General features: G+C 44.2%; 7 protein-coding genes across 8 annotated transcripts; 5 read left to right on the top strand and 2 right to left on the bottom strand.

The window, feature by feature from the left end:
- LOC8070779 (kinesin-like protein KIN-14L) lies at window positions 3,615–19,911 on the bottom strand. 2 transcript variants are annotated; one of them, XM_002436662.2, is made up of 23 exons: window positions 19,478–19,911; window positions 18,619–18,742; window positions 18,064–18,150; window positions 17,789–17,959; window positions 17,530–17,636; window positions 16,719–16,850; window positions 16,423–16,601; window positions 15,417–15,578; window positions 14,990–15,081; window positions 14,305–14,456; window positions 13,608–13,781; window positions 12,295–12,441; window positions 11,123–11,308; window positions 10,322–10,405; window positions 9,215–9,270; window positions 8,909–9,125; window positions 7,279–7,470; window positions 6,941–7,159; window positions 6,357–6,707; window positions 6,182–6,280; window positions 5,882–6,022; window positions 5,635–5,793; window positions 3,615–4,357 (listed from the first exon to the last, which is right to left on the bottom strand). In XM_002436662.2, the coding sequence occupies exons 1-23, from the start codon at window positions 19,673–19,675 to the stop codon at window positions 3,926–3,928; spliced, it is 3,861 nt and encodes a 1,286-aa protein (XP_002436707.1). In that variant the 5' UTR covers window positions 19,676–19,911; the 3' UTR covers window positions 3,615–3,925. The 2 variants fall into 2 exon arrangements, with proteins under 2 accessions (XP_002436707.1, XP_021304846.1); XM_021449171.1 differs by having other exon boundaries at window positions 10,334–10,405.
- Window positions 23,610–25,409, top strand: LOC8070778 (pentatricopeptide repeat-containing protein At3g29230). Its single transcript, XM_021449177.1, has one exon. The coding sequence runs from the start codon at window positions 23,814–23,816 to the stop codon at window positions 25,320–25,322; it is 1,509 nt and encodes a 502-aa protein (XP_021304852.1). The 5' UTR covers window positions 23,610–23,813; the 3' UTR covers window positions 25,323–25,409.
- On the top strand, window positions 28,515–30,358 carry LOC8070777 (chitin elicitor receptor kinase 1). The gene has a single exon (XM_002438009.2). It carries the CDS (start codon window positions 28,750–28,752, stop codon window positions 30,040–30,042), a length of 1,293 nt encoding a protein of 430 aa, XP_002438054.1. The 5' UTR covers window positions 28,515–28,749; the 3' UTR covers window positions 30,043–30,358.
- LOC110431070 lies at window positions 33,478–42,768 on the bottom strand. Its single transcript, XM_021449762.1, has 3 exons — window positions 42,727–42,768; window positions 42,035–42,188; window positions 33,478–33,890 (listed from the first exon to the last, which is right to left on the bottom strand). Exons 1-3 carry the CDS (start codon window positions 42,766–42,768, stop codon window positions 33,478–33,480), a joined length of 609 nt encoding a protein of 202 aa, XP_021305437.1.
- LOC8070776 (12-oxophytodienoate reductase 1) lies at window positions 44,186–45,773 on the top strand. Its single transcript, XM_002438008.2, has 2 exons — window positions 44,186–44,701; window positions 44,794–45,773. Exons 1-2 carry the CDS (start codon window positions 44,350–44,352, stop codon window positions 45,597–45,599), a joined length of 1,158 nt encoding a protein of 385 aa, XP_002438053.2. The 5' UTR covers window positions 44,186–44,349; the 3' UTR covers window positions 45,600–45,773.
- Window positions 50,746–52,359, top strand: LOC8070775 (12-oxophytodienoate reductase 1). Its single transcript, XM_002438007.2, has 2 exons — window positions 50,746–51,203; window positions 51,296–52,359. The coding sequence occupies exons 1-2, from the start codon at window positions 50,852–50,854 to the stop codon at window positions 52,099–52,101; spliced, it is 1,158 nt and encodes a 385-aa protein (XP_002438052.1). The 5' UTR covers window positions 50,746–50,851; the 3' UTR covers window positions 52,102–52,359.
- Window positions 55,287–56,965, top strand: LOC8070774 (12-oxophytodienoate reductase 1). The gene is made up of 2 exons (XM_002438006.2): window positions 55,287–55,766; window positions 55,854–56,965. The coding sequence occupies exons 1-2, from the start codon at window positions 55,415–55,417 to the stop codon at window positions 56,633–56,635; spliced, it is 1,134 nt and encodes a 377-aa protein (XP_002438051.1). The 5' UTR covers window positions 55,287–55,414; the 3' UTR covers window positions 56,636–56,965.

Below are 61,993 nucleotides of genomic sequence, written 5' to 3'. Positions count from 1 at the left end.
AGGCACCGGACGGTCCGGTGCTCACCGGACTCGTGCGCAGAGAGGGTGTCAAACTCGTGACCTCACCGGACGCTAGGCACCGGACGGTCCGGTGCTCACCGGACTCGTGCGCAGAGAGGGTTGCAACAACCCCTCACACCGGACGCTAACCACCGGACGCTCTCAGAGTGCGTCCGGTGCTTAACCCTAGCAGGGTCAAGCTCACCGGACGCTGAGGCCAGCGTCCGGTGCCTCCGCACTCAGCGTCCGGTGAGTGTTTCTCAGTGAGAAAACACTCCCGCGACTTCTCTAAATTTCCCACCGGCGCAATAGAAAATATACACTTATTTTTCTCAAAAGCGCCGAATCCCGCCTCGCAAGCTCGGCGGGAGGGAGAGAGGAACCCACACCCCTCTCAACCCTAGGAACTCCACCTTCTTTGTAAATGTGCTAACACCAACAAGTGTCCACCACCAAAGTGCAAGTGTGTTAGCTTTTCACAAACATTTTCACCAAAGGAGTTAAGTTAGCACTTTACTTGATCCTAATGCATATGCTCAAGATATGGACCTAGTAGCACTTGATTCGAGAGATGACCGTGATTTCCCCTCTTGATAGTCGGCTATCTATCCTAAACCCGGTCAATCACTTCTCTACTCATCTTAGACCGGCAAAAGTACAACCCTATGTTTATACCTTTGCCTTGATAACTTTGCTCCTCGTCTATCACCATGATCTCCACTTCATGCTTCAACTCTTTGTAATCATGTGGCCACCTTTCCATGCCACCATGCTCCTTCATCACATGTGTTGCTATGCCTAACTCAAGTCACTTAAACAAAAGGCATTAGCAACTTGGTGTTATTAATTACCAAAACCAAACTTGGGCTTTCATCTCTCCAGTCATCTCCTTGCTTGATTGCTAAACCTAGTGAGATTGAGTGAGATTTAAGTGTATTGTTTAGTGAGTTGCATCTTGTGGCACTTAATCCTTGAGTTTGTTGCGGATTTCTTGTAACTCTTGAGTGTTTCCCGACACCCTAGACGGCGTGGAGTAGCGGAGGTGTTGAGCTCGTGATTGGAGATTGTTTTGAGCCTCACCAAGTGATTTGTGAAGGGTTTTTGAGCCTTCTCTGTGAGAGATCGCGATTGACTACTCTAGTAAATTGCTCGTGGCTTGGAGGATCCCCATTTTGGAGTGGATGTGCGGCACCCGCTGAGAGTTTGGCTTTGAATTACCAATTAGCTCGTGATCCATCAAGTGGGTGTATCGACGCAACGAGAACTAGCTTGCCGCAAAGCAAGTGAACCTCAGTAAAAAAAATCGTGTGTCATCTTGTGACGAGGATTCTCTATTGTGATTGTGTTTGTGATTGATTAGATATATCTTTTCTCTACAACGTCGGTATAACAATCACTCTTCACTCTTTTACTTACTTGCTTACCTTGCTAGTTGTTTAGCTTGTGTAGCTTAGTTCTTGTTTAGAGTAGAGCTGTTGTGTAGCCTTCTCTTGTTGTTGTGGTTTAGTGTTTAGCCATGTACTAAATTGTATAGGTGGCTTGCATAGCTTAGTTGAGCTAGTGCTAGAATTGCTTCGCCATTTGTTTTACTAACTCTCTTGCTTAGTGAAGTTTGTAGAAAATTTAAATAGGCTATTCACCCCCTCTAGCCATTTGAATCTTTCAACTGCTTCCTCCATGGCCACGCGCGAGGGATGTGGTGGGATGGACGAGGCTGCCGGTCACCAGAGAGAGAGTCCGGGCGGGGAGGGGATAACTGCGGGCGGGACGTGGGATGGGGTACGCACGAGGGGTGTGTGGGTCTTAAGAGGGGTGTGTGGGTCTTAAGGTTGTAGCGTTTGCACATTCTTATTTCAGCATTTAAAAAATAATGTTTAATAATTCCATGATAAAAATAAGCATGGTAAACTAGAGATATTTTTGCCGCATATCTACTTATATTAGGAGGGTGTCATGATAAAGAAGAGCACAATAAATCTAGAAGTAATATATCGAGAGCTCCACCACTGATTGTTTAGTAGGACTCTTTCTCGAGGCCTCCATAAAAAAAGCCATAGCCATTTTAGAGGAGCCACACTTCTCTTTTTTTCATTGAAAAACAGCTCCTCCTAGTTTACTATTTGGTAGGGCTCCTCCGCAAGAGCTAGAGCCGCATAGAGCCCTACCAAATGGCACCTAACTTGGCAAAGTACTTCTGCCTTTTATACATGTATTAGATTTGTTCTAAGTTAAAATTTTTAACTTTGAGTATTAATTTTAAAAATAGGTTAACAATACAAAATTTATATGTTGAATTCGATGTAAGAAAACACTTTCATAATATATATTTCACACATGTTTTTAAATTATTTGGATTTAAAAAATGATTGTAAAAGTAAAAAACTAGACCAACCTAGAAGGAACAAGGTCAAAAATATTTTGAATTCACTAAAAAAATACTTTCGTAATACATAGTTCATAAATGTTGTGAAAGTACTTGGATTTTTTTAAAACTGATGGTCAAAGTTTTAAAAAAAAACTAGACCAGAGGAACTAGGTAGCATTTTATTATTAAAAATTACTGGTGGCGGGCGCGCCTAAATTATTAAATTAATTGAGTATTTGAAGTCAATGGTTTACTTTTTGGAATATAAAATAGGGTGACCTTTTGTCTTAAAAAAAGAAGTGTTGCAGCTAGCTAATGTGTAGAAAGTAGAAACCAGCTATTCTTAGTAGTCGATGCTGTCATATTTTGAAGAAAGCAAAGACAAACACGTAGGCCTTGTTTAGTTCATCCAAAAAACCAAAAAGTTTTCAAGATTCTTCGTCACATCGAATTTTGCGGCACATGCATGAAGCATTAAATATAGACGAAATCAAAAACTAATTACATAGTTTAGCTGAAAATCGCGAGACGAATCTTTTGATCCTAGTTAGTCTATAATTGGATAATATTTGTTAGAAACAAACGAAAGTGCTACAGTACCGAAATCCGAAATCTTTTCAGAACTAAACAAAGCCGTATTTCTTGTCGAGGTTACAGTGGTTAGGCTCAAAAGAGATTGCATTGAATTAGCCAATGAATTAGCTTAATTAGCTGGCTAGATGCCAATAACTTATGAATTGTGTTGTCGAGTATGTGTGTGAGGATTTCTTCCCCTTCGTTTCCTTTTATCTTTTTAATGAAATGATGCACAACTTTTTCTGCTTATTCGATAGGGAAAAAAAAACTCATGAATTAGCTCAATTAGCATAACGGGTACAAGCATCTGATCTAGGAAAGAATGCTACATGAAATTTAGTGTAATCTTATGTCTGAGTAATCAATAAAACACTATTTCTGAGTAGATCATTGCACGCGTGCATCCCTAGCACGCCACATCTGCTCCAATTTTATATGTTCTTTCACATTGTTCAACTGTATATCCGTATTACTGATATTATGAGCATTTTAACCTGTAAAGTTTGTCCCAAAAAAATAACTGCCTCCATTTTAAGTTATAAGACGTTTTTAGGTTTTCTAAATACATAGGTTTTATTATGTATTTAGATATACACTATAGACACATAAAATCAATGTATGTAGAAAAAACAAACGTTTTGTAATTTGGAATGGAAGGAGTAGCTAGCAAAACTAGCCCAAGTTGAGCATCTTAAAAGCTTAATACAAATATACAACGAACAGTGAAATGCATGAGTACTTTCTTAACATGGAAAGTTCATCAAACTTGCAGCACTGCAGACATTTATCAGCTGCAGCTACAATTTACATTGACGCCTTGCACAACCATAGCATTACGGGTTGAGGCAGGCAAGGGCCATTTCTTGCCAAAGAATAGTGTTACAACATAGGTTTCCTCATAGTAAAAACAAAGACAGTTACAGGGGATGCCGTCAAATGGCATCCATATACAACATCAACATCATCTATAACTCTACAATAACACTACGACGACCGTACATCTTTGAAAACACCACCTTTTTCCATCTCTGCGACAATCTCTTTCAAGGCCGTCACTTTGCTGGCTAAGGTTCTGTACAATCTTGAATATCTGGCCCTTGTACCATCTGCTGTTCGTGCTAAGGCAAGCAAGCTGACTGCCTCTGGCAATTGCTCAAACACACCTTTTATTTCCTCAAAACTCAAGTCCGCAAGAACTGTTGGTCTTGGAACAACACGGATCACCTCGCCACCTTTAGGCTCCTGGACTCGCAGATCAGCCTTAATCACCAGCTCACTGCTCGAATTTGCTCCACACTTTATGATGAAAGGCGCAGTCGTTCCCGTGTTGAACTGCAGTACATTCCATTGTGAAACCTCGCTCTCTCCCAATGCGTTAGACTGCGGGGCAGGATCATCAGGGTCTTCTTCCAGTGACTGCACCAATTCATGGCAGCATTTTGTCAAAATAAGGTTGAACTGCACTTTGTTTAAGAAAAGAAAGTGTGTAGACTTCGCAATATAAATGCTTGAAGCCTTGGAATAAAGCTTGTGCACATATACAGCATTTCACAATGGGAGATAAAGAGAAGGCGTTGCTTAATCTAATATTCACTAGAAATCTTTAGCCAGTTATAACTGTAGTCTGTATGATGTCTGTGACTGTTTCAGGTGCTCACAAGACGTGGAAATGAGGCAAACCCTTGTGACATCTCCTGTATTCTACTTTCACAGACTAGAGATTTCACAGTTTCGCAATTGTAACAAAGCTGTGACAAACATTTTAATGAATAGGGTACTTGCTGCAAGATCCTCTCTCTCACAAAAATTCATTTCTCAACTTCCAGATTCTCAAATGTAATTTCAAACTGGACACAGCTACCTAAATTATAAGTCATTGTGGCTTTTCTAGATACATTGTTTTTGCTATGCACGTATCTAGAAAAGCCAGAGCGACTTATAATTTGGAGTGAAGGGAGTACAAGGAATCAGTATGCTAGTTGCTAGGGCTATGCATTTGCCAATGTGCTGCCAAAGAGCCAAAAATCTAGCAAATTGTGATGCATTAAGGTACATATACAGAAAGCATGACTGCCAAGTTTTGTGCATAAGTAGCAGAAATGCAGAATACATAGTTAATTTCAAATACTAGTTTATGTTACAGTTAAAAACGATAGTAATTGTTTAAGTGGATTTGGTTGGGATAACAGAAGAACCAATTAGTCTCCATCCCTCTGAAGGCTCTGGCTACTTTTTAGGGTTCTGCTTGCTTGATCTGAACTGAACAAGGTTGTCAGGGTTCTCTTTTATAGACAACTTACCCCTAAGCAAATATTCTAACCGAGTCAAACCTATCTCTTTCCTAACAAACCAACAAATACAATATAAGCCACGGTACTATTCACACGCTACAGTGACCGCCTGAAACAGTAAACACCTAGAACTGGTCCTGCTATGTCCGAAGTTGGGCAGAAGAGAATAATAAGTTAAATGAAAAGTCAAAGAAAGATAGGAATGCTTAAGCTCTACTTACAAATGAGATGATAATGGCAAAGAAGATGTAGGAAAAACAAGCTCATGAGGAATAGTCCCTTCATCATGTCACCATAATACTTTTGTAGCTTTCTTAATTAAATTAGGTGGCACTTAATCTACCTAAACACTGGTATTTCTTGTTAATCCAGAGCAATGATTCCAAGGTACTATCTACATACCTCAACAACTTTCCGTGCATCCATGATCTGCTTCTGAGCACATGGATGATCTATATCAAGAAGAGAGGGCATCTGTGTCAAGAGGTCATCCAATGAGTCCAGCAAAGCTTTCCTTTTTGATTTTCTCATAGGTCTTGTAGAGCTTTGTCTCATTACTTCCTGATGTCAAAGAATGAACAAGCACCTCAAGTTAATAAACATATTACAAGAGCTAGATAACTATATCTACATTGGCAAAGCATCAGACCTTGACTTGCTTCAAGATGTTATCTAGAGATATGAGAGAGGCTAATCGCGCATCCTCGGCAGCAGTAGGAGGATTTCGAATTGGTGAACCACCTTCTTCTTTTGTTAACAAGGCAGTGTCAGTTCGCATTTGTTGCATGATCTGACAATAGCATGGTATGATTGGGATCACTCAAGTCCAGATGTTACAAGAAAAGGAAGCATACAAACTACAGAAACTTAACATGTAGTAAGAATCATTTGATTCACCAAAACACACAATGAAAAATGGAAAGTATCATGCAGTGACTCAGGTAAGCACCTTTCTCCTTTTGTGATCCACAGACTCCAGAGCAGAACGGAGTTTACTGACATGTGCAGGATCATCAGCCTCCTCCGTTGCCAATGTGCCAGCTATGTCCTGCAAAATTGTGAAGAATAAGACAAAGAGTTTTAATAAATTTGGTCAGCCAGATGATGAGTCTGGGAAATGAAACCTTCAAGTGTTGTAGTTGTGATGTGTAAACACGCTTTGTGTATTCTGATAAAAGCTGGCCTAAAGCATCAGTCGTAGGGGGCTGCGCTGTACCAAGACCAGCCATCCATCCATCCATAATAGCAGTTGACAGCAGTTCAAGCTGTCCTGCAGCTCCTCCAGCAGCATCCACACCAGTTACAGACAAAAACTCAAAGTTTTCAGCAAGCCATGCACGAATTTGGCGCTGTAATTCACCAGCTGGCGTGTGAACAAAGAGAGCAGCTAAAGCCTTGTTTCCAATTGAAAAGGCCTTAGCTTCCTCAGTAATTTCCCGGAGCTTCCCTCCAGTTACATGTTGTCTCCAAGTCTCCTGCCCAATTATTGTGAAATTAGCACCAGAATGGTTCAGAAAGAAAATAAACGCCAGGTCATTCGTATCAGATGGTGCTATCAATAGATCAGCATAGAGCATACCATGTCCAAACTCAACACACTAACTTCACTACAACTACCTACAATCCATATACTACATGGTTACCTGGAAACAATTAAGCACAGGATCACATTGGAACACATATGTACTACAAAAGAACAAAAATTTACCTCCTCAATACCACGAAGCTTCAGAACAATCGAGGAGAATTTTGATTTCTTTTCCTGTTTAATGTTCACCTTGAAACCATGCACATGTTCATCAACAAGCGCAGTTCGGGAACCATGACCATGGTGGTAAACAGGAGATCTGCCAGGACTACTTCCCCTACTAGAACTTCTACTACGGCCAGTATTTGATTTCTCCAAGAAACGCTCAATTGGAGAGACCTTTATGAAGCAAGGTCAGAGAGTATACTGTTAGGCTTAATGAAAAATGGTAAGATGACTGCTTATATTTTTTCCCCTTAAAATAAATAAATATAAACAAAACAGAGAAACCATGATACCTTGATGGACTGTAGTTCTGGTGATTTAGCAAGCAAAGATCTAATGTATAATATTCTGACTCTTGAAACTAACATAGTATCCATAACTTTTCTTGGTTCCATCTTTCGAATGAATGAAAACACAGCATCGCGGATCTCAGCAAGTATCTCATGCTCCCTAGCTGCACCGGCTTTGATAACTGCAGCCAAGACCTGCACACAAAACATTTCCACTATTGCTTGTGCTTGGAAATCAAGAAAATTGTAAAAATAACATGCACAAGTTCCATACAATATTTTTTCTCAAACATGCAGGAAAGCTGCGTATCACTGCATTAATAGAAGAGAGTTGGAATTTGCAAAACACATACACCCCATTGATATAGCAATTACATATGTGTGTATTGTAAAGAGAAACGATTCGACCTAGAAAATCAACTACCCAAGGTAGAGGAGATAAGGAGAACCCCTTAGCTCATGCCACACCCTAAAGCTGTGATTCCTCCCCAGCAACAGACAAGACCATAAATAAGCTTGGAGAGTGTCATTAAAACACAGTAGTTCCTGTATTTCCACAAAGTCCAAGCACCCAAAATGATGAGTGAGTTAAGTGCGCAGAAAAAAAGGTTCAATGGTACATATGTACTCACGGATGCAAGAGGGGTCTCCGATATTCAGCTTCAGCCTAATGCACAAGATAAGCACTGTTGGTGGCTTACAAATTCTGGAATACTTGACTAAGTCAGCATATGTATAGAGGCTATGTCCATTGTGCCATGTGAGTTAATCTGGAAATTTTGGGTGCCAGAGAAGTGACAGTTTTTCCTTTAGTTGTGCACACGATAGATATTGGACAGAGGATAGGCTGCCCCTTAGAGGATTGCCTCATCCAACCAATGCCCTTTCGATGATCATGGGGATGAGACCATCCAACATGTCCTTTTGAGTTGCGTCTTCAGCCAGGTGTGGTCACTCCTCTTCCTTTCTTAAGGACTGCCTGAGCTCTCACCACAGCTCGATGACATGGTGTCCTGGCTTTCTGGGAGTAACAGAGTTGTGGTTGAGAATCAATGCTATGATCCTGGGAAACTGGAAGCAGGGTTTGAACTTGCGGATCACTCTGGGTGAATGGACCGTGTGGAAAGTAGAGCTTGTCCTCAGGCAGATTTTAGAGGTCACATCTGGGAAACCGGAAGCAGGTTTGAACTCGGTGGTCACTCTGATCCTGGAAAACTTGAAGCGGGGTTTGAACTCACTGATCACTCTGGGTGCATGAACCGTGTGGAAGCACTGCAACAATAGTGTGTTCAATGGAGCTAAGCCTAGTGTAGAGCTTGCCCTCAGGCAAATTATAGAGCTTGCCCTCACCGCAACAATAGTCATGTCTGGCGTCTAGCAGTAGGGGCCGCCAATTTAGTGGGTTAGCAGCTTGGTTAAGGCCACTTTCTGTGACAGGCACAAATGTAATTGCTGTACTGTTCTGAGGTTGTGGGTGCAATGATACGTAGTTCTCCAGGTATCCGAGAAAAAAAAAAGTACATGGGCAGGCGAGGACAATATAAGGGAAGGAGCAAAACTAGCTAGTTGCCATGAACAAAAGGTATAGTAAATCCAGTAATAGTATTATATATGTTGGGGTGGTATTAATTACCAGCATCAAAAGCTTATTAGCACCATCAGCTATTGCAGCAAATCCCTCAAAATGGTCAGGATCAAAATCCATGAGTGCAGACGTAAGGTACTCCCCAGCAGGTGTAGTTTTTGCTAGCTCATTGCTTGATTTCACAATAGCTCCACTGTTTCCAGTTTTATCCAGAGATACCGGTGATGCATACACATCTGGCGATCGAATTTTGCTGCTGTCACTCCTGCAGATAGAATGGTAAATTTGGACTCTATGTCTCAATGTTCTTTACACCAAGTATTATTGACTAATTGTAGGTGTAGCCACTTTTACCTGCCTATCTCCCTTCCCTGACCATTAGCTGGCTTGTTTGCGGAAGGGCTTGAAACCTATGAAAGCAGTTAGTAGTTACCCATGAAAACCTCGTGGGAGTTTTTAGGGACAAATTTACTAACAGTTCACATAATTACATATGGTAAGAAGAAATTTTATCAATCAAAACGTATTGTCTACTTTAACATACAAGATGAGATTTGGGAGCGGGGAAAAAAGAAGGCAGTAACTAAAGCTCCCAAGCCAATGATATATATATCCACTCCCTCCGTTCCAAGATGTAGATTGTTACAGCTTTGTCCTAAGTCAAACTTCTATAGAAAAATGCACCAACATCTACAACATCAAATTAGTTTAATGAAATCCAAAACTAAACTAGTAAGAAATATGTCTTGATCGTATATTTAATTGTATTGTACTCCATTCCAAATTATAAGACGTTTTAGCTTTTCAAGACACATAACTTTTGCTATACACTTAGATATACATTTATACACTATGTCTAGATACATAGCAAAAGCAATGTATCTAAAAAAGCCAAAACCACTTATAATTTGGAACGGAGGGAGTACATATTAATATATTTTTCTATAGACTTGGTCCAAGATAAGTTTAACTTAGGACAAAACTAAACGACCTACATTTTGGGACGGAGGGAGGCAGGGAGTACACTCAAATAGGCTTTGCTCAATAAAGTTCTGTCAGAAATTAACAAGCAGACATAGGCAAACTAGGAATATGTTTCTAATATATGCACAGGTGTTTACTAGATCCATCAGGTTAAATGAACAAAGAACATGACACACACCTATTCCTCATAAACTCAATTTGGGTAGATACTAGACACCCTAAGCAATGAATGATATGGATCAAATCACTTTTTTGTAAAGTCTCAACTGTAGATTTTAGTTGATTTTTTGTTGTTTCCCATAATTAACAGTGAAAGTTGCCACAAGATGTCCTACAAACATCGTAGACACAGCAAAATGTGGCATGAATCTTTGGTCCTTTCCACATGCAGAAAGGCAGTCCCACAAAACAACAAAATAATTGAAAAGGAACTAGTTCATAACACAGAGCACAACAACAAAAAAGGCAAAAGAATACTTTGGGGGCAACCTGTGGAGCACTTCCTAATCCTGACTTCTCTGTAAGTCTGTCAAAAAGCTTCTCGTTCTCTTCATGTAATTTCTGTATTTGTTTTTGTAGCAAAGGAAGGAAAGGTTTGTGAGAATGAGATCAAAGAAATGACTACAAAAGATATTTAGATCAAACTGTAAGAAAACAATGTTTCAACAGGAAACTTGAATTTTGTTAACTTAAAGAAAAGACAGATCATGCATCAACAGTCATGGTGGAGCACACAAGGATGGCAAGAATCTTCACAAGAATAGTGGCAGTATAGTTAGCAAAAATTCAACTTCTAATCAGGCACCCATTCAAAGGTTTTAGAATAAAACTGGGGTGTGAGAAGATCTCTAAACTTGTAGTTGAAGATAGCAAAACAAAAGTAAAAAAACAGAGCAGTCAGAATTTAACAGGCAGGTCACACTTGCTCAATTTATATATCAGGAGTATATTTTATTTAGGATGGTACCATGAAAAAGAACATCCATAACATTGAAAACTTGTTGTACTACTGAACTTGCGATATTTCCTGGTAAGTGGGTGCCCATATATTCAATGCAAATTGCTCCAATCAGTGAACCCAATCCCATCTGCCGGTTCTACTATTTAACTATCATTTCAAACAACTGAAGATGAACAAATTTAGGTCACTCTATGGGTTTAAATTCACTGGAATCTGAATGTCCATTGTTTAAACTTTCAGCTAACTTATTATAGTACATGCATTTCATGGGGAACCGGTGATACTTATAGCGATGAAAGGATCCATTGTGTATCTACCTCAATAAGGGCATCCCTTTTTGCCAATTCCTCCTCAAGCCTTTTAGTCACTGAAGATGAGTCAGCAGTTGATTCTGTTATCTTTGGGGAAGAAATTACTGAAGCAGATTCAGAACCAATAGTTGATCTAGCATCACTAGCATTGAGGGCCTCATTAAGCTGAGACTCAATGGACTTGAGTTTTGTCTGCAAATTATATAAAAGAAAAAAAATTGGAAAGCATAAGGGAATATCATGGCATGGTAAAAGATATATGCTTCAGATAATACAACAATTAGCATAACCATAAGTCCATAACCACTCAAGCAGATAAAAAGAATATAAAATAGGGAGCTGCACCATACTAACCAATTCCAAAGACCAGAAGTATGTAGCATTAAGGGTGCAATCTCGATTGTTAGATCATAATGCCATTTCCCTATCAAAAACTAAACTTGACTAGCAGGTCATGATAGGTAAACATGATGGGGAAGGGGCCAACAATGACAAATAGTCTCACTAGTTACTGTCTCCAATGAACAAAGAATTATTATAAAGATATGATGTTCAAATTTCAATGGTTTATTGCCCAACTAGTAAATGTATGTAAGATCGCTTGAGCAAAACATAATCTTAGCAGAGTTCAAATCTGTGTGATTGGACACACTAAGTTAACTTACAAATAGGCGACTTTGTCATGGTGAAAACCAATAATTTCGAAGAGGCTCTCACAGCATTATTAAATGTGGTACACTGCATAGAACTTGAAAAGGGGGGTATATATTTTATGGCTCCATCCGGAAAAACCCTCATCAGGACATGATGTGATCCCATCCCATGGTTGTCACTACAGAGCCAACCTTACTAAATTATAATTAAACTGCGGTCACCATTAATTAATAAGTTGATTTGTGTAAACAGTGGTTGCTATCTCGTGGATTACCTAACATGTACATTAACAATAAATTGAGCAGCCCACATAAAAACTACTCAGTACAGTGGAGAAACTAAGAACCATAGTGCATGTTCACAACATCATCATGAAGAAAAACAATAGCAAAAGCGTACAATATTTAAAAATAAGTGACAGGACAAAAGACGATAAAACAGTAGTAAACAAAGTAGGTGCATCCAAACATGACTCAATGAATATGCTTGTTAGGAAAAAATATAGAGATGGATTAACATTTAACCTGTAGTGACTGAATTGTTAAATCTCGTTCTTGCATTTTTAGTTTTTGGTCTTGTTCAACTTTCAAAAGATGAGAAATCTGATCCCTTAGCTGGTTATTCTGCTCTTTCTCAATCTTGTGCTTCTCGGCAAGCATTAAATTTTCAGACTGCAACCAATAACAAGACAACAAAAATGTCAAGTATTTCACAAGAAATGGATGAAATACTATATCAAGTTCTACAGCTACAGTTAAGTACACTGCAACCAAGAGCCAATGCATCAAATTACATAGACTTAATAGATGTATCACAACAGGTGTAAGACTAAAGAGGGAAGATGAAACAAATTGTGACTATTCACATAAGGAAACCAGGCCTTTTTGTCAGGGAATAGAAGCCAAGCAACCTAGTTAAATATACTTCACAATAACATTACGGTAAATCCACAGGATCCAACAAAAAAGGCAACAAAAAAGAAGAATGGCTTGTTTAAAGCTTTCCCTTAAAAATCTTCCTTGTGTTCCCAAATAACAAAGCAGTTCAACATGGATGTGATTGGTTGCTTGCATTAAGGCATATCCAGAGTTCTCCAATGCAAAATTCTGGTGTTTGGTTGCCCATATTGGGTCTTATGCTGTCCTACAAAGTGCAAAAGAGGTCTCCACCACTGCATTTTGGAGTATGCCAAAATCGCCCATGCTAGCTTGCACCAGCAGCCAGGTCCGCAAAGAGGTGGCCATATACAATACAAATCAGGCAACCAAACAAAAATGTAAAATATGCAATTTACCTAAACAGGGCAACAAAACACGAGCACATTGCATTGTATTTATGCTGGCTTAGACTATGCTTCAGAAGGTAGGGGTTCACATTTTCTTCTAGGGTTCTCATATTGTTGCGCATCACCCTGTTTGTTTCAGCTTTTGGCCACTTTTAGACTACTAGCTTTTTGACTTTCCAAAATCCAAACAGCTCCCATAAGCCAAAGCCCAGAAGCTCATTATAGTGAGCTTCCGGCTTTTGGCTTCCGGGAGCTTTTTGGCTTTTGAAAGGTTCAAAAGCTGAGGTCCAAAAGCTCCCAGGAAGCCAAACAAACAGGCCTGCAAGAAGATTGAGTTCAGAATAAACAATAACCTATCTGTCTTGGTACTAATTTTAATTTAAGCTCTGCTTGTTTGATTGTAACAATTTGGCCAATGGATTGTTACAGTCTACGACCTGTTTGTTTCAGCTTGCAGTGCTTGCAGTGCAAGCTGTGATCCACAATATGCAAGCTAAAACAAACAGGGCTTAACAAGATCCGAAGCAAACAGTGCAGATAATTAATATCAACCTTGAGATCAGCTTGGAGTGTAGACGAAACTCTCCAGGCTTTCTGAACTTCATTGAACAGCAGTGTGCACTGGTCGTTAGCCTCTTTTAGAGAATGTTTTAACCCAATAACTTCTTGCCGCAGTTCTAGAACCTCCTTTTCTTTGTCATGCAATTCTTTGCGTGAATCATTTGCCTGTAAATAAACCAGAAAAGTGGTTACAAGTAGTTCTAGTGTTCTACTACAATGCTGGCTTGTGCCAACTTGCATGTGGATGCCAGGTTCAGTAAACAAATAGGACCAAAAGATTGAGCTGCCTAACATATATATTTATGTTAGTACAAATTGTTTTAATAATTCTACCCACTAGAATGGATGTGTATGTAGCACTGAAACTAGCAAAACACAGCCACAAATAATTATAAGCATCAATGAACTGTATAGGGTGCACCAGCTGCTCCCAAGAAAAGAGAAAAAAATGGGTAAAAGGCACAGTGAGATTTTCTTCAGCAGTGCATCTCTCACCATAACTCCCAATGGTTCTCTTTTCCCATCTCCCCTACCTTCTTCCTCAACACTACCAACTCTTACTATAGCGCAACAATATGAGAACCCTACAAGAAAATGTGACACGAATCCAACTACATCTAGTGTGCATAGATGCACAAGAAAAAAACCTGGAACGATGTAGAGAACAGTCAAAATATTCAAATCATACCACGTCTTTCCATTTCTTTATTGTGTCACGATTTCCAAGGCTCAGCTCAGCATTTCTTGCTCTTGCAGAAAAACTGAGTGTGGATAAAGTTCTTGACAAATTTGAAGCACTTGGACTTACATGCACGATCAGCAAGATCTTTGAGCTACTTCCTGCACCAATGAAGGCATGTTAAAACAGAGGCACTACCACAGGCTGAAAGTTTATGTTATGCCTCTGCTCCCAGAGAGCAGGTACCTTCCCGTAGGCAAAAGAAGATACTGTTTTCTATGACACGGTGCATTTTCTAAGGAGCTACTCCCTCCGTCCATGAAAGAAACAATTCCTAGAGTTGTCTTAAGTCAATTTTTTAAAACTTTGACTGAATTTCTAGGAAAAAATGCTAAGATTTATGGTACCAAATTAGTACAATTAGATTTATCATAGGATATATTTTCATAAGATGCTTATTTTATGTCATAGATATTGATGCTCTTTTCTATAAAGTTAGTCAAACTAAAAAAAAATTTGACTGGCACGGATTCTAAGACACATTGTTAAATAACTAAACATCCTCTGGTACTTAGCATTCATTTTGTTCCTTCCCGTTGTTCAGGTGGTGCGCCTCCAATTCATTAAACAAAAATTTCCAACATATTAACAGCAGAAATGCATCAAACAAAGTATTAGCCTCGAATGGTGTTACCTAGAGAGTCAGCTAAGATTTGCGTGATTCTTGAATTCCCAGATAGAACAGGCTCCTTCTTTGCGCTTAAAGAGGCAAATGCATCACCCAGCCTATGCAGACAATAAATGAGAGCAACTTAACATATAAGCCAAAAGGACATTAAAAAGGAAGGAACTCCCACTTAGTTTAGTCTGCAGGCAGTCGTCTACTTGTTGACATAGGCACGAATGTAACTTTATTTGGGTGTGTGCGGGGTGTGTTTTGTACTTGGGGTCTCCCCCCCTCATTTTTTACCTTCTTAATACAATGAAGCGCAGTTCTCCTGCGTTTTCGATAAAAAAGGTAGTATGCCACAGAACAAGGGCCCATTTTACTGACAATTAAACAGGCAATGATCATAACAAATAGAAAAGGTAGAAATATGGTCTTGAATCAAGCTACTTACGCAGAAAGTGACTTTGAGACATGCAAGAAATCTGTTACATTGTCCCTGTTGGCGTCTTCTTCAAGCAAGCATTCACTTGCTGGCAAATCCACTAGAGAAAGCTTACTGTATAGATGCTCGCCTGTTACGTAGTTTCTGTAGTGTATGTGAATGGTAATGATCCTGAAAAAGAACAGCTGATTCAAATTTAAATAGAAAGGGGATGGTGGACGAAACAGACATTACAAATCCAAGCATTAATAGCCTATAATCAGATGCTGAGAACAAAAAAAAAGAAGTGATTAGTGATTTTAACAAGGAAGCAGTAAAGAGCGCCATTTTTATTCGCAAAAGAGAAAGTGTGCCATTTTAAATTAACCAGCCATCAAATGGAGCTGGCAGTCTATGCTCAAGAAAGAAAGGTGGAGCTGGTAGTCTGCACCTGACTTACATGAATCATTACATTCTAAAAACAATTATATGAGAGTTGAACAACTAAACTCCAAAACATAGGGATGCTTTTTAAACAGTGACAGTGTTCGACAAACAATGGCCAAGAGGTGTCTGCTAGACATACACAATGCCACCACCTCTAATCTTTTGGGGCTACAGAGACAATGCATAGGGCACTGCTGCGACATTGAGCTGAGTTATTTGACCATGTAAACTAAGGGGGTGTTTGGTTCACCTAGCATCTCTTAAATTTAGTCCCATTTAGTCACCTTTTACCCAAACACTATGACTAAATGGGACTAAATGGCCTTTAGTCCTCTCTAGTCACTTTGGAGTGACTAAAAGGGACTAAACCATTTAGGAGCAACTAAAGTTTAGGAGGACAAACCAAACAGGGCCTAAACCCGTGCTGTATACTCTCCCTTATCATGTTCACATGAACTCTTGAAACTTGTATATGCTACACCTTTTGCATGCTAATACAAATGTTCAGGCTGGCATCTTGCCCGCTGTAGTTACGGTCAAAAAAATATATAGTATTCTACAGAAAGAAAACAGGAAATGTTTCACATACAGGTGAGAAACCATGGCCTTTGGTGAATTTACTGATCGGTTTTGAAGTGCTATCTTTAGTGCCGCAGAAAACTCTAGTGGATTTTCAACCTTCTCTTGGACAAGCTCCACAAAGGATTCTTGCACACCCATTCGAACTTTTGGGACAGTGCTGCTAGATTCTGATAGCAAATCCCTAACCTGTGTTACAAAGAACACACAAATTTATCTCCTTATTATACCATATACAGGGTAAGGTAACATGGAGTAACATATTTTCTTAACGGCATAACAAATGATTATAGAGTTCAAAGGCACCTGATCATTGTAGAGCTCACAGGCAGTAAAATAGAAGTTAAAATGTGCTGTAGAAGTAGTATCTGAGTTTGAAAGATCAAACAGTTCTTCAAAGCTCCGCAGATATAAACCACGATCATGACTAGATCCTTCCTGGAAAGAGCACATGATTAAAAAACAAGATGTTGCAGACATGTATTAAAAATCATGCCAGCAAAGAGCTCATATATCATGTAAGAATATCAGTACTTTGTGTAAATGCTGACTGGCTTCAAGATAGGAGTATAAATCAGATTTTTTCAAACAAAGTAATTCTAAAACATTAGCATCATGAAATAAAATAAAAATAAAAATGTTAGCATCACCTATGAAAGCTCTATGACATACTACATGTACCCACAAAACCAAAATAAGAATGCCATGTCACAAACATTACTATGTTTCTTTGTGTAAGCTATTGACACATGTTTCATTCTTATAGCTTTCTAAAGTATGTTTCTTTTGCAAGAATATGGATTACACAACCAATCAACATATAGTATGCGATTGTTTAAACACAAGAAAATATACTTTGACCAATTGTATTTGTCTATGATAACAAAGTGTCCGATTGCATCAGATTCCATAATTCTTGTTCTTTCATTAAAGCTCAGTTGGGACACAATTGTGGTTTCAGCGCTGTGCAGCCCTATACTACGAAGTGGTATTCAAGATAGTATTTATCATATGAAGAAATTAATATGGTGTTAAAGAGACAATTTGCACATCACTTCATCTAAAATTGTAAGTTAAACAGTGGCACATGCGAGAGTGTCAAAGACTTGATGTGTACCAGCGTATGTGTTTTGCCAGAACAGCTTTGACCATATGCAAATATGGAAATATTGTACCCATCCAGGGCAGATTGCACGAATGGTTGAACATCAAGGAAAAGTTCACCTGAAACGAAAATTGGATGGCTGAAAAGTGTAAGAACAATATAGGACAACACAGTATTCAATCAATCTAGCTCCTTTAAAGCGCATCCTATATTGATGTACACCTAACATTCACAAGAAAGTATGTTTAGAACCCCACTCCACCAGTCCTACCTTGCCCAATGTGGGGTCCATATACCCTATCAAACTCATAATCCTTCTTAGGATTGGTTAAAGATTCATCTCCTGTGTTTACACGGATACTAAAATCATCTGGAAACTCTACTACTGATGGACCCTCGTCTTCAAATAGTGGTCTACTACGACAAAACACTTTGACATTGCCTGCAAGATGGTGAAATTTATTGAATCATTATGGGCTATTAAAATATATGTCATACATAAAAGATATTTGCAAGCCAGAAGTACAAGAACATTGTGTGGGGTACCTTTCAAGGTCAATAGGTCATTGAAAATCCTTTTCTTCTCATGAATCAAAGGGGTGATTCTAGCTTCAGTCTCAAGGGCAGCTTGATCTATAGCAGAAAAAGGACAGAAATCTCAGAGGATAATGAAAAGAATAAATAATATGAAACATAAGGATGATAACTCGATGAGAGCTTGGATTAGAATAGAACACGAGAGTTGACATTTGCCAGCAAACACCCTTGGCACTTCTAAAATTGATTGGTACACAAATAGGGAGAAGACAACAAGGTATCACACTATCACAGATACCAGCAATCATATGGTGTGCTGATCAACTAAACGCCACCGGAGCATGCAACTTATTTTAAGAAACATACAAGCTCATTGTTACTGATCCGAGGAAAGAAAACACTATGATGATTAACATTATCAAGATCAACCAAAGCAAGGCATAGAAGAAAACAACAAAATTGAGTTCAATGATGATCAAGGGTGCTCCCTTAATGATCCAAGAGTAGCAGAACAAGGAATGCTTCAATTTACTGAAAGACATGAAGAAGAGATGCCGAGCTTACCTAATTTTCGAGTTCTGTCAGCGAGAAATCCAAGATAGCGGGTGACACGACCCAATTTTGCATTAGAATACTCAAGAAGGTCACTAGCTTCCTGTCTAAGCTCCAAGCAGTCCTCTTTAGCAAGCTACAAAAGGAGTTTAAAAATGTCAGTTGGCAATAACTGAGTGGATGGCAAGAAAGGGAGACAAGGAGCATGAAGTGGGTAAATAAACAATCATGGACAATAAATCTGATTTGATGTGATAATATCATGCCAAACCGTGGCTATATAAACATACTAAAAATGGATAAAAGGGTAGCCAGGCACTTTTGGGGGGCTCTATAACTCATTTACACTCCTTAGTTCGCAGTGATCAGCTAGTAATTCAACAAGTAGAACATATTAAGGCTCATCACACTATAACAGCATCGTCTCATCTGTCCAACCACACGAAACTAAAGCACATGGGCCTGGCAAACACATCCCTTTAAATCACCTGAATTTGTGCCAATCTAACACATTCTAATTTTGGTTATCCCATCCAACAAATTTCAAAACTCCCAGCATCTGTCTGCAACAGAACCACCACGCCCAAACAGATCGAGCAAAATGGTTTCCAACCAATCAAACCACCACGAAACCATACAATCTGTGTCAGTCAACTTGTGCTAATTCATAAACCTGTGAAGGGAGCTATACAAAGTCATCCCAATTTTCCCGCTCAACCTATGCAAAATGCTTCATCAATGGCGGGCATTCCAGCACCATACAAGCTACAATACCAGCTTGCGGCACCCCCGCGGACAAATCGAGCTAAAACCAGACACAACAAAAGCATCAACCGTTACCGAACCAGAACTCAAGAGGCGAGACGAGCACCTGGACGCTGTCCGCGAGCTGGTCCAGCCGGTCGGCAACGGGCACTGCGCCGGCCCCGGCGGAGGGGCGGAGCACCATGGCCGTCGGCGGAGCCCGCGGCATCGCGGTCGGTGCCGACGCCAACGCCGTCGTCGTCGCCGGCTGCGGCGGCTCGAACCCCGACACGTCCCAGGACCAGCTGCCGCGCGAGCCTGCCATTGGCGCCGCGGCCACCGGAAACCCTAGATCGCGACAGGAAAAGGAGCCGGGGTTTTGCAAGGATGAGAGGCGGAGGGAGGAGGAGGTGGCGGCGGTGGTGGTGAACGGAGGGAGCCGCCCGCCGGCGCCTCTATTCTATCTATCGCTTCGAGAAGGAGAGGGCGGAGGACAGGGGCCAGAAATTTTTCCGCTTTCGCATTTCGGTTTGTTGCTTCTCCTTGCTCCGTTGGACCCCACCTCCTCGGCTGATGGGCTTGTGGTGGAACCGTGGAAAGCTTTTTGGCATCGGTTTCTGTTCGTTTCTGGGTGTGGTTTGAAATCGACGGGCCCACGGGCGGGGAACAGAAGAGTGAAGTCGTGAAGAGAGTAACTGCTGGGCGTACCCGCGTTTCACTGCTAATCGTACTTGTTTAACTATAATTCTATAAACGTGAGGTTATTTATACCCCTTGACAAACCAGCGAAACGTGTTGACAAATTTAGGCGTTTAGTTCGAAAAAAAATTTAACTGTAGTATTTTCGTTTTTATTTGACAAACATTGTTCAATCATGGACTAAGTAGTCTCAAAAGATTCATCTCATGATTTATAGGCAAACTGTGTAATTAGTTTTTTCATCTATATTTAATACTCTATGCATATGCCGCAAGATTCGATGTGTCTTGAAAAGTTTTTTGTTTTTGGTGGGAACTAAACAAGGCCTTATATTCGTTTTAATCAGAGTACTAGCTAGTGGCTACAGTTGGTTCACCTCGTGTTAGGTTTTACCCGATATATTAGGGTGTGTCTCTGGTGGCGGAGCCGGCATTTGAAACTTGGGTATTCTCACTTCTAAATAGTCGAATCGGTAGGCTTAAAATATAGTTAATCACACTGCAAGTCAGCAATTTTAAACTAATATTTGCTTTCTAAAATATAAACTTCTAATTAAAATGTCAGTTTCTTTACATGTTTTGAGCCCAAATGTGCGAAAATATTATAGATTATAGCATTATACATTTTATATATAAGTATGTATACATATTTATATAAAAAGTGTACCAAAACAATTAGGTATTGCCAAAAATACTAGAGAATACCCCTAAATACGCCCATGAGTGTCTCGAGCACAAATACCTAACATATTGCATATCCATGAGGCGACGGTGAGAGCCGTTGGATCGTAATCCAACATGAGTCGTCTTCAACCTTCTGATCCGCTTGGCCTTCTTCTTCGTCAACGATCGCACTCTCATCCTCGTACGTGCCCGCACCGCGAGTTCGAGAACCCCTATTGTTTGCAGTGGTCGCCTTCTATCCCTCCCCCTCCGATAACGACAACCTCCCTCTATTGGATGGCGCCCCCACCCTCCCTGGCTTGGCCACCGCCACCGCCGCTAAGGCCCATAAGCCGCCTGGCCTCCTTCCCCACTGTCTAGTTGGCTTGCCTCTACCTGGCGGCGCCCTTCTATGTCGGTCGAAGTTGCAAAAAAGAGGGGAAGAGAACGGTGGAACCCTAGCTTAGAGATCTAGGAGGAGGAGGAGGAGGAGGAAGTACCTCACCAGATCTACCATGGTCGCCGCCGGATCTGCCCAAAGCCGTTGTCCATGGCGCGGTGGGCACGAGGAGGAGCTCGTCGGGGCTCGCAGTCGAGGATCTTGCCAGGCGTGGGGAGAGGAAGGTTGAAGACACTTTGCGGGCAGTGTGTGCGGGCGTGCGCGAGTTAGGGGCAGAGGGCGTGTTAGGGTAGGTGACTAATGAATAATAAGGGAAAACCAGTCATCTGTAGTGGAGTATTTATAAAATGGTTAGGGCATGTACAACACCTTTTGATTGAGCCGCCTATTTAGTTAGAATTTTATAGATAAATCCTTTGTTTACACTAATCAATGAAAATAGACAAGAGCATCATTGTCTCATTCGGCGTCGACACATGCTTGTATTGAAGTAAAATCTTAGGCTAGATGATGCCACTGCGGATCCACAGTGTGGGTAGGAAACATGGTGAGCGTTCCTCTCACTGCTTGTGCACATGGGACCCTCTATCCTCTCCTCCACCCACCTCCGTGACAACATTGCCCACATTCATCCATTTGTCTATCTGTTTGTCATCAGAATAAACAGTCCAAGATGTACATGAGTACATGTCCTTCGCAATGAACAAAGAACCATGGTCCATCATCCCTCGCAAACCCAAAATGGCAATAAGAGGCGAGAAGGAGCAGAGACTCACATGTAGGAGCACCTAGTCAACCCAAATTCTTTGCCACCTCAAAATTAACTTGTCCCTACTATAGTGTACAAATGGACCTGATCTTGGTCATGTCTAAGAGAAAAACAGGAAGGGTGGGTTTGTGGGGGTATAAACTCCTATACCCTTAGGGCTAGACTTGGGCCAGGAGACTTGGTCCATTACGAGACGGTTCGAGGCTTGATCCAACTACTCGGAGTTTCGCACAAGGAAACAAGACGTGGAGATTAAGCAGGATTCTAGTCGGTTAGAATAGGAATTGATATCGCGTTATCTATAGCAATTGTAACCGACTAGGATTAGTTTCCAGATTTGTAGCCCTACCCTCTGACTATATAAAGAGAGGCAAGGGACCCCCTTAGACAATTCAATTCAACACACAACAATACAATCAGATGCAGGACGCAGGTATTACGCCCACACGGCGGCCGAACCTGGATAAAATCTTGGTCTGTGTCTTGCGTCACCATCAAGTTCGTGGATATACCCCAAGGTAGACTGTCGACTAGCTTTCGTCGACAGGGTTTGTTCCAAAATGGAGCTTGGTCATCTTAGAAATGCTAGGTAATATTGGAGATGTTCTAATCAGTGGCGAAGCTAGAGCAAATTGAAGGGGGGTATACTTAGCTGTGGGTGCATAAACATCTTCCGTGAGGAAAGCATATATGATAAAATTTTAGACCTAATCACTAGTTTTATAATTTTTAGAGGGTGCATTTTCACCCCCTAGTTAACATGTGGCTTCGCCATTGGTTCTAATCCTGTGTTCACCTAATCTTAGGCAAACTATGCTTGCCATATAAAGTGTGTATTTTTTTAAGTCACAACTATGGCAAAGTTTGACACATTGTGAGCTTACAATCTGTGGCAAGCCATAACTGAGGTGGTGAATCAAACTCTAGTCTAAAAAAACAATATCATGCTTCAACGATGTTCGGTAAGAAATCGAACATGGACCCTTTTTTTTATTTTTAACCTTTTTCTTAAATCATATATTAGAAAAACACTCAATTTTTTTTCTGTTTTGGCCGTGTCAGTCCATATGGTGTGGCAAAATCATCCTTGCGCGGCATCAATTAGGGTGATAAATGTGTGCTATTTGTATTGGACAAGAGAAATCTTCTATCGGCACATATTCATGTGAAAACTTGTCGTGTCACTTCTGTTTCGTAGGAGCTCTACTTTGCCGTACAGACGGGACAAGACTATCTTTTTATATTAGAATAAATCACAACCTTTTCATACCATATAAATGATTTTTTAAAAGTAGACAATTAGCTTTGTCACATATGTCTAGGTGACGGGGAAAGTTACCTTAACAAAGGGAGTGTGATGATAAGCTTCCATGTAGGCTTCTACACATCATCCGTCCTGAAATATAGTGTAAGAGTTTGACCTCTAATCATGTGAAATAAAATCAGATTTTAATACATTAAGAAGGTAAATGGGGGTTCATGTGTCTATTGTACTCTCCTTTTTTTGTTTTAGAATGGTTAGAATATACTAAAATGATGGAGGTACAGAGATTTTGCCGCGCCACACGATCTGTGGCGGACGTGGGGTAAAAAAATTATTATTTGAAAATAAAAATAAGGTAAAGTTATTTTGAAAATATGATTTTAAAATGGTTAAAAATAAAAGAATCCTAGACATGTCGTGTGTGAAATCTAAAATGTGCTACAAAGAGAGAAGGCCCAGGTCGCCTGCCAGTTTAGGGCTCGTTCGTTTTGAACCGTTTCAAGCCAGAATTTATTCTGGTTCATAGAATCTTATATAAATATAAACTAACTATGCAGCCCGGAATTACTGCTGGACGTCGATAGCCAGGAAACGAACGGGGCCTTACGCGGCTTTACCGTTCACGACAGTAGGCCGAGGTTCTTGGCCTGGCTGCCTGGCTATGCGGTCATGCGGATGCTTTCACAATCCCATGCCCCGGCCGCCCTGCTCCGAGCGATCACTGCGTGCACCAGCTGTCGGGAAGCGCAAGCGCTACACTCACTCGCCTGCAAGCTGGGTCTCGCCTCCGACATGGTCATTAGTACCGCCTTGCTGACCAGGTACGCGAAGCGGGGCCTTGTGGCTCGCGCCCAGAGGGTGTTCGACGAAATGCCGCGGAGGGACGTGGTCGCCATCAACGCCATGCTGGCCGCCCTTGGCGCCACCGGAAGGGTCACGGACGCCCGGGCGCTGTTTGGAAGAATGTCGTACAGGACGCCGGCCTCGTGGAACACCATGGTCACGTGCTACTGCAGGGCCGGCGATCTCACCTCGGCCAGGGACGTCTTCGAGGCCAGCCTCCGCGCCATGAGCAGCAGCGTCGTGTCGTGGAACGCGATGATCGACGGGTACTGCAAGGCCGGGCGGATGGACGCGGCGCGAGAGCTGTTCGACCGTATGGGCTCCTCGCTGCCGGACGTCATCACCTGGAACACGATGATGGCCGGGTACTTGCGCGGAGGGGATCCGGCCTCTGCCATCGCCATGTTCCACCTTCTGATGCGCACGCAGCGGGAGGGGGAGCAGAGGTTGAGACCCACCAATGGCACCATGGCTACAGTGGTGGCCGCGTGCGCGCAGGTGGGGAACTTGGCGCTGGGCCGGCAGATCCATCACCTCATCCAGCAGAAGGGGATATGGATCGACACCGTGCTGAGCAACGCCCTCATGGACATGTACTTCAAGAGCGGGAGCGTGGACTGCGCTCTCGACGTCTTCCGCGCCATGCCCCGGCCCCGCAGCCCCAACCTCTTCTGTTGGAACACGGTGATCTCAGGGCTCGGAATGAACGGCCACGGCGAGGACGCCATAGCTGCGTTTCACGACATGGTCGAGGGAAGGGGAAGGCTGAACGGGAACAGCGTCAAGCCGGACGGGGTGACGTTCGTGGCGCTCCTGTCGGCGTGCAGCCACTCCGGCCTGGTGCTGGAGGCCAGGAAGTTCTTCTCCCAGATGCTACCGGTGTACGGCCTGCCGCCCCAGCCCGAGCACTACGGCTGCATGGTGGACCTCCTGTGCCGCGCGGGTCACGTCGACGAGGCCGCGCGGCTCGTGCAGACGATGCCCGGCCGCCCCAACGCCAAGGTGCTCGGAAGCCTCCTGCTCGACGCCCGCGTCTCGGAGCGGTGGCAGGAGGGCGGTGTGAGGCTGAGCGAGTGGGCGGCGCGGCGGATATCGAGGCTGGACCTCCACGACGGCGCGGCGTACGGTCTGTCCAACGTGTACGCGTCGCTGCAGAGATGGGATCGCGTCGAGGAACACAGGAGGCAAGTGAGGGCGGCCGTGAGACACGCCAAGGGCGCCCCGCGCCGCAAGCAGCCTGATCGGGCTTGCCATGATCTGGCTAGCTCCTGCATAAACAAACTGTACCAACAGAACGTCGGCGGCGGCAGCCGGCAGGCAACGAGGGGGTGTTAGGTCTTGTTTAGATGTAAAAAGTTTTTGAATTTTGACACTGTAACATTTTTGTTTTTATTTGACAAACATTGTCTAATTATGAAGTAACTAGGCTTAAAAGATTCGTCTCGTGATTTACAGGTAAACTGTGTAATTAGTTATTCCTTTTATCTATATTTAATACTTCATGCATGTGCCGTAAGATTCGATGTGACGGGGAATCTTGTAAAGTTTTGGGATTTTGGGTGTATCTAAACAAGGCCTTAGTTGTTGTCGTTGGTAAAATTCAGTCGAGTGACCTCAAAACGACTTGGAAGCCGGGACATACATCGTTGGACTGTACCGCACCGCATGCAGGCCCGGTCGAGTCCTTTGTTCGATTGGCAGTAAGCAAGGCAAAATTAGCATGCAAATATTGACCAGATCAGTGGGTAGAGTCGGCTCAATATGATCGATGGAGTCTGTGCCTACTAGTATCCTCAAAAACCAAATGTCGTCACTGGCTGGCCGGATCCCCTGTCACGCAATGTAAAGGGCGTTTCTTGTTTGAATTTGTGCCACCAATCAAGGTTTTCTTTAGTTGCAATAAAATATACACTATAACGCTTTCGTTTGTATTTGATAAATATTGTCCAATCATAGACTAACTAGGTTCAAAAAATTCGTCTTGCAAATTACAGAAAAACTGTGCAACTAGTTATTTTTTAATCTATATTTAATATCTCATACATATTCCACAAGATTCGATGTGACTGAAATTTGAAAAATTTTATAAAATTTCTTGGGAACTAAATAAGGCCCAACTAGAACAGCAAGCACAGGCGCGCCTAGCTATTGCCGTTGCACGCTTGAGCTCCTATACAGGACACTAGGGTGCGTTTTGGTTTCATGTCTTTTTTCTAGCCTGTTTAAGAAATAAGCTAGGCTAGGCCAAGCCTGTTCTTAACAAGACAAGATAGATTTATATGGTTACATACACATTTAAATTTGGCTAATAAACTGTTTGGTTGGTTGGTTTATATGGATATAGTTACCTATTCTTTGATTCTTTGTACAGGTAACTTCACCACTTCGAGACAATTTCTCGAACACTTGATAAGCAGGTCGGTTTCTTGGCTGATGCTATCAACTTCCAAGTTTGCCAGGCTTCAGCATGTACAGAACACAGGATATGCAGTCGATCCGATTTGACAGTCCAAGACTTGGAAGAAGTCTATAGAGATACACAATCAAAATCTGAATTGCCAACGGAAAGCAGATACTATGATTTGTTTTGGGGCCGTCTTACAGAGCATTTCGGAAACTGAAATTGAAATTGCCAAGGGAGTTCAGTATTACAGACAAACTGAAATTGCATTCGGAAAATAAAAAGGCAGAGCAATTGCAATACTCGTGCTTCTAATTGCACATTGGGATGCGACATTTTTTTTTTGAAGAAACAGGGATGCGGCAATTTTGAGGAGGCACTGCTGGGAGTAGCCGCGGCCGCAATTCATGCTTTCCATCCCCGTCCCCGAGCTTGTGCTCTAGTTCTTCATACCACTGTACCCGAAGGTCAGGCCGCGGTCGCCGCTATTCCGCTTGCCCAACAGCACATCGACTTCCTCCTCCCCATCCTCGTGAGCTCGTGTTCTAGCGGGCGGACTGCCGGAGCATGGCGCCCGACAAGGGTGGGGGCAAGCATGGAGGTGCGCAGAGGGAGGGAAGCCAACTCGGAACCGGGAGGTGTTCGTGTGGCGGGAGCAGGGGGTGGGAGCACGCTCGTTGGCGGGGAGTTCGCTGCCACACTGCAGGCCTTCTTCGGCGCGAGTTCCTGGCACACTGGGCGGTGAGACAATGGGGCGCGAGTCTAGCTCGGACCTGACTCCACGAAAACGGACAGCCCCGCCGCGTTCTTCCCTAGGCGGCCTTGTTTTAGTTCGCGAAAATTTTTCGATCACTTTCGTTTTTATTTAATAATTATTATCTAATTATAGATTAACTAGACTTAAAAGATTCGTTTTGTAAATTATAGATAAACTGTGTAATTAGTTATCTTTTTAATTTATATTTAATGCTTCATTCATATGCCGCAAGATTCGATGTGACGAAGAATGTTGAAAAATTTTGAAAACTAAATAAGGCCTTACTTCCACATCAAAATCCAAATTTTTTCAAGATTTTCCGTCAAATCAAATCTTTAAATGCATACGTGGAGTATTAAATATAGACGAAAATAAAAACTAATTGCATAGTTTGGTCGAAATTTACTAGACGAATCTTTTGAGCCTAGTTAATACATAGTTGGATAATAATTACTACAAACAAATGAAAGTGCTACAATGTCCCGAAATTTTTTCGTTCAGGAACTAAACATAGCCAGACTAAGGGCTTCTTTTTGGCTCGCTGGAGCCTGGCTAATAGGTTTGTCCAGCCAACTAAACAGATTGAAGTTGGTGCCTAGCTAAGGGGGTGTTTGGTCAATAGGTATTATAATATTTTCGTTTTATTTGATAATTATCGTCTAATCATAGACTAATCTAACTGATAGCTAGGGAACCAAGTAGGTCCTAGTTGGACAAGACAATAGGGAGGCTGGATCACCACTTTACCAGTGCCTCCAACAATTGCTACCTTTCAAATTTGGACAGCGCTATACCTAATTTTTATCGTCTCCAGCAACGAGACCTAAAAGTGAAATCTTCTTGTAAATAGATTTCGAGTAAAAAGGATACTCATTATATTTGGGTTAATATGCCTCTTTTAATATTAAAAATAGATTTTAAGGTACTCTAAAATAGTTCTTGTATTTAGATACTCTATGATATAATATTATACTAGATTTGGGTGTCGTTTATCAGCCTTATCTTGACTCAGTTGACTAGCAGACATCCGTTCTCTTAGGCCAAGGCATAGGCAGGTGATGCCGTCCTCACTTTAACTTGGTCATGTTTGGCTGGCTGCGAACCGGTGATCTGTGATGGGTCATTGGATGATGGCCGTAGAGAGCAGGAAGCAACCCGTTACAGCAGTACCACGGCATCAGGTTCCCACAGGCTTTGTTTAGTTAAAAAAAACTTTGCAAAATAGATATTGTAGTATTTCGTTTATATTTGATAAATATTATCTAATCATGGAGTAATTAGGCTCAAAAAATTCATCATATAAATTATAAGCAAACTATATAATTAATTATTATTTTTTTTATCAATATTTAATGTTTTATACATACGTCGTAAGATTTGATGGGACGGAGAATCTAAAATTTTTAACAACATTTTTTGGAACTAAACAAGGCCACAGACCAAAGCACATGACGCTAGTACACAACAAATGTGAACTGCGAAGCACGCGTGCTTCCCCTGTAAATCCAGGCAGGTAGACGGGGTCGCGTTTCCCCTGTAACCCGCACCCTTAGCAGCCTGCCAGCTGTGCACACGTTTTAGGATTGATTGAGATTCCGCGGGGTATGCTCTGCCCCGGCGCGGTGGCAACTCGCAGCCGCAGCTGGGCACCGTCGCCACGGGCGGCGATGTGCAAGCCCAGGGCCGGCTCCGACACGCTGGCGTCGCAGCCCGCGGCGACACCTTCTCACCGCCGCTCCTCCTCCTCCGCCTCCGCCAAGCGCCGTCCCGCCGCGACTGGGATCTCCTCTTCCTCCCCCTCCACGTCCTACTCGGGGGCAGAGCCATCCGGCGCCGGCACGGGCACGGGCACGGGCACGGCCAGCGCGCAGCGGCGCGGCACCACCTCGTCGTCCTCCACCTCCTCCGCGTCCTCCGGCCGCGCCTCCCTCGCCGCGGCGCGCGCCTCGCTCCCGGACCCGCCTGTCCTCTACCCGTTCCAGGAGCTCGCCGCCGCTACCAACAGCTTCCTCGCCAAGCGCGCAGGCGGGGCCGCCTCCACCGCCGCCTACTGGCGCTGCTCCCTCCGCGGCCGCGACGCGGCCCTTTTCCAGCTCCAGCGCCGGCCCGGCGCCGCGGCCGTGGACGCCGCCGCGCTTGCCAGGATCGGCAGGTACCACCACACCAGCCTCGCACGCCTGCTGGGCGCGTGTCCCGCAGGCGCGCACCTCTACCTCGCCTACGAGCTCCCGCCGGGCGCCGCCACGCTGGCGGCGTGCCTCCGCAGCCCGCGCAACCCGAGCTTCACGGCCCTCCGCACCTGGGTCTCTCGCGTCCAGGTCGCCGCCGACGTCGCGCAGGGGCTCGAGTACGTCCACCACCACGCAGGCGCCGTCCACGGCCGCGTCTCGGCCTCCGCCGTGATCGTGTCCGACCCGGGCCTCCGCGCGCGGCTCACCCACTTCGGCGCGGCCGAATTGGCGGCCCCCGCCGACGCCCGTGAGGTCGGCGACTCCCCCTACGCGGACCCGGGCACGAGCGAGCCCTCGCGTGAGGCGGATATATACGCCTTCGGGGTGCTGCTGCTGGAGTTGCTCTCCGGGGAGGAGCCGGCGAGGTACCGCTTCGACAGGGGCACCAAGGAGTTCCAGCGGGTGTCGGTCCTCGAGACGGCCGCGGCGGCGGCGGCGGCGGAAGGCGGCGTGAGGAATTGGGTGGACAGGAGGCTAGGGGACTCGTTCCCAGTGTCGGCCGCGGAGAGGCTGGTGGAGGTGGCGCTCCGGTGCGCAGCGGGGGAGGATCGGCCGGACATGACGTGGGTCGCGGGGAAGGTGTCCAAGGTGTATCTGGAGTCCCGGGTGTGGGCGCAGAAGCTTCAAGTGCCCACCGAATTCTCCGTGTCGGTGGCGCCACGGTGAACCGAAGCGCCGGCACGCACCGACATCGCCGGCGGTAAGAATTGCGATTTTTTTAGGTGGTAGGAGTAGATTGGTAGTAGTGGGCTAGTGGCCAGTGCGGTTGGGGAAGGTAGGCAAACCAAAATTTGTTGAAAGATATTGAAATTCTTGTGACATTTCAATATTTCCAACAAAATGTCTTCGTTTTGATGTAGAACATTAACGTCGCCGCCCAGGCGCCCATAATTGAGTTTCTATCGCCACACTGAAGGTTTTGTGCGCACTTTCTGCGTTCATACAATTGCAATAGAACAAAGAAAAATAGTACAGGTTAAAAGCGACTGCACTACCGCCCGCCAGCGCTTTTGTACTTTTGTTTGTTGAAGAAAAGGCAGAAAAGCCAGCAAGGCGGTGGCTCGGATAGCTGCCTTTGCATAGGGCCCGGTGGTGAGGCTTCGTCTTCGGCCCACAGCTGCTATTTGTTTCGACCTAGGAGATAGAAGCCCAGCAGGCCGTGTGTAAGGTTGAACGTTTGGTCTGGGCTGATTTCTGAATTCTGAGGCTGTGACGCATATTTCGTTGAACCCTATGGAACCAGTACAGGGCCGTTAGGAACCCGTTTGCACTGATGTCAGCAGGATGTAAGCAAGGACGCACCGTAGCAGACACCACACGCGGAAAGCAGTTTTTTGGTGCACCCCACGTCCCCACGCGACGCACCCTCGCGTCAGCCGTCAGCGTCACTGCTTCCGTCGGCGGATGCATGAGCCAACACTAATACTTTGATATTTAGGTTTGGTAAAAGAACTTAACATTTTAGGATTTTTGACAAAATCACAAAATTGAGAATCCAACAAGTTAGCAAAACTAGTTGGCAAATTAGAATACGCGTGATGCCAAATGATAGAGGACTTAACATATTTGCCAAGTGAAGAGGGAATTTTGCCAAACTTAAAAAAATATCAAGTAGTTTTGCCAATTTGTTGGAGACTATTTTTTTTTTATTTTGAAAAAAATCTTAAAATGTCAAATACTTTTACCAAACTGTTGGAGTTAACGGGACCAACCAAACAAAGTTCTCCGGTGTCTGGGTGCCTGGGTGCGTTACCATCAGCGATTCGATCACGCGCGTGGTGGGTCCGTATCACTTGGCATATACTCACACTATCATAAAATTCCTAATATTATCCCAAATCACTATTTTAAATTTAATATAAATATAAATATTTATAACTCTTAGTAAGTGTCATTGACTTGTCATGAAAAATATTTCAATATTAATATATATTGCTCCCTTCGTTCTCTCTCTTAGCACGTGAGGTAGTTTTACAGATATAGAGGAACTATATGGAAACGAGGCAGAAAATTAATGAAACACCAAACTTTGAGCCGACATAACCTTGTTCGTTTGAACTTATCAGCCGAATTTGCCACCCATTTAGCAGTATTTTTCTCTCATAACAAATCAGCTAACAGTACTTTGTGTTATGGCTTATCAGCCATTAGGGTTTTTTTTAGCAAAGAAAATAAAACACCCCTCCAACAACTTGGTAAAACATCTCCTTGCAAATAAGAAGTTACTAAAATTTCTCTCCAATTGATAACTTTCATTGCTTGATAGAAACTCCGTATTTGCCCTGGTTTCGAGTTTTCTCCTCACTCCTACCCCTCTCATGCGACCGTGCATTGTTTTGCTTTTCTAGTGCAAGTCTTGGTGTTCCAACTCCTACCACCGTTGTCTTGACCGCTGCCACCCAAGGTACGCGCTGGACCATCGCAGACTCACCAGGACGTCACCTAGCCTTGTCGGGGTGCCACTGGCCACAATCACTATTGTTGTGCTGTTCATAGCCTGCCCCTAGACATACCCAACAATAGGGACAACCCTACTCACAATGGTGTTGCGTCAGGCTAGGGTTTTTATTCTTTCTATAGTTGATGAACAACACATTAGTACCTAGAGTGAGATTTTGATTTTATATGGCAACTTAAATTTCTCGTCTTATGGACACTACAAGGATTGGTGCTTTACATGACAGGTTGCATTGGTCACAGATAGTCGAAAACACGTCATGATTAACTTATGATGACGATTAACGAATCCGTCATGTATCTCACGTCATATATTTACTAGAGCAATTATACCCGTCATCGATTGACATGTTTTTTCGTCATGGGTCACTAGCCAGGAACAATAGAAACAGGCTCATTGTGATGAATTGGACCGTCATAGAAATTGGTACAAGTCATCATTTGCCATGTCACCATGAATTTAAATTTAAATTTAAATTTAACGTATTCAAATTTAAATTGACACAAATTCAAATTTATTTTTTTATCAAGCATTCAAATTCGAATTTGAATCACCACATTCAGATCATCACAAATGGTTACTGGAACTCACGACAGGTCATCACCAACACAGCTCAAGATACATATAAATAGAGGTCCAATGCCATAACATAACATAATTCAGTTACATAGTCTGCCATAGAACTGCAGATGCATACACCATGATCACAGATGTTGCCACTACTGTCAAAAGGAAATAAACAGCATTGCTGCTGCAGCTGACAGATCATGGTCACAAATTACCAAAAAACTGTTCTTCTTCTTTGTTTTCTTAACAAGAACCTCACAGACAGCCTGCTCCACGTTCTTTGGCTGCTCACCATCATCTACAGCAGCATTTAGCTTTTCCTCCATTTCGACCTAGCATTGGATGAAACACTTAAATCAAGGTTCATGACATATCTGAACTTAATGTATTAAAATTTTCGCTTTACTTACAATAACTGATTGAACTTCAGGAGTAAAGCCTTTCTTTTTGCTATAGTGGCAGTCCTTAAACACATCCAGTGCATTAGGTGGTTCGTTTTTGTACTTCTCTGCCTGAATATAAATTGAATCAAAGGATAGTTTCAAAACTAAGCAATTCACAGAAACTACACAGGAAGCATTTGACAAGAACAATTCACAAATAATGCACTGAAGGAATTCACAGAAAATGCACAGAACCATTTCATATAAGTTGAGCACAACCATTGGAAATATGACATACTAGTTCCCAGATCATGATAGTCAAGTTAACAGAAGCACCATTTCACATAACTTGACACAGAAATATTATAGAAGTTGACAAAGAAATAGAACTAGAGCCCTCATACATCATAAGAGACTAAGAGTTAGAACTAGAAATCACATACATGAGTACAGACAGTCATTGATTTGAACTCACCAGTTTTGCAATGTGCATTTCATAGCTGCAAGATCCAGTTGTCAGGTTTAACTACGCTGCTGCTGCTACTGCTAGGTTCATTGATTCTAAATTAATTAAAAGATGAAGAACTGCTACTACCAGTAGGCTAACTGCTAGAGGAATCCCATAATTTTGCAAAGTGCAGTAAGAAATCATGGGCGATAGCCTACCTCCCTTCACCGAAGTTGCTTCCTCGCCTACAGCGTAATCCGCGAGAACTGCCGTCCGAGGCTGGGCTCCCGCCGGTGGCTCGTCGGCGGCGGCTTCCCGATGCGGCGTCGAATCCTAGACATCGCCAATGCCACCGTACGTCTGTGACGCGAGCGGGACAACACCGCCGGCGGCGGTTCACGAGGTGCGGAGGAGACCCTGCCGGAGCCAGACGGGAGCCCCTGGTGCGACCGCATCCACGCCAGGTGCCGCCGCTTCTGCGGCTGCACCACGTCGACCTCGCCGCGCGAACGTCGAGCCGGAGTCGAACCCGAGCCGCCGCCGCCACAAGCGCTCTTCCTTTTAGCGCCAGGCGAGGCGAGGAGGGGCGCGACGGTGCCCGCGCATCCACAGCTGCAGCTGCTCCCCTCCTGCTGGTGGCGAGCACCGGGTGCCGGGGGGCGCGACTTCACTATTTTACGAACGTTCAGTGGAATTGAAACTAACGGTCATTTTCCGACTGGCATTCTCTTACCCTTTTTGGAAAGTACACGTATTACTTTCTCTTTTTAGACAGAACAAGAAATTGTTTCTCTTTCTCTTTTGAGGCATTCGATTCTCTTTTCATTTTCTTTTGGTGGATCACCCGCCCTTTAATATTTTTTCATTTTTTAAGAAGCATGTGCTCATAACTTATAAAACATAATTAAAAAGCTTAACTTCCACGATAAACTTAACCGTACTAAATTAGCAGTGCTTTTAAACAACATAACTTCGAGGACTAACTTAACATTGCTAACTTAGTCGTTCTTCTGCATTCCCTTTTAGGTTTCAAGAGTCGTTTTTTCTCTTTTTAGAAAACTAAACATTTGGGACATGAGAAGAGGGTTTATAAAAGGGTGGGAGATGAAATAAAAGTAACTTTTACAACTTATACTACACAATAGATTCCATAAAATGATGATGCACCCTTGGAAAACCAAGATAAATAATTGATTTTTTAACTTGTGCAGTGATAACCTCAGCATCTGTTTCTTCAATTCGTAGATCTGTAAAATAATTAAATTGTAAAATTTAAAATAACAAATACAAAACACAAGTTAGATGTAATAGTAACTTAGACAAGTAAGTTAGCTAGCATGCAGCACATGAAAAACACAAGTTACTTACATGACTTTGTACACTAAATTAATCTAGTAAGTTAGGTAGCCTATACATAAAAAGAGGAATTAGATACATAACTCAATACAATAAACCTAATGAACTTATGTACAATAAGTTAGACATATAAATAAGATTTAAAACTGAGATCATTTGGAGACATGGGAATAGGGTTTTAAAACGGGTGGGAGAGCAAAATAAAAGTAACTTTTGTAACATATACTACACTATAAATTCCATAATATGATGCAAACTAGCAACCAGATAAATAATAACTTTCATAAATTCTGCAACTATGATAGTCTCTGCATCTCTGTAACTATGACATTGAGCATATATGTGTCTTCAATTGAAAGATCTACAAAATATTTTAATATTTAAAATAACAAATAAAAAAGTTCACAATAAGAAAAACATAAGTTAATAGGAAAAGTAAGATGACTATCTTACATACAGACAAAAACACAAGTTAAGTACATAACACTGGATAGTAAGTTAATCAAATGAGTTAGATAGCATAGATATAATAACACTAGATACATAACTCTGTATAATAACTGAACCAACTAAGTTAGATAATATACATATAAAAATATAAGTTAGATACATAACTTTGTAGAATAAGTTAATCAACTAAGTTAGTTAGTACACATGAAAACAAAAAATAGATAAAAATCTATATAGGACAAATGTATATAGCAAATTAATAAACACGTTTGAATGACAAATGTATAGAGCAAATTAAGAAGCACATTTGAATGAAGAATCTCATAAAAAATAGAAGAAACTATTTCCTATAGCAATGAATGTAATAAATTAAGTACAAAATCATACCTGTCATACCTTGTTGATGTAGAAATCGAATACCATGACAAGTTTGAGAAAGAGCAAAGATAAGGATTCTCGAACACAAAAATCATAGGTACAAAAAGTTAGATATAACAGTTGAGTGAAAAGCAAAAAAATATATTAAAAGTCTTATTAGAATGGATAAGTAAGTACCCATTTAAGACATAAAGGTTACAAACAAAACTTAAGCATGTAATTTAATAAACCAAGTTCATTAACGACTACAAGTTATATGAAAATATAATAAACCATACAACTTATGGACAAAAAGTTAGACAGTGAACAACTATAGATTTTATAAAAAAGTTAGACATAAAGTTATGTGCAAAAAGTTAGACATAAAAGTTTTATGCATAAATTATTTTATTAAACTTATGTTCATAAGTTATTCTGCGCAACTTAAGTAACACAATATAACTTTGGTACATAAGTTACACTACTTTATAAAAAAGTTATGTTTATGTACAAATTATACAAAATAAATATGTAACTTATATGTAGAACTCACTAGTAATATTGTGTTTATTTAAAATATGCACTACTGCAGATTAATGATACAACCTCTTGACTACTGCTCACATATTATAGTACAAATTGCATTAGTTAAATGATATCATGTACCATCCAATCTTGTGTTATCAGGCACTATCCATATGTTCAGTTTAGTCATTTCATATGATTATTTTGTTTTAGGAAAATAATACTTTTAATTATTTATAGAGATTAAGTGTTGATGGTATAAAGTATGACACTACAAGTATGAATTGAAATAGTCAAGTAAATTTCTCATTGAACAGGATGGGGAAGAAATTGATTGGAAGGAACATGTTATGATTAAAATATATAAAAATGTAAACCTCAAACATCCATAAATATAAGGTGGGAAATGGAAGTAGCTAAATACATAGAACTAAAACTATCCTAGTTCTGAGTCCAAAACAGTGACAGTTAATTAGAGAGAATATGCAGTCGAGCAAAATATAGTCTAACAAATGTCAATATCATCACAGGCACCAGATGCATGAATAAGCTAGAGGAAAAATGACTTCAGAAGAAGCAAACCACACACCATACTAGACATTTATATATTCCATGAAAATATAAAATCCTAAAGTCACTAGTAGACAATGGTGTCTTAATCAAACTATATGTCAACTTTGATAACATGAACACAAATGACCAGGTTTTAAGCAAAGCATAATTATCTAAAGACATACCAAATGATAACACATATGAGCAAGGGCAATCTTCCTCAAATTTAACTAGGTTTGCACATGGACCAATCTATGGATTCAGAGATGTACTAGACAAAGACATGAAAATTCTCTCAAAATTCGCAATTGATCCACTCACATCCATCTCAAGGAAGATTTGATAGAGTACATATGGCAGAAATTCAGTACACAACAACATGAACTAGATGAAGAGTAGAATCTCATCCATGTAATTTTAAGATCGTGTGTTTTCTTAAAATTATTTATAATCATATCTAAAATAAGACAATTATAATTTTATTTTATTGTTTATTCATACTTTGCAAAAAAAAGTACTATGCACAGATCGAAGGTGACAAACTCAAACTCGTTATACTAGTTAGGCAATAAACTCCAACTCTCAGCAGCAACTGCTTTTAATATGCACGGATCAGAGATAGAAAATGATTATACCTGCTGAAATGCAGAGGAACGGATTAGTGCCCCGTGAGTCCCGCGCCTTACTGTTTGTATACCCTGGTTCAGGAGTCTACACACGCTGAGGTCTGAAAGGTCCAAATGGCTAGAGGGGGGGGGGTGAATAGCCTATTTAAAATTTCTACAAACTTCAACTAGACAAGTTGATTAGTAAAACAAAAGGCGAAGCTATTCTAGCACTAGCACTACTAATCTATGCAAGCCACCTACACAAGTCTAGCAAGAAAGCTAAACACTAGTTACAACAAGAAAGCACAACTAGAAGCTTGCTACACTCCTAAACAAGATAGTTAAGCTAAACAAGCTACACAACTAGCAAGGTATGCACAAAGGTAAAGGAGAGAGGAGTGATTGTTATACCAACGTTGTAGAGTAGAAATATATCCAATCAATCACGTACACAATCACAAGAGAGACCTCGGCAAGAGATGACACAAGATTTTTTACCGAGGTTCACTTGCTTCCCGGCAAGCTACTCCTCGTTGTGGCGATACACCCACTTGATGGATCACGAGCTGATTGGCAATTCAAAGCCAAACCCTCAGCGGGTGCCGCACATCCACTCACAAGATGGGGATCCTCCAAGCCACGAGCAATCCACTAGAGTAGCCAATTGCGATCTCCCGCGGGGAAGGCTCAAGAACCCCTCACAAATCAATTGGTGAGGCTCGAAACAATCTCCAATCACGAGCTCAACACCACCGCTGCTCCAAGCCGTCTAGAGCGTCGGGAAACACCCAAGAGTAATAAGAAATCCACAACAAACTCAAGAATCAAGTGCCACTAAATGCAACTCTCAAAGCAATGCACTTGAATCTCACTCAATCTCACTAGGATGAGCAATCAAGCAAGGAGATGAGTGGAGGGAGTGTTCTCTAGCTCAATGTATGTCTCAAGTAATCAAATGTGCAAGAGAGAACCTCCCAAAGCCGGCCACCAACTATTTATAAGCCCCTCAAAGAAACTAGCCGTTGGCTGTTTTCACTGGGCTAAAAACGGGGGCACCGGACGCTACTAAGTGAGCACCGGACGCTCGACCCCCAGCGTCCGGTGTACTGGAGTTGGCCACGTGTCCTTCTTGAATCTCGTGTGTCAGATCCTAACGGTCACCTGCGGATCACCGGACGCTCTGCAGGTCTACACCGGTGAAGGGTCGAGATGGCGGACTAGAGGGGGGGTGAATAGTCCTTTCTAAAAGTTATTACGCCGGCTAACCGAAAACAAATGCGGAATTAAAACTATCGGTCTAGCCAAGACTACACCCCTCTATCTAAGTTCTCTAGCACCTTCAAAAGATCCTAAACAAGCAAGCAAGGTGCTACCTTAGCAAGAGCTCACCTAACCAATTCTAGGAGCAAGGTCACACAAACCTATGCAACTAGTACTTTGCAAACCGGGGAGCTCCTACACAAACTAGTGAGGCAAAGCGCACAAAGCCTAAGCTCACTAGCAAGCTCAATAACAAGGCAACTAATGCCAAATTAGAGAGCGCAACTTACTTAGCTACACAAACTAAGCAAGGTGACTAACAAGGTTACACAAACCAAATTAGTCACGCAAGGGAACTACTTCTAGCTACACAAGCAAGAAGGCAACTAGCAAGCTACACAAGCTAACTAATTACAAGAGCAACTACACAAGCACAAATGTAGAAATGTAAAAACAAGCTTGTGTTAGGGACTTGCAAACCAACGGGAAGAACAATGTTGACACGATGATTTTCTTCCGAGGTTCACTTGGTTGCCACCAAGCTATGTCCCCATTGTGTCGACCAACACTTGGTGGTTCGGCGGCTAAGAGGTGTTACACGAACCTCGTACCCACTAGGACACCGCAAGAACCTACCCACAAGTGAGGTAGCTCAATGAGACGCACGATCCAATAGAGTTGCTCTTCGCGATCCCCGCGGGGTGAGCACCGTACCCCTCACAATCTCTTCTCCGGAGCACCGCACAATCTCCTTGCGTGCTTCGACGGAGTCATAAGCCACCAAGCCGTCTAGGAGGTGGCAACCTCCAAGAGTAACAAGCACCACCGGCTTGCAACACGAACACCTAGTGCCACTCGATGCAATCTCTCAATGCAACGCACTAGAATCGCTCACTCACACAATCGGATGAACACTATCAAGCATATGTGAGTTAGAGGCTTCACTAGCACTCCCCAAGCATGGACACTAAGTCCCAAGGGTGCTCAGCACCAGCCAAGGCCGACCACCATTTCTATTTATAGCCCCAAGGGCTAAACTAGCCGTTGCCCCTTCACTGGGCAAAACACGTGGGCACCGGACGCTCACAGGGAGCCACCGGACGCTCAACCCCCAGCGTCCGGTGCTCGGGCGTCAGCCACGTGTCACTAGCCGTTTGAAAACGACCGTTGCCACCAATGGCTACTGCGCACGCGCGCCTGCACAGCACCACCGGACGCTCTACTGCGTCACACCGGACGCGTCCGGTGCTCACCGGACTCGTGCGTAGAGAGCTCCGCAAACTCGCACGGTCACCGGACGCAAGCCACCGGACGCACCCTGAGCGTCCGGTGCTCTCCAGTCAGAAACACTCACTGACGTCACGCACCACCGGACGCTCGAACAGCAACCGCCCAGCGTCCGGTGCCAACGTCCAGTGCGCTCTGCTCACTGAGTCAAAGACACCACACCGGACGCTCTGGACCAGCGTCCAGTGCTTGCCAACACCAGCGTCCGGTGAGTGTTTCTCAGAGAGAAACACTCCCGCAACTTCTCCTAATTTCCCACCGGCGCAATAGAAAATATGCACTTAATTTTCTCAAAAGCGCCTCTCAACCCTAGGAACTCCACCTCCTTTGAAAAAGTGCCAACACCACCAAGTGTAAACCACCATGTGCACGTGTGTTAGCATTTTCTCAAATATTTTTCCAAGGGAGTTAGCCTCTCAACTTGTCACGCCACTCGATCCTAACACGTATGCAAAGTTAGATCGCTCAAGTGGCACTAGATGACCGATATGCAAACAAGTTTGCCCCTCTTGATAGTACGGCCATCTATCCTAAATCCGGTCATAAACTTCTCTACACACCTATGACTGGTGAAATGGAAATGCCCTAAGTTATACCTTTGCCTTGCGCTTTCCATTTCATCTCCTCCAATGTTGATGCAACACATGCACCAACCAATCACCAAATGATATGATCCACTTCATATCATCACGTGACCGTATTGGTTCATCGATCTTGACCTCACTTGCTCTTCACCGTTGCCTCGGTCCATCGGCGCCAAGTCTTGCTCAAGCTACACCGTCACACGCGGTCCCTCGCTTCAAAGCCTCCGACTTGCCCTTCACTCTTGCAACCGGTCCATCGAGCCAAGCCTCATCTTGATCTTCTCCACCTTGGTCACATGACTCCATGTCATGTCTCATATGCAATGAGCTCCTCCATCATCATATCATCACCTGTGGACTAATCTCCTGTGTATCTCACATAAACACTATTAGTCCATCTAAGTTGTCACTCAATTACCAAAACCAAACAAGGACCTTTCAACCGGACGCGTCCGGTGCACACCAGACTCATGCGCAGAGAGTTCCGCAAACCTACGGGTCACCGGACGCTAAGCACCGGTAGCGTCCGGTGCTCACCGGACCCATGCGCAGAGAGGGTCGCAAAACGCCCGCACACCGGACGCTAACCACCGGACGCTCTCAGAGTGCGTCCGGTGCTCAACCCTAGCAGGGTCAAGCACACCGGACTCTGAGGCCAGCGTCCGGTGCCTCCGCACTCAGCGTCCGGTGAGTGTTTCTTAGTGAGAAAACACTCCCGTGACTTCTTCAAATTTCCATCGACGCAATAGAAAATGTGCACTTATTTTTCTCAAAAGCGCCGAAGTGCACCTCCCCTCTCAACCCTAGGAACTCCACCTCCTTTGTAAATGTGCTAACACCAACATGTGTCCACCACCAAAGTGCAAGTGAGTTAGCTTTTCACAAACATTTTCACCAAAGGAGTTAAGTCAACACTTTACTAGATCCTAATGCATCTGCTCAAGATATGGACCTAGTAGCACTTGATTCGAGAGATGACCGTGATTTCCCCTCTTGATAGTCGGCTATCTATCCTAAACTCGGTCAATCACTTCTCAACTCATTTTAGACCGGCAAAAGTAAAACTCTATGTTTATACCTTTGCCTTGATCACTTTGCTCCTCCTCTAACACCATGATCTTCGCTTCATGCTTCATCCCTTTGTGATCATGTGGCCACCTCTCCATGCCACCATGCACCTTCGTCACATGTGTTGATGTGCCTAACTCAAATCACTTAGACACAAGGCATTAGCAACTTGGTGTCATTAATTACCAAAACCAAACTTGGGCTTTCAAGGTCCCCGCCGGTGCCCAGCGAGATCTACAAGCTGGGCGTTCATGCGAGTGCTGCCTGACGGTGGCACGCGAGGTCACTGCACCAGGTGTTCGTGCAGCCGTGCAGGTGCCGGTAGTCTACGAGGACGCCAGGTCTCCGCGTCAGCTGTCCATGGGGCTCGCTAGGTCACCGCCATGGGTGTTCGTGCCCCTAGGAAGCACCCGATCTGAGTATGTTGCCGCCTAATCTGAGCATAGAAGTTGGAGATCTGAGGTGCGAGGGGAAGGCCATGGTCAGATTCAGTGCGAGGAAGGAGATCGGGGACGGAGAAGATGGTGGTTGAGATGGGGATGCCGATTTGAGGGAGGGAGGCGCAAAAGGCTGAATCGGCGGAGACAATGGGGTGGCGTGGGTGTGGGTTGCTTGTGCTTGGCAACAGACCGAAAGGGAAAGGGAATGGAATATAAAATAATCGCTAAAAAGGAAAGGAGATAAGCTGGCCTGATCGTTCGCTCGGAAAGGAAACGGTGAACAACCGTAGAAGTGGAATTGGGCAGGGGGGCGCCCGCCGTCGACGTCCATGTCCTCTTCCGTGGTGGCGGCCCGGGCGGCGTCGAGGCTGAGCACCCTGACGAACATGTCGAGGTCGCCTCCTGGCCCCAGTGAACCGCCGCAGTGGCTGCCGAATGGCTTCGAGCGGCGGCGGCGGCGGCGTGTGGTCTGGGAGGAATTGGACAGGGCTTGGCTGGCGGTCTCTATTTATATGGTTGTTCCACATTACGAAAATGTCCTCAGGGTTTCCACTGCGGGAGGCAGTAGATTTTTGGCGGGTAGGGCAACAAGGAAATTTCACAGGAAGTGAAATTTTTAGATAGGGTGCCAAATCGGCCTGGACAGGTTTGGGTCGATCCATTTTTGGTTTTTTTGATTGAAATCAGCCTTTTTTCTTTACATATTAAAATGGCACTTGTTATTATGTATTAGATTTAGTTAACTTTATTTGCTACCTATTTTCTTTGTTCTGATTAACTAGGCAGCGGCGGTCGCAAATGCTGTTGGCGTGAGTGTCCCGTGAATCCTGAACGAACAAGTCAAAATCATCCTTAATTTGAAAACACTAAACTTTAATACAAATAAAATAATATATCACAAATGTTTGAAAAGTATATGATAGCCCAGTGGTTAGCCGTAACCTATGCAATCCAGAGGTCCTAGGGTCGATTCCTCTACCCTCCATTTTTTTGCCAATTAAACTCACCGATAGGTCAATTAAACTCACTGACAGGCGGGCCATGTCCATGTCAGCGCACGCTGGAGAAAAGTTGGATGATTCATCCATGACGAAACTAAATCATCCGTCATCGATAAATCACTGAGTAGCCCAAAATGATTCGTGACGGTCGACTGGCATACATGTAATACCCCAATGGTAACCAATGCAAGTCTATGATGGTTTCTCTAAACGTCACCGGTAACCCGTCATGGAAAGACCCATTCCTTGTAGTGAGATGATTTTTGACATGTACTATATTCATCAATCACTTTGTTGTCTATAATATAAACATGGAGAATTCAAGTTTTGGGCTGGCGTGATGAATAGTAAGGATGATGACATGTCTTTCAATGGGGCTAGCTATGGCTGGCCATGGCATGCCGCATGTGTGCCCATGAAGAAGAAGGATGGATAAATCGAAGAAAATATAGGGTTGTAGATGAGAAAGGGGTAAGAAACGATCGAAGCATGAAAGGCTCAGTTGTCTTAGAAATAGTCTGAGGTTTCCAATACAAAATCATATAGGAGCTTAGGATAGAAAACACTTGGAGTCGGAGAGTACTGTAGTAGCTACCTACAACAGCCGCTTTTTGAGCTCAAGTGGACGGGGCAAAGGTTCCTACTTGTCAACTTCGTAAACATATTGTTTAGCAAGTGAATTACAACACTCGGCTGCTAACTTCCAACTAATTTATACAAAGTTCCCATATGCTTCTAGCAAGTAAAGATCAAACATGAGACATAATTTTTTATGTGAAAACCCTTTGTGGAGAGAAACCACGGGCGCCAACCGTCGATCTTCACTATATGACTAGATCTTACCAAACGCGGTGAATGCAATGACTCGTCTCCACTCTTCCTATGTGGCTTACAAGATGTACAAATGGACTGCAATCTAATATAGAAACAAATCCGCTAATTAATATAGCCGGAACTACAGTGCAGTTATCCCAGTAAGTTAGAATTCAGATCTTACTCCAACACATGAATCTATGAGTACATTTATGAGAATGTAGTAAAATATCAGTGGTTGGACGAACACAAAAAATTATACAGAAATGATCAGCGAAGAAGATCCTACCCGTAAAATGTCACACCTGCTAGTAGCGTCATCACTGATTGTATTTGACGTGCACTTTTCGCACGACAAGTACACAAGTCAAAGGTCCGGCCGTAGTCTGAACTTCACCTGTGGTTGGAGCCGAAATACGGCCGGTTACAACGAACCTGCGTGAGGACAGGAGAAATCATGGGCGCATGGCTGCGGGCCTGCGGCACGCACGCTGCCAATGCCTGGATGACGGAAAGGGTGACGCGATGAGGCACGGGAACAATCTAGACAATCATAAACAAACGGCTGGCGGGCAGCAACGCCAATAAGCATCAGACCACCACCAGCACACGCGCCTGGAGCGCCCACACCAACACCTATATAAATACAGCGACACCCCTGGGCCAAAGGGAAAAGCACAGCGAGAAACAACGCAAGCGAAAGCAGAGCAGAAGGAAAGCGAGAAGCCAGAGCAGCGAGCGAAGCAGCAAGCAAGCTAGAGCAGAGAGCTAGCAAGCACGCCGGCGAGCGAGAGCGAGAGAGACCAGGCAGGCAAGATGGTGCAGCAACAAGCAGCGAAGGAGGTGATCCCGCTGCTGACGCCGTACAAGATGGGCCAGTTCCAGCTCTCCCACCGGGTGGTGCTCGCGCCGCTGACGAGGTGCCGCTCCTACGGCAACGTGCCGCAGCCGCACGCCGCCGTCTACTACTCGCAGCGCGCCACCAAGGGTGGCCTCCTCATCGCGGAGGCCACGGGGGTGTCGCCCACCGCGCAGGGGTACCCGGAGGCTCCTGGCATCTGGACGCAGGAGCAGGTCGAGGCGTGGAAGCCCATCGTCGACGCCGTCCACCGTAAGGGTGGCATCTTCTTCTGCCAGATTTGGCATGTCGGCAGGGTCTCCACCTATGGTATATATCTTCGTCAGTTCTGATTGTACTATTATTTGATGAGGAGTTGTTGTGTGGTTGGTTACTGATTTTTCCTTTGATCCAATTGGCAGAGTTTCAGCCGGACGGGCAGGCACCGATCTCGAGCACGGACAAGCAAATTACCGCGGCCGAAATTTCCCCGAGCGGCGAGTCCGGAATGGTGTATTCGAAGCCGCGCCGGTTGCAAACCGAGGAGATCCCCGGGATCGTCGATGATTTCAGGCGTGCCGCGCGGAACGCAATTGAAGCCGGCTTCGATGGTGTCGAGATCCACGGCGCGCACGGATACCTCCTCGAGCAATTCATGAAGGACAGCTCTAACGACCGCACCGACGAGTACGGCGGCGGCAGCCTGGAGAACCGGTGCCGCTTCGCCGTGGAGGTCGTCGACGCCATTGTCGGCGAGGTCGGCGCGCACCGCGTGGGCATCAGGCTGTCGCCCTTTGCCGACTACTTTGATTGTGTGGATTCCGACCCGGTGGCGCTTGGCCACTACATGATCCAGCAACTGAATAAGCACGAGGGTTTCCTCTACTGCCACATGGTGGAACCTCGAATGGCGATTGTCGACGGCCGCAGGCAGATCCCTCACAGGCTCTTGCCGTTCCGGAAGGCGTTTCACGGCACATTCATCGCCGCCGGCGGGTATGATCGGGAGGAAGGCAACAAGGTAGTGGCAGAAGGCTATGCTGACCTTGTCGCATATGGAAGGCTCTTCTTGGCTAACCCGGACCTGCCTAAGAGGTTCGAGCTGAATGCGCCACTGAACAAGTACGACCGTTCTACGTTCTACACGCAAGATCCCGTTGTTGGCTACACGGATTACCCTTTCCTTGAAGACAATTGCGATAATGATGAGTCAAGTAATCAAGCTTAATCATGCAAATCGTTTGGTTCATCAAGTAGGAGTATTTATATCATTATTTCCACCATCCTTTATTGACATTGTGGCAGATTCATTACATCGTGTGGTTTCATTCTGTATTAAGTGTGAGGTGAAATAAATGTACTTGATGAAATTATTAGTCTTGGTTTCAATTTGTTGAAGAAATCTCAGAGACTCATGAGTCCTAAAGACAGTCCCAATGGAAAAAACTAGTCACGATTTCCATAACAGCCACATCAGAAAGAAACCAGTTATAGAAATCATATCACGCAATGCAAGTTTCTATCCCTAATAGTCCATCGCCATGCTCCTGAGCCGCAGCACATTTGCTCGCTAGGAGCCAAGCGAGCCTGCACGAACGATCAGAGAGTAGCGTCTTCCTCCTCGGTTGGCCTCCACCTTGCCATGGGAGGCCGCAGCAAAAACGAACGGCGAGTGGCTTGGGCAGCGGCGACCGCGACCTCGCCATGGAGCGCGCCGTCGAGGCAAGGGACTAGGCGACCGTGATCTCGCCACAGAGAGCACCATCGCGACCTGCACCTCGCCATGATGGCCGCGTCCACGAACAGCGTCGTCGAGCGTCGAGGCAACGGGCCAGGCGACCACGACCTCATCACGCAGAGCGCCGTCGTGACCTGCACCTCGCCATGGATGGCTGCGTGTCCTATGGCCAGCGTCCACCTCGCCATGGAGAGCGCCGTCAAGGCAGAGGCCAGGCCATCGGCGGCGCGGCGGTTGGCACAACGGTGACGCGGCCAGCACAACAGCGCGGCCAGCGCGGCGTATGCGAACATGAGTGGCGTCGGTGATAGCAGTGCGGCCTGCGGATGACGCGAGCGACCTGTAGACGGTGGCGTGGCTTGAGCGACGGCGGCGCGACAGCGAGTGCAGAGGAGGAAGTCTTGTCGTGGGCCCCATCGATAGAAATCACTCGTTTCCTCCCAATGGCAAACTAGCGGTTTTGATATGACCACGCCAGTAAGCAAGATGTCACAAGCTCCAAGTCAAGCTACAACTACTCAAGTTTTACCTACACCGACACCAGCCCAAGTCATCGATGGACCGGTTACACATAGTCCTGCAAAGAAGCTACAACAAGAGGTCCACGTGCTACTTTGTGAGGTTCAGTTTAACATTAATGAGAATTATATACTACCTAAGTGTTCTACCTTGATTGTACTCATATATATAGAAGAAGAGAAGGATGAATCTGACCCTAAAAAACGGACCAGTGCAAGTCCTAGAAGACACTACAAAACGTACCAAAGAATAAAAAATGGACCAGTGGAAGTCAAGAACGGACCAGTGCAAATAAATCTTCGTAACCTTTTACTCACAAAAGCTATGAAGGCCCATGAGGACTTGTTGGAAATCTTGTCGAGTCTGCTTTCCAATGCCTCAAGTCTCATCTCATTTGGACGTTGCAATCAAGAGTTATGCTTGGATTAGTCAAGACTGCTCAGAAGGTCAACACTCTATCGTGATAGAATGTTGGTACAACTTGACGTGCAAAACTGTACCAATCTACAACGTTTCATGGTGCATGGCATACATTGCTGGAATGCTCTTGGAGTCTAGTTTCACACCCAAGAAACGGTTCGTCATTTGGACTTCCCAATAAAAATTTATGGTCAGTTTATTGGAAACTAATGTGGAGGCCAATAGTAACGCGAAGCCAGTTCGGGAATCCATTCCGAGGGCCCTTTCACATTGCCTTCCCTCACAAACTCTGTTTCGTTTTCATACCTATCTAGGAGGGTTGTTCCTAGTATAAATATCCCCTACCTCTAAGCTATTAGAAACCTTTGATCATTTGATAAACTACATGATATTACAGCCACGCTGCTGAGTGCCTTACTCAATCTTTGTTCTTCCTTGTTCTTCATGGACTTGTGAAGTGAATCCTCTGGGTTCCCCTACTTCGTGCTCTACGGCTTCCGTTCGGCTGCGCCGTATTGTGTGGATTAGTTCCGGATTGTGGTTCTGCGGTCGTTCGGAGATCGAGTCGAAGTCTTCGCGGTTTCGGTGCCTCTCTCCCCGTCGCTTGGTCGCATCCAACCTTTGTCTAAAACTAGTTACCCGCTGCTCGCAGCAAGTTATCCTTGTTCTTTTGATCTACTGTCGTGAAGATCGGGCCACCCTCGTGCCGATCCATATTGGTAACCTATCAGGTTTCTTCGTGCATTGGATGACGAGTAGACATGGTTTCTCATGTGAGAAACGATTTCTTCATATTTTCCTCTCTTTCTTCATTAATTAGATTGTCACGTCAGATTTTTGCTGAGTTGGTAAGATAATTAATAGAGATAGAAACTACTATTAATATAATAGCATTGAGACTGCCCAAATGTTACTGGTGCATGCTTTCATGGAAGCAAACCGCCGAGCACAAATTGATTAACACTAAAAAACTAGAGTCCATGGTTTCAACAAGCTCTACCATAAGTGGCTGACCAGGATATTTTGATTTAATAACTAATATATGCCGCTTTGTGAAAGAAAAATAATAATAATTTAGCAATTATGTTTATCACTAATCCTTAAATTCCGGTGGTGCTCATACTCCTTTAGTCCAAACACCAAAGCTTTCAAAATTGCCGTGTTTTAGATTCCCCTGCTATACACCTATTCCTTTTGTATTCTTTTTTTTTTCCCCTATCTCTCTATTTCACACTCCTCCGTTCCAAACAGGTCCTAAGCTTGGGATCGTAAGGTTTTGCTTGCATACTTAAGGCCATGTTCTTCAGTTTTGAGTAAAAGACTGCCTGCATTTTGTTAGCATCTAGCATTCTAATTTTGCTTGTGATTAATCTAAGGAACATCTAAACTGTGGAATAACTAGGTTTTCTAGTGCAGTAACCTAAATTGGACGAATGACATACATGTCGCTTGTTTTTAAGATGAAGCCTGACATTTTTGGCTTATTGGTATTATATAAGAATCTTTTTTTTGAATTAACAACATATCTAGTGATAGTAGTTTTCAGAAGTTCAGCCTCTACAATTTCAGAAGTTCAATCTTTGTAAAGTTCCCATGATCCTTGTGTCCCACAACTCCACAAGGATATCTGCAAGAACATTGTCCCCGTTTATTATATCATGTCTGTTTCATTCATTGCTTCTTTTATGGAGTCGTTGCCATCTATTGTGACATGTAGTGTACCGTAAAAATCTACTCGCCTAACATATGAACGCCCACACATATAATTCACAACATGGAAAAATTTAGGTACAATTTAATCTAGAAAATTAGTAAAATAATTTTAACAAGTATTTGAACATATAAAAAGAAATAAAAAGAATTGGAGTTGTAGCATTATGCCATTAGATAGGACTAGGGCCACAACATTGTTCCCACTGGTCGATAAGGGAGCTTACGGATATCATGGACCAATGCAGAATGAGTTCTACAGCGTAGTCAGAAAGTAGACTTGTACATGTAGGAGTACTGGAGTAGTCAAAGTAGATGTTCTCCTTTGTTGTGGATTTGATTGCCAGGAACAGGAGTGTGCCTACGCCGAGAGGAAGGATCGAGTGCAAAATTATTGGACAAGAAGTCCTTCACCTCATTAATCAAATTAAGGCACAACTCCAAAGATCAATACTCGCTGACGTACGAACACAAGATCACATCTTCTTCCCTACCATAGCAATAGTACACACATATGTCAGCCTACCATAGTCAGTTGCTAAATGGGACTAAAGCTCACCTTTTAGTCACTCTGGATCCATACACCCTGGCTAAGAAGGACTAAAAGGCCTCTCTTAATCTCTTTTATTAAATCAAATCAAACAAAGAGTGACTAAACTTTTGGAGCTGATTTAGGTGACTAAACTTTAAGAGGTGTGAACCAAACACGCCCTCATTAGTCACCCAAAACTATCTAGAACCTTTGGTGGGTAAGAGCTAAGACGAGCCCACCATCCCATTTTTATTCAACTAAATTGTTTATATGTTGCAATGTTGGCAATTTTAGTTCCTCCATTATTAATTTTTGAAAAGGCTGTGTGGGTGTATAAATGGTGATGTTGGAGACATCTTTCCCACACACAAAATGACTTAGACATGGTGATCCACTTTTTTCAATTTTATACAACTTAATGGCTATATTAGCAATTTGAATTGGTGGAGAAAAAGAGAATATTACCAGTTTGTGAGTAGGAGTGGTTCTGCATATGAGGGTCTATCTATCTTACAATATGCTGACAACAAATTATTATTTGTGGATCATGATCTTGAACATGCGAAATATATCAAACTTTTTGCTTTTGAATAACGGTAGTGCTAGCGCCTGGATGTCTGGACGTACGCTCGTGTCCAGACACCCATGGCTGCTCTCCGTTTCTCGCTCTTGCTCAATGTTGTGCATCCTGTCCATTCGGATTCCACGCTGCTCGAACAACTCGTCTCACCCATACCATGTGCTTGCATGCGAGACAGTCCGCATCCCTCCATTTCTCCAGCGAGCTTGAACTGCCACGGCGAGATAGAAGGAAGGGAAGGAAGGGGATGGAGAAGAGAGGAGAGGGTGAGGCATGCCATGCAAGGTAGGAGCCGAAGCCCAGCGACAGACTGTTGACCGCCAGCCACCGCAAGGTAGGAGCCGAAGCCCAGCGATAGATTGCTGACCGCCAGCCACGGATGTTACTGGTGCAATATCCAATCTAATTTTGAAACATTCAAAATGAAAAAAAGTTGATGAACGCACGTTGCAAGCATGTTTACGTGAATTTAATAAGCGTGCTATTCTACTGATACGTGATTGGACGAACTAAAAAAGTGCGCATAGGGATGATCGGCGAAGAAGATCCTACGTGTAAAATGTCACACGTCCTAGTCGCGTCATCTCTTATTTCAGATGACATGCACTTCTCGCACAGTCGCACGACAAGTCAAACAGCCCACACTTGTGCAGCCGAAACACGACCGGATACGACGAACCTGCGTGAGAAATGAGAATCAGGCCTGGGCGCGTACTTGTCCGCCGCTGCTGCCACAGACCTGAACGCCAAGCGGATGACGGAAAGGGTGACGCAACGCGTTGCAATGGGTGCACCGGGAACAATCTACAAAGTCAGAAACAAACGGCCGGCAGCTGGCATCAGCACGCCCTGGAGCGCCCCACTTCGACACGTATAAATATACAGCGACACCCCAGCCAGGAGACGCCGAAGAAGCAGAACAGAAGCACAGCGAGAAACAGAGAACGCCGGCGACCACCGAGAGCAAAACAAGCAGGCAAGATGGTGCAGCAACAAGCAGCGAAGGAGGTGATCCCGCTGCTGACGCCGTACAAGATGGGCCAGTTCCAGCTCTCCCACCGGGTGGTGCTCGCGCCGCTGACGAGGTGCCGCTCCTACGGCAACGTGCCGCAGCCGCACGCCGCCGTCTACTACTCGCAGCGCGCCACCAAGGGTGGCCTCCTCATCGCGGAGGCCACGGGGGTGTCGCCCACCGCGCAGGGGTACCCGGAGGCTCCTGGCATCTGGACGCAGGAGCAGGTCGAGGCGTGGAAGCCCATCGTCGACGCCGTCCACCGTAAGGGTGGCATCTTCTTCTGCCAGATTTGGCATGTCGGCAGGGTCTCCACCTATGGTATATATCTTCGTCAGTTCTGATTGTACTATTATTTGATGAGGAGTTGTTGTGTGGTTGGTTACTGGTTTTTCCTTTGATCCAATTGGCAGAGTTTCAGCCGGACGGGCAGGCACCGATCTCGAGCACGGACAAGCAAATTACCCCGGCCGAAATTTCCCCGAGCGGCGAGCCCGTAATGGTGTATTCGAAGCCGCGCCGGTTGCGGACCGAGGAGATCCCCGGGATTGTCGACGATTTCAGGCGAGCCGCACGGAACGCAATTGAAGCCGGCTTCGATGGCGTTGAGATCCACGGCGCGCACGGGTTCATCCTCGAGCAGTTCATGAAGGACAGCTCTAACGACCGCACAGACGAGTACGGCGGCGGCAGCCTGGAGAACCGGTGCCGCTTCGCCGTGGAGGTCGTCGACGCCATTGTCGGCGAGGTGGGCGCGCACCGCGTGGGCATCAGGCTGTCGCCCTTTGCCGACTACTTTGATTGTGTGGATTCCGATCCGGTGGCGCTTGGCCACTACATGATCCAGCAACTGAATAAGCACGAGGGTTTCCTCTACTGCCACATGGTGGAACCTCGAATGGCGATGGTCGACGGCCGCAGGCAGATTCCTCACAGGCTCTTGCCGTTCCGGAAGGCGTTTCACGGCACATTTATCGCCGCCGGCGGGTATGATCGGGAGGAAGGCAACAAGGTAGTGGCAGAAGGCTATGCTGACCTTGTTGCATATGGAAGGCTCTTCTTGGCTAACCCGGACCTGCCTAAGAGGTTTGAGCTGAATGCGCCACTGAACAAGTACGACCGTTCTACGTTCTACACACAAGATCCCGTTGTTGGCTACACGGATTATCCTTTCCTCGAAGACGGTAGCAATAATGATGACTCAACTACTCAAGCTTAATCATGCAGATATCTGATCACAACTAATAATGTGGATGGTTCATCAAGTATGAGTTCATTATTATTTCCGTCCTTCTTTATTGACATTGTGGCAGGTTCATTACATCATGTTGTCTATAAGGAGAAATAAATGCACTTGCTGAAATTACTATTAGAACAAGTAACTACTGTTTCTAGAGAATTGTTGTCACGTGTACCTTTTCAAATTTCCTTCTTTGGCAGACTACAATGGTCAATGGAATCCTCGTGTTGCTTTTCACTACCGTGTCAGCTTATAGCTTTTTGTGAGCTTACCCAACAAATCATAATATTCTAAACCCTGCAGCAATCCATTGAATCCTCGCCTCAGAGGAGCCGCCAATACAAACGAAGAAGTGGATCACGTAATATCACCACTGTTTTTATTTGATTTATTCCTAGTCCATCAAAAACCTTTATACAAATTACAAACTACTGCCACTAGATGTATTGTTAATTCAAACATGTGGTTTGTGGCTTGCATTTGTACCAAGCCACAAAAATTTGGCTTCATCTTAAAAACCAGAGCGATATGTATGTCATTGGACCAATTAAGATTACTGCTGTTGTTGAAAAAACCTGATTATTCCACAGTTTAGATTATCCTAGGATTAATCACAAACGAATTTCAAAAGCTTTCTTCTAACAAAATGCAGGCAATCGTCTTTGACTCAAAATTGGATGACATCTATCTACCATTCAGAACATGCGTGGTTTGGTGGCGCAGGCGGTCCGCCCGAAGGCAGGCCGTGTGGCGCGGGCACCTATATTATCTTTTGGTTGGTTAAATTGTGTTTATAAATGACATCGTAAATATTAGTGACAGTAGGCCTTCCAACCACACAAGGTTGAATCCCCCTCCCCCTTACTGTATTTTCAAAATTATGAATCGAGAACCCATTCATTAGGGAACAAATCACATAGACTTGCATGAGTTTATCCAAATTGTGATCTATGTGAATTGTTTAATATATTGCTCTCCATAGCCTAAACACTAATTCTCGGTCTATTTGTTTGTTATTACAAGGTACGGTTGTGACTTGTTCTTGAACTAAGACTACTACACAAATCTTAACCATGACAGACAAAAAGGCCTTAACCGAGGTGGTTTTTGCTACCACCTCGGCCAAAAGGTCACGTGTAATCGTGGCTTTAACCTAGACGGTTGCTTTGCCTGTCCCGATTAATCGATTGAAAAAAATAAAAAATAAAAAAAAATCCATGAGCCTGCTGGTGAGCCCATTCCTGAGCCCACCGATGAGCCCGTTCCCAGCCCACGAGCTAGAACCACTGGGAGAAGCCAACACCGCCTTTTCTCGTCGTGGAGCCCACCGTCGGAGGGTCTCGCTAGATCCATGGATCTGCCGTCGGAGGCCTCTTCCCTAGCAGATCCATGTCGTGGTGGAGTCATGGAGGGAGGGGAGGAGACCGGAGCGCGGGCCCGATCCACTACTGGCGGGCTCCATCCTACCGGATCTGCCACCAGAGGCCTCCCCGCCAAATCCGTGTTGTGGTGGAGCCATGGAGAGAGGGGAGGAGAAAGGGAGGGGATGAGACCGAGGCTCGGTCGGATACACCACCGGAGGCCTCCTCCCCACCGGATCGGAAGGCTAGGGAAGGAGCAGGAGCTACTGCTGCATGAATCCACGTGCCTGTGACCTGCGCAAACCCGTCCTGCGGCCTGCATCATTGTGCCTCCATGCGCGTCGCTTGCGTTGCCGTGGCTGCCATGTGGACCTTCGGGAGAGGAGAGGAGTGGCCGGTTGTGCTCGGGATGAGGGAGAAAGATGGACCGGTGCCTAAGGGGGAGGGAGAGAGAGCTAGAGGGTGCAGTGAGAGGAGAGGAGCAGCGCCTGAGATAGAGGGGTGGGTGCATTGAGTGGCGCCTGGCTAGGGAGGGAGCATCGGGCTAGGAAGTGAGTGAAACCCTGGGGGCCCTTGTATGTGTGTGTGTGTGTGTATAAACCCGATATGGATAGGATATGGGCTTTTTGCTGGGTCTCGAGAATATTAACCGAGGCGAGCCTGATGATGGTTCCACCTCAAAAAAATAGGGTTCTTCACTTCAATTAATAGTTTTGAGGATAGTTTCGCTATAACCGCCTCGGTTAATAAAAAATGACCACCTAAGTTAATTCCAGGCATTAACCAAAGCGGTTTAAAAGCCCGCCGGGCTCCGAGGCCAATTTCAAAATGTCTGGCAAAAGATTTTATGCAGCAGTGCAAGGGATCCTAAGTGTTAGCGTTTTATGGTGCCATAGTTTATCATGCTTAACTTTCGGTAAACTACAGCTGTCATAGAATGCGTGGGGAGCAAAATTAAGTCCCACTTGTAATAAAATTTTATTAGAAAAAGGAGTCTATGATATATAGACATAGTGTTAAGAAAGTGTGGCACCCATAGTTGTGGTAGCAAGCCAAACAAAAGTAGAAAATAATTGTTGCATGAATAATATGTAGCGTGACAAGTTGTGGTCACGAATTTTTGCCCACATGGCCTGGTTAGATCGATTGTATATTGAAAACTTAGGGATTTTTTAGTGGAAATTTAAGGAATCGAATGTCCAAGTATAATTGTGTGATTGTGTGGATAATTCAACTCATAAACATAGAACATAGAAGTTATTATCCCTGTTTGTTTTAGGCCTATTTGGTAAGGCTTCTCCAATTCCGGCTCCTCCAGAGAAGCCATGCTAAATATTTTTTAAGAGAATTTATTTTTAATAAAAAATAGAGAAGCCAGAACCATTTTGGTGAAGCCATATATGACTTCTCTAAAATAACTCTAACTTTTTTAAAGGAGCTCCTCGTAAGAGCCTTGCCAAAGGTACCCTTAGTTCGGTCATTGGACTTCCGGTGTTGTCTTAGCCGCACGGTCTGCACAGATGATCCGCGAAGAACGATCGGTACGTGTAGCATTACGTATACGCAGTAGTAGACTACTAGTGGATAAGCTGTCGACTGGCGCTTCAAGAGTCAGCAGTCCACACTGCATCCACCGTCCATTTGTCCGTCGACGGCCACAACAAACTAGTGGATGACGGAAGTGGTGACGACTTTTGACGACGGGTCGCCGTTGGAGCACAGGAAAGGAAGCCGAGTAAAAAAAGAGGAATATGGCTGCGAGCCGCCGGACTGCCGGTGGCAATGAGCAATTGGTTGGAGCAACGTATAAATTCCCGTCGACAGATCAGGCAGGTGCATACCGAAACCAAATACGAATAGCTTTGACGCAAGCAAGCAGCAGAGGCAAAGCAAAATTAAGGTAGCAGTTTGAGTACGCACAAGCTAATAAGATGGGGCACCAAGAACAACAAGAAGTGATCCCGCTGATGACCCCGTACAAGATGGGGCATCTCGAGCTCTCCCACCGTGTGGTGCTCGCGCCGATGACGCGGTGCCGGGCAGACCGGAGCGGCGTGCCGCAGCCGCACGCCGCCGTGTACTACTCGCAGCGCGCCACCAGGGGCGGCCTGCTCATCACCGAGGGCACGAGTGTGTCTCCCACCGCGCAGGGCTTCCCGGGGTCCCCTGGCATCTGGACGCCCGAGCAGGTCGCGGCGTGGAAGCCCATTGTCGACGCCGTCCACCGCAAGGGCGCGCTCTTCTTCTGCCAGATTGCGCACGCCGGAAGGGCCTCAACCAACGGTACGTTACTACGTGAGCGCAAGTTCAGTATCAGCAGCTCGTTCGAGTGATCCCGTTGCTAATCCCTTTTCTGAATCACTCTGGCAGATTTTCAGCCAGACGGTGAAGCGCCGATCTCGAGCACGGACACGCAGCTCCCCGCTGACGCCGAGTCCGGCACGGTGTTCTCCAAGCCACGCCGGCTGCGGAGCGACGAGATCCCAGGGATCGTCGGTGACTTCAGACGTGCCGCACGGAACGCGATTGAGGCCGGGTTCGACGGCGTGGAGATCCATGGAGCACATGGGTTCCTTCTGGAGCAGTTCATGAAGGATGCCGCGAATGACCGCACCGACGAGTACGGTGGCAGCGTGGAGAACCGGTGCCGCTTCGTGGTTGAGATCGTCGACGCTCTGGTCCACGAAGTCGGCGCGTGTCGGGTTGGCATTAGGCTCTCCCCGTTCGCGGATTACATGGACTGTGCGGATTCTGACCCCATGGCACTCGGTGACTACATGGTGCGACAGCTGAACAAGCACGAGGGGTTTCTCTATTGCCACATGGTAGAGCCTCGGATGTCCATCGTGGATGACCGTAGGCAGATTCCGCATAGACTGCTACCGTTCAAGACGGTGTTCAGTGGCACCTTCATTGTCGTTGGTGGTTATGACAGGGAGGAAGGAAACAAGGTGGTTGCCGAGGGCTACGCGGACCTCGTCGCATATGGAAGGCATTTCTTGGCCAATCCGGACCTAGCGAAGAGGTTTGAGTTAGATGCGACCCTGAATAAATATGATCGCTCTACCTTTTATACACAAGACCCTGTCATTGGCTATACGGACTATCCTTTTCTTAGCGACGACAGCAAAGATTTACCTGCTCAAGATTAATTGTATGGATGATCGGTTTAATCACAGTTGGTGCACGAGATCCATACTTCTCTGTCCATTACAATATATATGTAAGGTGCATTGTTTTTGTTTTAAGTTAATATTTGTTATGTTTGACCAAATTTATAAAAGAAAGTACAATATACACTATAAAGACATTGCAAATGTCACTAACTCACTATAGTTGTTCAGGGTGGAATTTGATGTTGCAAATGTCAAAACTAAAGAAGTTTTACTTATTCTTTCTATTCTTTTTTTAAAAAGAGTTATGTATTGCTGTTTAGATTGCAGCAGTGAGATGATAAATACAATTGTAGTGGAGTTGTATCACACATGTTACATGCCTTTCATTTATCTGGTTGGGGAGGGGGGGGGGGGGGCGGGGGGGGGGGGTACATATGAGCATGGTCCAAGTGTTTTTCTCGAATACACAAGAAAATTGTGTACAAAGTAACTATCAACTGCAAAAATGATGAAGTTCGGGCTCTTAAGTCTTAACGATCAGCTAGCGCCCTTAACCCCAGTGCCCCGGCATCGATTCCAGTGATCCGCCTCCATTTTGATGAGTTGCAGCAGCTCAGCGACCGTCGCCGTCACTTCTCTGAAACACCTTGTGTTCCTTTCCTTCCATATGTGCCACGACAATCGACATCAAGGCAAACAGAGAATCAAGCCCCTTCCGATGCCTCCTCTTGGCAAGCATGGTCCAAGTGTTTGGTTCAGGGACACGTGATTCCCTCCAGATTCGGGACATTCGATCCCAACCATAAAAAATAGCTGGACCAACTTGTCTCTCATATTGTCTCTCCGCATACATGCCGAACACGCCGTCCTATTCCCGGCTGCGGTCAGGCATGGGCAAATTGCCTTTGACCCATTAGCGTCCAAGCTCACCCAAGCAGCGGCTTGACAGGGGCAGGCTGCCCTCGACATAGTGATACTCGGACATGGGCAAAACCACCCTCGAATGGGTGGTGACCAACTATGGGTGAGCCACTCTCACCGCAGTGGTGCCCAAGAACCGACAGAGCACGGTAGTAAAGAAGAAAACCATAAAAAAGATATAGTACCGATAAAAAAGACGTATTCTCATGTGTTTCATTGTACTACCTTCACCCATTCATGCAAGAAACATACTAATATGCTCGATTGTGTCTTTATTATCTTCACCACTATTGTAAAAGTTGGTACTCTACAATCATCGAGAACGACTCTCATGTATATAAAGAATATGGCATAGTATAAGTAATCCCAGTGATTTTAAATGTACACATAGACTTTTGTCTAAAGATTTATGCACTTCCTTAAATCGACTTAAATCTTCATCCCATGAATCCATATTATTGATTTTATGAATGGTATAACTCCTTAATAGAGCCTTAAGAGGTTGTGGCAACACCGCTTAAGAGGCATTGTATTGGCATCCGTTTTTGTGGTTGAAGTCGGTGATGATCTGAAGGTAACTCTCAGTAAACTATAACAACCATCCATCCATCATTTGGCTTTATCGGTTTCAACCATTGGATTGACAAATTTGGGTTGCCTAACCAATGTAACGTTGCCAGATTTTTAGCAAGAAAGTCATAGACACACAAATTTCCGTGACGCCGAGTCTGGCATGGTATTCTGGCAGCCTCGTTGGCTTAGACAGATGAGATACTGTTGATATTTTTAATGCGATTACAAATAAGAAATTCAAATCCTATCCAAATAAAGGCATTAGAAATAATTGGAATATCTTCTAGCATTGCTTAGGTCAGATTGCTATCCCCAACACAACACCAAAAAATGTGGTTGTACTTATGATCCTGGTACTATAGAAAAATAAATAAAGGTTATCCGTAAGCGCACAGATAAAATACACCTGTTGTAGCATTTCACCCAAGAAAGTTCCAGGTATTGTTATTTATAATTTTACCACTTGGAAGGCACTTGGAGGTACAAAAGCTATATCTTGCACTTGTGATAAGACTTCCACTAGATCAATACTCAAAACAGGGATCAATCATATCATAAATAAGGATAGTTCATAACAGGTCAACATAATCTCAAAGGGGTTCCACTGAGTATTTTTCCTACTTGGACGTAATTCTAAAAAGAACTAGAAAATAGAGACTAACTCCTAGAATTATTCTAGCTATAGGCCATTGAGCTACATTAATTAGTGCAATTATATTTAGTAATCATAGTCATGACTTAACTTGTATCCATACACAAGAGACATTGCTAAGGTGGGTCAGGAACATAGCAAGACATCACCCCGCAACTCAGCCTCACTAGTCCTATATTCAGGGAGTGGACTACGTAGGACTCAACGAAGTTGTCACCTTTGTGATCTACCACCTGACCCGGAATATAAGGTGCATTCGCAGATAGGCATTGTCTAAGCACCACACTTACACAACTTCTACCACTCACCCCTGAATTCAAAGGGTAAGTACTATACGAACAAGGACATAAACACAAAGCTAATCCAACTATAGTAAACATATAACTAAAGTAGGCAATGAACATTATAATTATGAATATATAATTATACCAAGTCATATCAAGTATTCGACTCAAACACAAATTAGAATAAGAACTAGAGGGAAAACATGAACTAGGCAAGAACACGATGAACTAGACGAACTAGAACAAGAACAAGATAACTAGATGAACTAGAATAACAAAAGATGAACTAAAAGATAAACACAATGAACTAGAAGACAAATAACTCAAATAGATTAATAATTTTAAATACAAGATAGAAGTACAAGGCTTTACCTAGCCTCCTCGCGATTAGATTTAAAATCCAAACGTTGCTTGACTCCTCTAATTCCTATTCTTATGTTTCTACCTATGTCCTAGTTGGTGGAGCTCTAAACTGGACTATGATGGATTATGAAGGATTGATTGATCGATGCTTTCATGGGATCTGCCTCTGCTTATATAGCCCGGTGGAATGAACCGCAGCCCTTGGATCAAACCGATATAGAACAAGGGTCAAGATGCGTCGTAGAGGTTGGTTGGAGGCCATCACACGAAGGAGAGGTAACTTTTAGGTGGGCCCAGGCCGGCTGGCCTGGCATGTGGGGCTGGCCGGCCCCACCTGGCCGCCGCCGGTCTCCCACTTCATTCCCGTGTTTTCTAGTGTCTTCTACATCCTTCTAGTGCCTCTTTCCAATCCTTTTGCGTAATGAGTCATCTCATGGATTCTTTCCTTTCCTAGCTTCTAGATAAATCTCTGAAAAAATTATTTCACAGTGCTATGGAATCTTATCGGTTTAGTCTCTGTCCTTGTAATGGATGATGGTTCTAGGGTCTTCTAGAGCCTTCGAGATTGTATCCATCGAGGACTTTCTCTTCAGTGCTCCAAATATGGCAAATGATATGTCCGTCTTGATCATCTCGACGAGCTCTCTACAATGGTGTACTCAGATTCTTCACTTGAGATACTTTTATATGGTGACTGCAAGGCAAGTGAGAACAACACAACTCATGGAACTCATTAGAATAAACCCCTATAACCTTACTTTATAAGTTATTTTAGATCTCTTCTGTGGTTAATTGATGGTTGAAAATTGGAGTTAATTACCGTCAACAGAAAATCAGAAGGATCATCGATGACTTAGACGTGCCACATGGCATGTGGTTGATGCTAGGTTTGACGGCATGGAGATGCATGGAGCACGTGGGTCGTCTCTCCTAGAGAAGCTCATGAGTACCAACAATCACATTGATGAGTTTGGTGGAAGCAAGGACAACCGGTGCCACTTTGCAGTTAAGATCACTACGTTCTATTCCATGAAGTCGACGCGGATCAGGTTGGCATTAGGCATCCCTTTTGTTGATTACATGGATTGTGCACTGTTGTGTATTTATAAGTTAATTTGAATAGTTTGCAGTCAGGTCTAAAATTTGGTGGAAACATGACTTCAAATATGGTGGAAAATTTCAAATTCAAAAATTTGAAACTGATTTTCAAATGCGGTTAATTATACTATCCCTAAAAATACATTTTCAGAGGCAGTTGTACCGCCACAACCGTCCTTGAAAAGCAATGGTTCATGTATTTGAACCACCCCTGAAAATACATTTTTGGAAGCAGTTTTTGTAATGCAACTGACCTAGAAAATACAATTTTTAGGGACAGTGTTCCTAATGGAACCGTCCCTAGAATGCATTTTCAGGGCGGTTAAAAACCCATTGCGATAGATGCATTATCTTTACAATCATTGGTATTGCAGTGTTGGACGAGCTACCCCTGAAGACCTATTTTAGCCGGCTCTAAAGATGTTTTCTATAGTAATGGTACATTATCTATCAGGGTTATGTAACTAGGGTACCCCAAAGCATGGTTATATATCACTCAAGATGGCCCAGCTGGGCGCAACCTAGCAAAATCATCATGGCCTCTCTTGACCTTTCCCGCCTCTCTACCAAGTACCGCTTGGAGCCCTCGGCCACCCCCGTCCTTAGCTACTTAAAGGATGGGATCGGAGGCGGGTGGACTCATTAAATGCACATGCCCGGACGTGACACACACACATGCACTCCACCAAGCATGAGAAGGACGACCGCCCCTTTGACCTCTAGGACCTAGGGTATGACATTGTCTTGGGTAGCACTCTGCTGACAAATAAGACAACACTAGGACTCAGCTACACCCCCCACGTGGCTCAGCACCATCTAAATTCCATCTAGCCTGATAGACGGGCATACGATCACACCTAGAATGTTATGGGAATCATGACTAAGAGATGGCTCCTTACAAAGCGATCGTATCCAATGCCCTCGACCCGACCACGAGAGGTTGGGGCAATGGGTTCATGACCTAGGGGAGCAGGTAGCCCATGTTGGACAGCTACTCTTCAGCACTAACGTAGGGCTTCGTCCCAAACTAATATAATTCCTTATGTCTCGAGTGCTAGCCATTGATTTCCTTGAGCAGAGCGGCGCTAAATTTACTCGACGGTTCTGAAAACATCGATATTACCTTAGAAAAATAAACTTTTAGCAAGTAAATATTGCAAATCAAGGTTAAGGCTCGATTTGGTGGAACTCCACTCAACTCCTCTTTACATTATACTAGTAAGGGTTCGCTTTGCTCTTTTCTCATAATAAAATAGGAGCCAATAAAGACCTTATTCTTAGCTTCAATGGCTTTGGCTCCTCTTGCACTGTAAAATAAGCCCTAAAACTTAGGAAAAACCAGTCATGACTGCAGCTTGTAATAACAAACAAATGGACTGAGAATTAGTCTTTAGGCTAATGTAAAACAATATTAAACAATTCACATAAATCATAATGATATCAAGTTGTGCAAGGCTATGCAGGTTGTTCCCTAATGAACAGTTTTTTTCGAGAATACGACTT

The sequence above is a fragment of the Sorghum bicolor genome, chromosome 10 (assembly GCF_000003195.3).
Source record: "Sorghum bicolor cultivar BTx623 chromosome 10, Sorghum_bicolor_NCBIv3, whole genome shotgun sequence".
NCBI lineage: Eukaryota > Viridiplantae > Streptophyta > Magnoliopsida > Poales > Poaceae > Sorghum > Sorghum bicolor.
This window is presented reverse-complemented; position numbering and strand designations above follow the sequence as displayed.

What these genes read in the sequence shown, in the direction of transcription:
- LOC8070779 (XM_002436662.2), bottom strand. Translation starts at nt 19,675, where the DNA reads ATGGCAGGCTCGCGCGGCAGCTGGTCCTGGGACGTGTCGGGGTTCGAG. An exon ending in CTGGCAAAACACATACGCTG is followed by an intron (nt 16,851 to 17,529) that starts GTACACATCAAG and finishes TGCTCTTTCCAG; the next exon opens with GAAGGATCTAGTCATGATCG. An exon ending in CAGAACTACAGTCCATCAAG is followed by an intron (nt 7,160 to 7,278) that starts GTATCATGGTTT and finishes TGCTTCATAAAG; the next exon opens with GTCTCTCCAATTGAGCGTTT.
- LOC8070778 (XM_021449177.1), top strand. Translation starts at nt 23,814, where the DNA reads ATGCGGATGCTTTCACAATCCCATGCCCCGGCCGCCCTGCTCCGAGCG.
- LOC8070777 (XM_002438009.2), top strand. Translation starts at nt 28,750, where the DNA reads ATGCTCTGCCCCGGCGCGGTGGCAACTCGCAGCCGCAGCTGGGCACCG.
- LOC110431070 (XM_021449762.1), bottom strand. Translation starts at nt 42,768, where the DNA reads ATGGACATGGCCCGCCTGTCAGTGAGTTTAATTGACCTATCG. An exon ending in TGAGTTTAATTGACCTATCG is followed by an intron (nt 42,189 to 42,726) that starts GTGAGTTTAATT and finishes AATTCCTCCCAG; the next exon opens with ACCACACGCCGCCGCCGCCG. An exon ending in GGACATGGACGTCGACGGCG is followed by an intron (nt 33,891 to 42,034) that starts GGCGCCCCCCTG and finishes TGAAGTCGCGCC; the next exon opens with CCCCGGCACCCGGTGCTCGC.
- LOC8070776 (XM_002438008.2), top strand. Translation starts at nt 44,350, where the DNA reads ATGGTGCAGCAACAAGCAGCGAAGGAGGTGATCCCGCTGCTGACGCCG. An exon ending in CGGCAGGGTCTCCACCTATG is followed by an intron (nt 44,702 to 44,793) that starts GTATATATCTTC and finishes TCCAATTGGCAG; the next exon opens with AGTTTCAGCCGGACGGGCAG.
- LOC8070775 (XM_002438007.2), top strand. Translation starts at nt 50,852, where the DNA reads ATGGTGCAGCAACAAGCAGCGAAGGAGGTGATCCCGCTGCTGACGCCG. An exon ending in CGGCAGGGTCTCCACCTATG is followed by an intron (nt 51,204 to 51,295) that starts GTATATATCTTC and finishes TCCAATTGGCAG; the next exon opens with AGTTTCAGCCGGACGGGCAG.
- LOC8070774 (XM_002438006.2), top strand. Translation starts at nt 55,415, where the DNA reads ATGGGGCACCAAGAACAACAAGAAGTGATCCCGCTGATGACCCCGTAC. An exon ending in CGGAAGGGCCTCAACCAACG is followed by an intron (nt 55,767 to 55,853) that starts GTACGTTACTAC and finishes TCACTCTGGCAG; the next exon opens with ATTTTCAGCCAGACGGTGAA.